General features: G+C 24.9%; 5 protein-coding genes across 23 annotated transcripts; 4 read left to right on the plus strand and 1 right to left on the minus strand.

Moving 5' to 3' along the window:
• Window positions 1–294: 294 nt before the first annotated feature.
• Window positions 295–9,480, minus strand: LOC129618819 (dynein axonemal intermediate chain 3). The gene is made up of 9 exons (XM_055533832.1): window positions 9,361–9,480; window positions 9,168–9,311; window positions 8,422–9,092; window positions 6,829–6,982; window positions 3,746–3,936; window positions 2,513–3,679; window positions 2,277–2,452; window positions 2,020–2,216; window positions 295–1,194 (listed from the first exon to the last, which is right to left on the minus strand). Exons 1-9 carry the CDS (start codon window positions 9,426–9,428, stop codon window positions 549–551), a joined length of 3,414 nt encoding a protein of 1,137 aa, XP_055389807.1. The 5' UTR covers window positions 9,429–9,480; the 3' UTR covers window positions 295–548.
• A 4,931-nt stretch (window positions 9,481–14,411) lies between these two features.
• On the plus strand, window positions 14,412–16,512 carry LOC129618948 (myogenesis-regulating glycosidase). Its single transcript, XM_055533983.1, has 3 exons — window positions 14,412–14,844; window positions 15,261–15,434; window positions 15,527–16,512. Exons 1-3 carry the CDS (start codon window positions 14,412–14,414, stop codon window positions 16,510–16,512), a joined length of 1,593 nt encoding a protein of 530 aa, XP_055389958.1.
• A 2,576-nt stretch (window positions 16,513–19,088) lies between these two features.
• On the plus strand, window positions 19,089–45,359 carry LOC129618774 (cytoplasmic dynein 1 intermediate chain). Of its 13 annotated transcripts, none has more exons than XM_055533753.1 (12): window positions 19,094–19,259; window positions 23,899–24,146; window positions 24,203–24,352; window positions 24,991–25,115; window positions 29,219–29,281; window positions 29,631–29,651; window positions 34,644–34,691; window positions 42,819–42,995; window positions 43,061–43,356; window positions 43,432–43,897; window positions 43,954–44,114; window positions 44,268–45,359. In XM_055533753.1, exons 2-12 carry the CDS (start codon window positions 23,998–24,000, stop codon window positions 44,619–44,621), a joined length of 2,010 nt encoding a protein of 669 aa, XP_055389728.1. In that variant the 5' UTR covers window positions 19,094–19,259; window positions 23,899–23,997; the 3' UTR covers window positions 44,622–45,359. The 13 variants fall into 13 exon arrangements, with proteins under 13 accessions (XP_055389726.1, XP_055389728.1, XP_055389727.1 ...); XM_055533752.1 differs by having other exon boundaries at window positions 23,918–24,146; XM_055533756.1 differs by having other exon boundaries at window positions 23,918–24,146; window positions 42,843–42,995.
• Window positions 45,360–46,077: 718 nt separating this feature from the next.
• Window positions 46,078–48,753, plus strand: LOC129618776 (uncharacterized). Of its 3 annotated transcripts, none has more exons than XM_055533765.1 (8): window positions 46,078–46,354; window positions 46,464–46,615; window positions 46,772–47,042; window positions 47,097–47,142; window positions 47,256–47,693; window positions 47,805–47,915; window positions 48,004–48,098; window positions 48,164–48,747. In XM_055533765.1, the coding sequence occupies exons 1-8, from the start codon at window positions 46,196–46,198 to the stop codon at window positions 48,314–48,316; spliced, it is 1,425 nt and encodes a 474-aa protein (XP_055389740.1). In that variant the 5' UTR covers window positions 46,078–46,195; the 3' UTR covers window positions 48,317–48,747. The 3 variants fall into 3 exon arrangements, with proteins under 3 accessions (XP_055389740.1, XP_055389741.1, XP_055389742.1); XM_055533767.1 differs by having other exon boundaries at window positions 46,293–46,410; window positions 48,164–48,749; XM_055533766.1 differs by lacking the exon at window positions 47,097–47,142 and having other exon boundaries at window positions 46,772–47,028; window positions 48,164–48,753.
• Window positions 48,754–50,460: 1,707 nt separating this feature from the next.
• LOC129618665 (cyclic AMP response element-binding protein B) lies at window positions 50,461–57,852 on the plus strand. 5 transcript variants are annotated; one of them, XM_055533555.1, is made up of 6 exons: window positions 50,461–50,709; window positions 52,253–52,483; window positions 53,013–53,156; window positions 53,215–53,368; window positions 55,133–55,237; window positions 56,889–57,852. In XM_055533555.1, exons 2-6 carry the CDS (start codon window positions 52,322–52,324, stop codon window positions 57,092–57,094), a joined length of 771 nt encoding a protein of 256 aa, XP_055389530.1. In that variant the 5' UTR covers window positions 50,461–50,709; window positions 52,253–52,321; the 3' UTR covers window positions 57,095–57,852. The 5 variants fall into 5 exon arrangements, with proteins under 5 accessions (XP_055389530.1, XP_055389534.1, XP_055389531.1 ...); XM_055533556.1 differs by lacking the exon at window positions 50,461–50,709 and adding an exon at window positions 50,768–50,913; XM_055533557.1 differs by lacking the exon at window positions 50,461–50,709 and adding an exon at window positions 50,948–51,308.
• The last annotated feature ends 6,561 nt before the right edge of the window (window positions 57,853–64,413 follow it).

Below are 64,413 nucleotides of genomic sequence, written 5' to 3' on the forward strand. Positions count from 1 at the left end.
ACAATACGGTCGGTAAAAAGGAGTACTGGAAATAATGAATTCTCTAATATCCATTAGAAAAACGGATAATTTATTGAACTAATTTGAAAGTGAATAAAAAATGAGGCGAGATACACGATCAGGCTGCAAATATTTTATTGCAATTCAATTCAGACAACTGCATGGACCGCATCTGTTGCATTTGGCACTTATCTGAAACAAGCCCTAAATGAAGACATGTACTGACTATAAATTTTACAGAAACAAGTTACAATTTACCGCAAAGGAAGATAGAAAATGCCATACTAGCCGAGCTTTCTATTTGTACATACATACAGAAATATATGTACATAAATTAAATTACACAAATTTTTATTATATTGACAAAATTTATTTTTCAAGGTAACTTTAATTCTAAAAATTTATTATTCTGACTGTTTTTGACTAAACGCAACTTAACACACGAATCGCAAATCCCAATACACAATATGTATCTCTGAACTAGCTACATATGTAAATATTATGTAAAAAAAAATCAAGTAACCTTTTATCGTATATGATATATGAACTTAGTCGTCTAACGTAATGTTAAAATCGTTTGACGAACCTAATATATCGCCGCCAGCTTTCGAATCTTCAGTTATATTTTTAAGGTTTTGTTCCTTATTTTGAGTAAAACGACTTAAATCAAATTCAAAAACATCCAAACTCTTTTCATCTTTGAGTATATCGTACGAATAAGCATGCATGAAATTGCTACCCAATTTTTGATTTAATATTTTACGTCGTTCTAAACCTTTTGTAAAGAATTCACTTATGTTAATATCTCCAATGCTAATTGATCTTTCAATTAACTCATCAGCTTCTTCTTTAATTTTTTCAAACAAATCTACTTCTAATAAAATATTGTCAACATATTCTTCAATTAACTGAGATCTGCTTATATCCTCTTTAATAACTGGAAATATTCTAACTCTTAAAGCTGCAATGTCGTCGTCAATTCTAGCTAAACCTTTTTTCAATGCGATTTTTTTACTTCTTTCGTATGCTAAACGTCGTTTTTCAATTTTTGTCTCAATTTCAAGCTTTTCAGCATTCATTTGCTTTCGTATCATTAGAGCTTCGAAAATGCGTTTCATATTGATTTCCTCCCATTTACGTTCTAACATTTCGGCTATCTCAAGTGCACTTTTCTTTTTCGATTGTTCCGGAGTTCTAATTTTTTTCATGTTTTAGGAAAATATATTTTAGTTATATTAAAGAATATAAATCTATAAATCTAGGGTTTTTTATCAGAACATGATATCTACATTTTTGACAAAAAAAGTTATGAATGCAGTATTACTTAAAATTTTAAATGTTTTCCAAAGCAAAAAAAAAAATTTTAAATAATTTTTTCAGTAGATCTAAAAAAAGGCCTTGAAGAACATTATAACTAACCAATTATTCCAAAAATTTGAAATTTCAAAAAGACAAAATTAGATATCAACCGTTATTCACTTTTCGAAATCCTAAAATTAGGAAGTCTTTGAAATATAGATATGTTATGTTATACACTTTTGAAATGAAAATGTATACCATATTTTTTTTACCGCTTCGTTTCAAGTTGAAAATAAAACATCTGCACATATTCGTTTCTACATTTCATATTGAAATGTTCATGTTGGTTATTTTCACATAAGTCAAACACACGTTAAAAACATTTCAAACTAGCTAAGTGAATTTATTCATTTCTAGTAAGTTGATACTAAAAGCTATTGGAAAAAGTGTATATCCTCTTTGATTTAGAATTTTAACACTACATAACATCTAGTAGCACCATTTTAAAATGCTAACTTTTTAAACCATCTTCAATAAACTTTCACTAGTTAATATTTTGAGTTATTTTTATTTTAACAAGAATAACGCAAAAAAATTTCAATGGTATCTTACTCAAAATGACAAACATGTAGATATTATGTTCTGACAGAAAACCCTGGAAATATTCATTTTCCAAATCAATTTATTAAAATTTAAGAGATTTAAATTAGAACTCCTTACTCAACTTCTTCTCTTTGAAAATCCTTTTTTTTTGCTTTCAACTCTAGTTTTCTCAATTTTTCTAATTCAATTTTTACTTCATCTTCTATCAATTTTCTTGCTTCAATTATGTCTTCATTTTTTTTATTCCATTTTTTTTCCCACGTTATTAATTTTTGTTTCCGAAACATTTCTTTATCAATATATTCTTGAAGAAGCTAAAATACATTTGTATCTGATTCAAAAGATCAATATTTTAAGAAAAAAGGAAAAACTACCTCTTTCTCATTAGGACATGTATTTTGCAATATTTTTGGCAAATTAACCATGCGAAGACATCCAACATAATCACCAACTGCCATAATTTTGTTCGGCACTTTTGGACGATGTTCTGCTATTGCAGTTAATATACCACCACCAAGCATGTCAGATAAAATAGGTTCGTCATCTCTAGCTGTAAAATATTTTTTCATAAAATCAAAGAAATACTTTTATTCCCGGATTTAATAAATACCTAGTATATCCCAAGCTTCAAAATTTCCATCATTTCTACCAATGTAAAAAATAGAAGGTCTGTCAACACTCCATGAAACTGATGTTAATTCACATGACCTTTTTCTCCATAAAATTGGGGTAACAAAATAATTTTCTCTCCATATAGCAAAAACATACCTACCGATGGTAATGAAAATTTCTGGGAAAAAAAAGTTTCGCTCTAATTGTAAAATAGGACCATCGTGTACATTTGCATATTTTTGAAATGTTGAAACTTTTTCTTTATTTGATTGTTCGCCGACATCATCAAAACCATCCCAATACAGATGCAATATATTACCGAATAGGCTGCAAGCTAAGAAACTTTGTTCATTTGGCTTGATTTTTTTATTTGGTTCATCATACTCTTCAATATTTGTTTCGATTACAAGTTGCCTTGCTTCAGTTCTATCAATACGTGATACTTTAATTGGAAATTTTTTCATAATACTTTTTGGCAATTTGTCATCATAATCTGGTTTATACTCATACAATCCAATATTAGCAAATTGATTACTAGTTAAAGCTTCTGTTGTACACACCATAAAAACCGGCTTAAAAACTCTATCATATTTACGAAACGATGATTCCATTGCTGACAGTGTAGGTGGTAATTTTCCTCTATTTGGTTTGGAATTTATTTTACGACTTAAATCAATATCCAAATCCCAAAAAGCTATAGAACCATCAATTGAAGTTGTTATAAAAAATCGATTTTTTGGTTCAGATGATCTATGTAATTTCCCATCGACCGTTATATAAATATAACGATCTAGCCAATCAATTTTTGTTACTGCATTACTATGTGATAAACCAATATCACTTGAAATTGTTTCAGCCAAATTCATTTTTTCATTTGTTGTCTTAGCCCAATCTAAAAAATTCATCATTAACAGTCGATATTTTGTCTGATTTTGTGATAACATTTCTTCTTCATCCAATTTTTCAATTTTATCCATTAAATCCCAAAGCATTATTTGACCAGTAATACAACCACCAACCAAAAACTGTGGTGAATAAGGACAAAATGACAATGATAATATTTCCCGTGGGGCGTAACATTGTAATTTATATTTCAAACTATCTGAAAGGCTCCAAAATAATACTTGGTTCTTATCTGCTATAAAATTTTCTATCGGCTCATTAACTTAAATTGAAAGGAATTTTAATAATTTCTTCTTCTAATTGTTAATGTCGTCATATATATACTTACTATCTATTACACCACACCCCGGAAAATGCGAGTAACAGCAGGCAACTAAACCAGATAAAGCAGGATACCACGAAATTGAAAGTATTTTTTGGTGCAAAGTTTCTTTTAAATCAGTAAAACATAAAATTTCTTCTAAATATGGACATGTGTATCTTGGGATTGGTTTGGTTGAGATTAATGAGTAATCATTTCTAAAAAATACAATTACAAAGTTTAAAATATTCAATTTCAAATAAGCAAATAAATATTTATTGTTTAAAGTTTAAAAAATTCATATAATAACTTGTAAATATAGTTTGTCAAAATTTAAATTTAAATAATATAAAAAAAACAACAACCCTGGTATCAAATTTACCAAAAGGAAAATAATAAATTACGAATTACGTTCAATAAAAACAAAGTTAAGAAAATTTAATTGAAAGTTGTTAAAAATTGTTTGAAAATTCTTATGAAAAAAAGGGTTGTGCAAAACAAATACCAATCAATTTGATTTTTAACGAACCGACCCTAACTCCAACAATGTACTCGTATAGTTGTAAAAAATTATCGTGGGCGAAAAAGGAGTTGTTTTGCAGCTAATTGAACCGAGCTTTCCTCAACCTTTATATTGCAAACTATTTCTAGGTGGAACACTCGACACCTTTTTTCTAATTTTAAGTATGTAACCCTATTACATCAGCGTGGGCAGAAAAGGAATTGTTCGATGGCTCATCGAAGCCTCCATATTGTAACATACTTGTAGGCACAAGGCTTGACAACATTTACTAAAATTTGAAGTATGCACCTTGAATAGATTCGAAAGCATCATATTATGACTAAAATATGTAGAGTTTATGAAGTTCAACATTCAACAAGAACAATAATTTTACTAGGATGTCACTGCTTTTTGTAATGGCAATATTTTTTTTATTTTGTTCCATTCTTTTTTGTTTTCGTCTTCAGAGGTGCAATTTATGAAGTATAGAAACGGTTGAAGTTATATTAATTTAATGGGAACCTCCTTATATAACAGCAGAGCAGATGGATGACGTAATCAAAGGATCGAGTTAAAGGCAGAAAAATTAAAAAAATTTTCTCCTCGAACTGAACTCGAACGAGTGACCTACCGCTTTCTAGGCGGACGCTCTTCCAACTGAGCTACAGAGTTATGCAACTGAGCTACAGAGAAATCGCCGACGAAATGTTCTGAGGTTTATATTTTATCACTACTAATACTACTAATACCTCTAGCATGAAATCTGAAAAGTTCAATTTTTTAGAATATTTTGTTGTTTGTATGCTAGCATTTATTTGCATATCAAATTTTAGCTTCCGAGGACTCAATTTTGATTAAGTTTGTTTTGACTAAGAATTTTGATGATTATCAGTGAGTAATTCAATGATGAAATCGGATGATTTTTAAATATCAACAAGAATCTAAACCATAATAGCTGTGCAGCTCAAACTTTATGATATGTATGCTTCAATTATTCAATAATTAGTCTATTATTGACATTAAACTAGATCTTGTCAATAGATTGTGCCGTCGCTTGATAGATAATTTGTTCCATCATCCATCAAATGACTGCTGAAAGTGAGAATTAAACTAGAAAAAATATTAAAACTTCTAAAAATTTCCAGTTGAATTTTCAGTTCCATATCAATTTCGCTTTTCGAAATTGTTTTAAAGATGAAACTAAAACTAAAATTGTTAACAATAATTGAAAGTGTTCAGAAAAAATATTAAGATGCAATTACATAAACAAGGTGTCTCGTGTCTAAGTGTACGCTATATACAATTGTATAAGCCCTCCTGATGAGACAAAACTTTTGTAAGGAGACGATGTTCGTACCTCAACAGGTTCGGAGTTACAGAGAATTTCGTAATTTTTTAAAAAATTAAAAGAAAATTAATTTTTAAAACGTGTTAGTTTTCTAGGTGACGTAACAGAAACTTTCTCCAATTTCAACCTTGTCAACTGCTACCTGTCCTGGTTTAGGAATTATTGAGAAAAATAAGAAAATGTCATTTTATACTCGTACCAAATTATTTTCTTCAATAACTTAGAAAAAAGTACAAAAACCGTTCAAAATGGTGTCTCCTTGAGAAATGGAGAAATGTTCAAATCAAAAACAGAGTTTAAAAATAATGGAGAATATAATATGGTGCCTTTCATTCATACAACCATGTAAATCAGTTTTGAATTCAACAATCTTTTGATAAATTAATTTAATAAAAAATTTTTCGCAAATAGAGCACGAGTAGATATTAGTAAAGAAATTTCTCTAGAATAATTCTTCAACTACGTGAAAATTCAAACTTTTGAGAATTTGTACTAAAACTACAAAAGCCAGAAGTTACTTTTGCCATCAGTAAAAAGACTATAAAAAATTGTTCAGGCTGTCAAAATAACCATTCAAGTTAAACGTTATCTCAGTTGCCGAATATATATAAGAAAAATTTATATCTTATATGCATACAATATAATAATGTTTCTTAGCTACAAAACTGGAAACTGGTTTTGCTTATTTACATATGCTTGAGTCAATAGAAGTTATACTTCTATTGGGTGCTTCGCATAACGCAGCAAATAATTTCAGGGATGATTTTTTGATCAAAAAATTGTATATATTCATGCGAGCGTGCAGATATACTCATTTTCGATCTACAGCCTGTTGAAAAAAAAGGAAAACAATTTTTTCTCCATATAAATATATAAATACTTATAACTTTGAAACCATGCGACAAACAGTAACCATCAGGAGCTTGTTTCACAGGCGATTGATTGCTATTTATTTTAGGCTTTTTAAAAAATTTGAAAAAACGGGTTTTTTCGTTGGAATAGTGGCCCTTTTACAACACTCGTATATGAGGTTAAAATACATATTTTTAAGAAACTATCAAACTACTTTTGAAGTTGCATGACAACTATTGCAGAAGTTTACACAATTACAATCAAATTTCAATGGAATAGCGACTCCCTTACATCAGATTCATTTACATGAAATTTTAATAGTGTTATCTTTACAATTCCTAAACTATATGACCACATTCTTTTTAAAGTTATTCTATATCGATTATAAATTACTACCATCACAATTACCTATACATATCAATTTGATTAAAATTTAATATTTCCAATAAATTTTCAATATTTTGAGATAATGGTGGTGGGGGTTTCTTAAAAGTTACTGGGGTACCTTTGCCACTTCCAGGCCTTGATTCTTCCTCTTCAGATGTAACATCAAGTCCAGTTTCTAATAAATATTTGTAAATTTTTATAACAATTTGCAACATAATGTTAATCAAAATTTTGTAAATTCATTGTAATAAAAAAAAAAAATCTGATGTGGTCAGCACATAACCGACCGCATTGTGTATTGTCTAGTTAAATGAAAGTGTTACAGAATATTATAAAAGTGTCTGTTAAATACTTCTTTCCAATTTTTAGGACATTAGTAAGCTTATAGTTAACATACTTAGAAAAATGTAAATTTGGCTTTTAGTAGAGTTTCGCTTTGTGCTACCCGAATTCCCTGAAATGCTCGCCAGTTAGTTTCGGTAACAACCAGAACTTAAATATCAAATTTCAAGAAATTTCATCAATTTGTTCTGTGGATATGGTGAAAAATGTAAAAAGTCTAACTGCCGATGCCTGATCTTTCCAAAAAATTTACATGTTCATTGTTTTAATACGGGGAATTCATATATTAAATTTCAATGAAATCGGTTGATTATTTCTCTTTATATACACAAAAATGTATATTTGGCCCGTAGTAAACGCCCAGTTGCTGATGCCTGATTTCTTCCAAAACATACGAATTTTTGCGTATGATCGAGCAAAGCTTATATATGAAATTTCAAGTAAATCGGTTGAATACTTTCTTCAAAATGGTGAAAAATGTAAAATCGGCCCGCAAATCCGTTTTCGAGCCCTGATCTTTCCAAAAAATGTATATGTTCATTGTTTTAATACGAGGAATTCATATATTAAATTTCAATGAAATCGGTTGATTATTTCTCTTTATATACACAAAAATGTATATTTGGCCCGTAGTAAACGTCTAGTTGCCGATGCCTGATTTCTTCCAAAACATACGAATTTTTGCGGACGGTCGAGCTGAGCTTATATATAAAATTTCAAGTAAATCGGTTGAATATTTTCTTCAAAATGTTCAAAAATGTAAAACAGGCCCGCTAAAAAGTGCAGTTCCCGAGGCCTGATATATATGGTGGAAACAAACTTACATATAAAATTTCATCAAAATCGGTTCAGCCGAACTTGAAATACACGCGTGCACACACAGACCGACAGACCGACAGGTTGCTAAAAATAGTTTATTTACACTTCCCTACTATGGAGAAGTACGTCCCCACCGAAAACTCGATGTGCAAAATTTGTTGCCATCACATAACCTACCTATTGTTTTCACAATACGGTCGGTAATAATCTGTGATTCGAAATAAAGAAAAAACTCAAATTAGTAAGAAAGTCTAATTGTTGAAATCGCCGAAATGAAGCTGTAATAAACGCGATTAAATGTTGATTCACCTTAAATATTATATCTTATTTTATTTGAAAAATTAGGTATTTAAATTTCCGTAAAAATCGCAAAATCTTTAAATTTACTATCTACACCTACTGCTTTTTGATTTTAAAAAGTACATGTCAATTTTATTATAATAATAAACAAACCTCCTTCCTCAACCTTGAAATGATATTGTGTCCATGCATTTGTTGGAAATGTTGGATCTGTTTGCTGCTCTAATGTAATCTCTGGCGACTTTGCTTGTACAGCGACACTTATCCTCTTACGAAAAATATTATCAAATTTCTTTTCACCTGGTATTAATTCAGCATAACCGTCACGTACATCATCAGCTTTTCTCATTGATAAATTATCTGAGTTATACTTAAGTGGAAAAACACTTTGCATTTCAACATCAATTTCTTCATCTCTTGTTCTTTTTGTTCCTAAAATAACCTCTTTTTCACTACCATGCGAATCCCACTTCAAATGTGGTTTTTTCAAATAAATTTTTTCTACAGCCCACTTTTCATATTCTTCAATAGCTTGTATAATTTCTAATGCTTGCTTGATAATATCTTTTTCATAAAAAACTACGAATGGATCTCTTTCATTTGGTTCTTTATCATTTTGTGTCAGTATTGGTATGTAACCAATCAAAAGCAATGCATCCATTTTAGTATTTTTATATGGTTTAAGCAATTTTTTTCTCTCTTTTGCATCATCAATAACATCAATAACGTTTTCTAATAAACTTCGACATTTTATACGTTTCCAAGCGTACTCTTGACTTAAATTAACACCAACAAGTATACCCATTTGTTCTTGTACTTCTGGGCTATATTTATTAAAGAACAAAATAAAAAAATAAATGAATTTCATTTATAAACAAATAAGACTCTAATCAACATACTGTATCATAAAGACTTGCTTTTCTAAACCAAGTAATTCCTCCCAAGCTTGTTTTAAGTCAAAATTACGAAATTTTTCATCTTGTTCGTCAAGCGTTAATTCATTTCCATAATTTCCAAATAATTCAGCAGGTGCATTAGGTTCTCTATGAATATTGTTTAAGATAAATTTCAAAATAAAATTAAAAAACTTACATGACATCTTCTTCTGTCAAATTCAAATGTTTGTTTTCCTCTTCAATTCTTGTTGTAGGGTCCGCCATTGTAAATATTTAAAACAATATTTGATATGAGTCGAAATCCATTTAATTTCTGGTGTATATACATATGTATGTACATACATAAATTAAGTATCATTATGAAAAAAAATGAAGGACGTAAGATTTTTAATAAAAACAAAATTTGTAATATGTAGATCTATTTTTAGGCTATAAGCAACTATAACTTTGGATCTATGTTCTGTACCTGTTACCTAAATAAAATTTTTTGATCTTAACTTTTACTAACTTTTATTTCTTCAGTTCAATATTTTGCTATTTTTTTTTTGTTTTCTAATTCCTCATCAAATGATCTCTTCAACAATTTAATTGTTTAAATTAAGTTAATTAATTGTTAATTAATTTAGTTCAGGCGTAAACTTTTACGCGATTCTACTTCAATCTCTACAGAGGACCTTAACGCAAGCGACATTAGATTGAAATATTTTTTGATTGGAACTTTCTGGAATACTGAATTGAAAAAACTTGATTGTCAATAAATTATTTTTTTAAATTAAACTTACATATTACATACACTACATAAAAGAATATTTTTATAAAATGTAAAATTTTTTGAATTGATTGAATGGGGTCTAGCACTTCAATTGAAAATTTATAGAATTTAACAGTGGATAACTACATTACTTACATGCATAATGATTTAAATGTCAATTTTATTTAAAATAAATTTGTAATTTACCAATACACACATACATATTTAATAAAAAAAATAATTTACATACATACATAAATGTCCTTAAGGCGGAAGGGGGCAGACCACAGAAAGGCAGCGGCTGCATAAAGTTAGCCCCAGATCCCCTTCGCGCCACCTACTGTGGCCCGGCACCCAATATACCCAGCACAAATGAGCGTGACTCTGTTCACCGATGCCAATTCCACAAGTACAGTAGGACAGTCCGAGATCTGCTTGGATGTAACCTGAGCCGAATGAAGTGCCAACTATGGCGCCCTACAACCCAAGAACACATCGATAGTACGTTTTTTATGGCCCCTTTCTAAATTGACTCTCAACAGATCTCTATTGCATGTAGTTCGGCCTGGAACACCGTGCGATACGGGTCGTATATATGCGCTTGTCCGGGGGGACACCATATACACCCGATACAGTATTGTCACAAATAAATAAGAAAAAAGTTTCACTTGTTTTGATAATTTGTAGTTTACATATAATTTCATCAAGAAGTGAAACAAATATAAAGATTTGCACTACTATTCGTGTAATACATACTTACGCATGTATGCGCAATTTTGTACAGAATAAATTGGTTACCATTTCTATGTGGAAAAAATCGTTTAAGCTTTATAAATTTCGCATAATTTAGGTTGTGAGGGAAGAAGTAGTGGATCGAGACCCATTCAAATTCAAAACTTTTTGTTTTGTTTTTTTTTTTAAATTTGAGATGACAATTTTTTATTAAATAGTGTGTTTGTGGGAAGTGACCGTCAATCAGTACTTTTATACACAATGTATAATACCAAATAAATACTAAAGAATGTAAAATGTTATGTGTGTGAGACAATATTCTGAACAAAATTTATTAAAATAATAAACATTCATGAGTATTAATATAACTGATAAGACTTATATTATATGCATATACATACATAATCTTTAACAAATTCTGTTTAAACAAATAAATATTGAATAAATTTGCTTACATATATATATATATTGATATTTACAATATTTTCAAGTTATAGTTTAAGTATGTATTTGCAAAAAGATAAAGCTTCTTTTTTTACCCCAAAACATTTTACTTTTAAATTTAAAATTTAATGACCACATTATGATATTCATTTCCATACTGTGTGTGCTATAAGTTTTTCCTGTTCTATCATTTTTGAACTACCGTATTACTGATAAGATATTTTTAAAAATTAAACACAACGAAGTAGGTAAATAAAAATAAAAATGAAAAAACGCCACACGCTTTGAAATACAAGCTCCAATTTTATGTGAAAAATGCAGTGTTATATGTACATGAGGCGACATTTTCTATGACTACAATATCAAAATTTCGACTTGAATAGCCCTATCATCAAACCAATAGGATAAGATCAAAAACTAAAATAGGGCTTGTAGAAAAAATCTTCAGAGTCGGGGGACTGATTTTCTCAAAAAACTTATTGTTTCATTCTTTTAATAGAACACAATACCACATATAAAATCTCGAATAGATACGTGTATTATTCCGTGAGATATACGATTTAGTAATAAATCATTCAACAAAAATTAATTTCCTGGAATCCACCAAATCCACAAGGTGAATTAATAAGTAATTAATTTGATTTAAATCGCTTTAGCTAAAATTGAAATGATGTGCACATACTGATCTATTTCTCCTGAAACATTTTTGAATGTCAATATATAAACTTCCCAAGTTTGAACCTTTGAATTTTTGTTTTCGTCTTCCACCTTTACTCAAACTAATTGTTACATATGTACGTAATATACACATATAATCAATATTATGAAATTATTAAAATCCATCCATGATTTGCTGAAAATTATGCATGTGCATATGTACTTAACATATTTGACTAAATTTATGTAGTAAAATGTTTATTTGTCATGTTCGTTTTGTACAGTACATGCCTAATACTGGTCAATGCATGTACAGTATGTAGTAATTACGACATTTCTTAATAATTACAGTTACGCAGTAAAGAAATATGTTTTTTATGTAATAAAATTTTTAAGTAGTAATCTTGTTAGGACTAAAAGATACATTGGAATTTCAAATCATGTGTTCTTAGAATAGAAACGAGTTAACTTTATTTTATTGTTGTATACTACTGTAATATTGAACACATTAAAAAGCTGTGGAACTTATGTAATTAATTATTACGTTTTTTTAAAACTCAACACTAAAAATTAACACTAAGAATTAGTCACATATCAGACAATCAATATGAGTTATACATATGAGACATACATATGAGTACATACATACATATTAAGAATGCTATGTAAATCCAAAAAGTAAAAAAATTGGCCATTATAAAAATTCTGAACAAAAAGCATAAGAACCTCATTTAATCATCATAACATAACATAACAATGCAGAAAACAATATTAAATTTAAAACTTTTTAGTTATGAATTTTTGATAGCGCATTAATATCGTCTTTTTGAAATTTGATCTGCACATATGTATAATAAAAAACGTTCTGACATATTTTATTTCTCGTATAGTTTTGATTGTTTTACTTCACTAAAATCTGTCGCATTTCTCCAAAATTTCAGATTTCTATCTTAAAGAGGTGGAACTATTATAAATAGATAAAAAGAGCGAAATTAATTGGCTATTTCCAAAAATTTTTAAATGTGCGTTAAAATGAATAAATAAATAGCACGAACCAAATAAATGATTTCACATTTTTCAAAGTTGTAAATAAATGCCAATTACATGAATTCTCGAAAAATGTAGACATGCATTTTTTAGAATAAAAGCTCTTTATGTTTTCAAAATTTTTAATTATCTTAAGTGAATTGTTGTTTCATACTACCATACATAAAATTTTCATATTTATATTTGTTTTAAAAAAAAAATTATTCGAAATATTATATAAAACAGTGCTACAATTATTGAGGTTTTTATTTACTTTCTAATTCAATTCATATCATTTAATGTCAACGTTTGTATATATGGTTAAAAACATTAACACTCAAAGATCGACCTTACTATCACGATATTATCCATTCTCAAGAGTTTTCCCTTTACATAGCATTATAATATTATGATAATCATAAACAAAATCGTGGAAATTTGATCCTGACGACTCTAAGATAATCAATTTGTATGTTTTTCATTTATTATATACTTTTTAACAAAAAACTAATTAAACTTATTAAATTATGTATTTTATTAAAAAACGTATAACGAAATTAAATTTTTTGTTTCAACTTTACCTATTATTTGCTTATATGTCATTCTTTGAAAACTGTTTATTATAAACTTCAATGTTGCCAATAATATTATGTCATTTGTATTATGTATATAATTTAACCTATAAATTTATCTCTAATCAATTTTATCGTTTTATAATAATTGTTGTCTTTCTTGAAGCCAGAAAAATATCAAACGGTGAAATAGTGAAGCCAACAGATAGGGGAATGTTTTTATTGTATTACCATATATCTTGATACCAAAATCAGCCTTCACATTTTGTATAAGGTAATTCATTCCCTTGTCTGGACACACAAGCAAACCCTCCCGATCTTACATAGACACCTGCTCAAACTGTAATTAAATTTCAAGTTTTGGTTTAAATTTGACTCTTCTTTTCACAATTTACTTCCAAAAAAAAACCCGAAACTTTTAAAGCTGGTGAATATAAGTTAGAAGAAAAAGCGTTTTTAACGAAATCTTGTTATTATGTAACAGTTGTTTCGTTACAAATAGCGAAAATTTTAATATCACTTTTAAAAAATAAAGTAAGCCTATACAAAAGTTAATTTTCTTCTGATTTTTCTTAAATCTTTGCGAATTCTGAATTTATATTGCATAGTCATGATACAGAAATTATGTGCCGCTTAATAACAAATTAGTTCCTTGCTCTAGAAATATTTTAAAAATTAAACCTTAAATGAAAATTAAAATTTATAATACCTAATATTTTTAATTGTTGTATGGAAAATCTTATCAATTTTTCTCAATTACAATAATTTTCTGAAATAATTAGTTATAGAATAATTGTTTACATTATGATTATTAAGGGAATACTATAAAAACAATGAAAATTTCATCTGATGTTTAGTTTCTAATGGGACTTCCCATTATTAAGTGATTTATTTTTTTTCATTAACCGGTTTAATAAAAACTTTTTTAAAATGATTTTTAAAATAATTTTCTTTTCATTACTCCTAATTGCATGTAATGCCTGCCAAAAATATGAACCGCGAGCTAATTTTAAAGATTCAAGTGTGAATATTCAATTGAAGGAAACTGAAAATGATGTAAAATTTATGATAACAGAAAAAGGAAAAGTTTTGCAAAGCGTCTTAATTGATAACGGTTATAAAAATGGTAAATTTGAAGTTGATTCGAGTGGTGTAATAAATTTAATAGCATCTAAAAGTACATCTGCACCTTCAATTAGCTTTGAATTAGAAAAAGAAAATAATTTTTACAAAATCCGTGTTTCACGTAACGTCAAAGGAGAACAAACTGTGAAAGATTGTGTAGACTTGGAAATTGGGAAAACATTTTGGTATGGCGGACCACAAAATCGTTTCCAATATTGGCCAATTGAAAGAGCAAACTTTACAAATTTTAGTTATGTATCAAAAGAAGAATTAAATTCAGCTGTACCTGAGCGTTATTGGTTGAATTCCCGTGGTGTATTTTTTTATATAAATGAAACTGTACCACTATTTATTGATCAAAATTCAGTTGAAAGTGAAAATAAAATATGTTTTATTGCAAAAAAAGAATTTCCATATAAAAAAGAAGATAATTTTATATTTAGTTATTTTATTGGCATCGGAGAAAATGCTAAAGAAGCACAATTGAAAGCAGTAAAACATTTTCTAAAAAAGCCAATAGGCATCCCAGATGAGAGAATGGTACGTCATCCAATTTGGTCAACATGGGCTATTTTTAAAGGTATGTCTATAAATTAAATATTCTAAATTCTGTTTTTGCAATTGAAAACGCATTGAAAAAACAAATTTATTATAACATTTCGAAAATTTGCTATTTCAATTTTAAAATTGAGGAAACATTTAAAACAATTTATTTTGAAACTGAAGATTTCTTTCATGAATAAGTTGAGTAATCCATTGCCAAACTATTTTATTTAAACTTTTTTATAGCTGAAGTAAATGAAACGAATGTAAAGGATTACGCTAACAAAATAATATCGAATCAATTTAATAATAGCCAATTTGAAATTGACGACGATTGGGAGGACTGTTATGGTGCCTTAACATTCAGAAAAAATAAATTTCCTGATATTAAAAAACTTACCGATTGGCTAAAAGAAAAAGGTAAATACATAAATATGTATGTACATGTATGTCTTAAATTCCTTTAACAAAGAACACAAGTATTTATTATTATATTTAAAAAATATTTGAAGGTTTTCGCGTGACGCTGTGGATACATCCTTTCATTAATACGAATTGTACAGAGATTTTTAACATTGCGAAATCAAAGAAATATTTAGTAACCGATGATAAAGGTGAAGTTTTAACAAAGTGGTGGAATAGTAAACCTAATGAAGCTGCTTATATTGATTTTACTAATCCTGAAGCAGCGGAATGGTTTTATAACAGGGTGAAACGTTTACGAGACCAAGATGGTATTGATAGTTTTAAATTTGATGCCGGTGAAACAAGTTGGATTCCGAAAAACTCTAAATTGACTGGACCAGCCAATCAATCACCGAATTTAATTTTAGCGAAATATATTGAAACTGTTTCAAAATTTGGTAAAATTGTTGAAGTACGTTCTGCACAAGGTACACAATCATATCCAATATTCTTAAGAATGATTGATAAAGATACTGATTGGACTTGGAATAATGGTTTACCTACCCTGATAACAACTCTGTTTCAATTGAATTTGGGTGGTTATTCATTTATTTTGCCAGACATGATTGGCGGTAATGGTTATAACAATAATACACCAGATAAAGAAATTTTCATACGTTGGTTACAAGCAAATGTATTTATGCCAAGTTTACAATTTTCATATGTACCCTGGATGTATGATGCCGAAACAATTAACATAAGCTTAAAATATACAAAATTGCATGATAACATTACCAATTATATAATGGAACGATTTCAAAAAGTTGTGGAAACGGGCGAACCAACAAACCCACCTTTATGGTGGATAGATCCAGAAGACATAATTGCACAACAAATTACTGATCAATTTTTGTTGGGTGACAAATATGTTGTAGCGCCAGTAATTGTTAAAGGCGCTAGAGTTAGAGACATTTATTTACCAAAAGGAACTTGGAGAGATGGAAATACAAATGATATTCATATAGGACCTAAATGGATTATGAATTATCCTGCACCAATAGCAACCTTACCGTATTTTGAAAGAACTAATTAAAAACAAAAAAATATATACATAGTGTAAAATGTAGAAGTAATTTAATAAATTATACATAAAAAAGTTAATAATATAACGTATGTACATGTGTTCATATTTAGATGACTTAGATCCTAATTAGCAAATCATTGGCAACTCGCGTGTGGAATTGAACATTTTCATATTTGTTTCATATTTATTCTACTTATCCAAAAATTTTTAAGGAAAAAAATTTAAAAATTTTTTTATCTGTAGAATTTAAGAAAGAATTATTTTAGTTTGCTTATCACTTGCATTTATTTTAATAAAAGCCTAAATTTTTTACCAGAATGCAAGTGGTGGTGTAGTAATACAGTTTATTTCAAGCTTCGTACAAAATGAAATTGTTTTTTCTTTTTTTTACTTCATTTGTTCTTTTCTTCTTCAATCTCATTACAATTCACAAATAATATTTATAACAACAACAAACATACAGAATCTACAAATATTAGTACAACAAGCATAAAAAAGATATAAAAAATCCCTTTTTTTTTTTATTATGATCAAACATAAAAAAAAGAGTTGTGAATCTTATTTTCCACCACAAATTACGTTAAAAATACTTACCGAAATAGACTGACGAGTGAATTTAGTACAGCTTGTATTTTATTAAAAACTCCCAAATACGAACTAGATATAAAATACCTAGTAAGAGTATGAAATAAATAATAGTTTAAAGCTTTTCAATAATGTTAACTAATAAAAATTATAATCTGTACCTAGGTTCGATTTTGTTTTTATATAAGAACAACATTAGTTTTCCCTTACATTTAGAAAATGAAAACTTTCTTATGTTGTAAGAAAAAGCAATTCATCATGGTAACAACTTGCAGTATTAATCAAACTTTGCAACTTAAATAAAAAATTTAATGCTTACAATTTTTAAAGATTTTTAATTTTCCAAGGTATACTTATGTTTACACTTATTATAATTATGTAGTTTAAACATTTTGCAGAAGCCTCGGTGCATTAAATTATATAAATACATATTTATGCACATACCTACATACATACATCCACGGGTTTCTAATTTCGAAATTCAAGATTTATGTACGTTAATGTAAAGTTTGCAGCACACTTACGTTTATGCAAATATTTTTAATTCAACTTTTATTAATTTTGTTTTTTTTTAATAAAATAATAAATTTATATTAATATAAATAATACAAATTTTTCCTTTAAAAATAAATATTAAAATTCCTGTTGTCGTTTCTTAATTAAATGCTTATGTATACTTTTACTAAAAATTTCAGGCTCATTTCTTTACGATATTTCGATATTACGATTTTATTTATTGTAAGTAAATTTCGTAGTAATGGAAACAGCAACGCATTTATAGCAAAATTTAATGCGACATCAATAAAAAATGAATTTTAAATTTAAAATTTGTTTTGAAAATCTCTGTCAAACCATATTTTGTAAGCTTAAAACTATAGATTTGTTTGGTATAAAATTTTAAAAAACCAGACAAATATTAACATAAACAAAGATTTTTTACTTTTACAAAAAATATTGTAGATGTAAAAGTTTTGTGAAAAATAAAATCTTCTAACATAACATTACTATGATATACATATTTTGACAGTTTTACGATTTGAAATTATTTTAAAAACACTCAATTTTACTTTACAAAACTTTAATTATTAAGAAATGCTGACGTCATCATTTGTAAAAAAGTAATTTTATAGTACATTTAAAAGTAACTTTATAAAGTTTTAAAAAACTTTGATATATCAGACAAACCTAATGTTACTGTTTACATCAATGAATTAGAAATACGCTGTTACGACTTTGACAATGCTCGGAGCAAAGAAAGAAGCAACTAGAAAAAAAATTGGTTTCATTGTTTTTTCAATATGTTCCTTCCTTTAGTATTTCTAATTCGTTAGTACACGTATTTGACAAAATCTACGAATGAAAAAAATTTTATTGACTTTGTAAATACATATTAACTTCGTTTATATGGCGGATCGAGTACTTAACTTGAAGTTGCAGTCGACATATTATAATCTGTGCAGATTGAAATAATATTACTCGGACTTGAATTTGACATTAAATAACTAGTCTGACGGCAAATTAATAGAAACTTTCTATTATATTGAATTCTTAAGACTAAGGTACTGTTTACATATACGTCAAAATCTAAGATAAAATTGTATATAGAATCTGGTAACTGTTTACATATTAGACTAAAATTGTCTGATGCCGCTCAGACATCAAAATTTAGTAATTTTGATTCGCAAATTTTACTGTAAATATTTTTTTTAAAGTTCTTTTGTGACTATAGTTATTGCAAGTTTTGTATTGCGATGTTTATGCCTATAGTTAAAAAGTTTTTGAGTATTCCGAATAATTTAAGATAAATTTCGAAATGGTTGTGCTCTAATTTAAATTAAGTTACTGGGCTTGTTAAAATTATACACATTTATTGGCCATTTCAAATTGTTCAATTACGATAGCACTAATATAAACGCAATCACATCAAACAAATGTCATTTTTGAAACATCCATTCTTATTCTTATATCGTTTCACTTTTATTGTTTCATTTCAGTTCAGCCCAATATATTCAATAAAAATCATTAAAAATTTACTATTAGAAAAAATTCAATTTTTCAAAGTTACAAGTGAATTGGATATGATTCATAGTTTAATTTTTAAATTAATAATTTACTTGATTGAAGAAAAGGAAACTTTATAATTATTTGAAGTAATCAAAAAAAAAACAAAGGTGAGCTAAACCGAGACGTTTTTAGTTTCAAAAATGGCTAGTGTTAAAAACTAAAATTGTGTCTGGTGCAAATGGCTTCTTTTTTTCGAATATTGATTTTTCAACTTCGATCATGTTAATTGTCTCTGGAATATGAAAATTCTTTATTTAGTAAATAAATTTTATAATAACATAGAGAATATTATGCATATTTTACAATAGAAAAGATATGTATGACATCAGCATTGAAATTTTATAAATTTTCATCCATTTTTATTGATGAATCAATGTGTACATTATATAGGTACACAGAAGTTAGTATAGTGTGTAGAACAGCGTATAATATGTACATATGTAGCATATATGTATGTATATTGATAGCTGATGCGAATTCATAAAATTTTTACTTATTGGATATTGAAATATTTTATCATCTTAAAAAAACAACAAAAAATGTAAGATTTTGGAGAGTGTCTATAAAGTTGAAGCAATTTAAAAAAATAAGCAGTTTAAATCTGAAAAGGGCAAGTGCATACAATATATTTGGCATTACTTTGGAAATTAAACTTAAGATCTTAATAAAAAAGATAAGTCAAATTAGTCAATGAGTTTAAATTTTCCTTTTGAAACCAAAAATTTCAACTTCGAATATGATTTGCTAACACTTCGCAAAGCAAAATTAATTTATTTAGTTTAGTTTCTTTCATAAGTAATTTATGTTATAAAATTTGAATGATATTTAAAATCACCAATTAAGTGAAATTAGTTGATTTTAACTTTTTCCTCCTCAATGTTTTAGGTTTTCATAAAAGCCATTAGCGGAGCAGTAAACATTTTGACTAGATCATATTGCTTTTAGTATATTTCATTATAAAATTAAAGCAACGAAGATATTGAGTTACATTTCAACTTAAAAAGAGCATTCAACAAAGAAAAATTAAAAAATAGTGTTAGCAAAAAATTTTTAAAAAATTTCACAATAAAAATTATTTTGAACTATCAATATAAAGACACAATGGAGCACAGTTACTCAAGAGATTGCCGTCCAATAGATGGAGCTAACGGTTTGAAAACTCGTAATTTAATGATACATCGTCCGCCTCAATGTCCATCGTGTCACTTGCATCCAAATGATGAAAATAATGATCTTGACGAAGCAAATCGTCCCCCAACGCCAACTTACAATGAAAAGAATGCCAAAGAACTAATGACTGAATGTGCAAGAATATCAAGCAGTGTTCAAAACTCAAACCCAGATAACGTTAATTGGGAAAATTGTATTAATATGACACTTTGGACAAATGATCAGACCAACTTATTTAATAAAGTTGCAAAAATATTAGATATAGATTATTTAGCACGATTAGCTACTACTGGCAAACAGAACGAAGCAATTCAAAAACGATTAATTGTGGATAAATCAGTAAAACGTATACGAAAAGTATTTGCTAAAATTAATTGGGAGATGCGCCTTACACAGTGGCTACATGAAACATTAATAAATAATTTACCTTCGACATATATGGCCGTGTATCTGGATATTCTACAAACATTGAAAACAAAACTGCCACAATTAATGGATAAAATGTTGTTTGGGAAACCAATGAATATTAGTCAAGATTTGCTGGCACCTGTAATGAAAAAAAAATGGGAAATCCTTTTGGACAAAAAGGAGCGTAAATTACCTGGAAATGTTGCCATTGTTATCATTTCTTCTGTACACCCGTCAACAGGAGTAATTTCGAATAGAATGAGAAATTGGTATGAGTTGTTTTCTACAATGGCTCAAGTAGTAATCGTAAATACTCCAGCTGGTAGCTCTGTGAATAAACAACCTTTACAACAAATAACGGAATCCCTCATTCAAGCAGCTAAAACTAAAATTCAAGAGCTAAGAAACGAGCAGCCAATGCTGAATATTGTTTTACTTGGATTTAATGCTGGTGCCGCGGTAGCAATACAAATCGCGCACACAGAAAATGTAAATTGCGTAGTTTGTGTGGGATTTGCGTGTAACACGATTAATGGAGTTCGTGGTGCCCCAGATGATCATATTTTGGACATAATAATACCTATCATGTTTGTTATAGGGCAAAATTCAGCTAGAACAAGCCAAGAAGAAATTGAAGCTCTAAGGGAAAAAATGAAATCAGAAACGTCATTACTTGTTGTTGGATCGGCGGATGATGTCCTTAGAATATCCAAAAGCAAAAAGCAAATCGAAAATTTGACGCAGTCTATGGTCGATAGTATGGTTACCGACGAAATTCACGAGTTTATAAAGTCTTGCATTTGTAAACCACCAGGACCACGAACACCGACTTCATTGATTGGAAATTCATTCCCTCAAAGTGGAAATACAAATCAAGGGCGAAAGTCTAATGCTAATACTTCGTCAAATTCCAACTCGAATCAGAATAGAAAACGTAAACAAAGTGAAGATCACTATAGCGATGAACAAATAACACCTATGAAAAAACATTATCACAAATCGGGACAAGTTGGTCGACCACGCAGTCGGCCAGGAAATAATGTAACACCAGTAAAACAACAATCGCGCCGTCAATCTCCAGAGCCAACTTCTGCTGAAAAGTTGAACATGGCAATTCATACAATTTTACAGTCACCTCGATCCGATGAAATTAAAACCAAACCCGATGATAATGACACATCAACTTCATTCGAGCAAACTGTATCTCAAAATTCAACGTCAAATTATTCCAAATTGCCTATAACTAGTTCACCACAAGTAACCACAATATCTACATCTGGAACCAATACTATAACACAACGTAATCCGCAACAAATTCAACCTACAAAGCTGAAATTTGTACCTTCTAATCAATTTGTACAATTAAAACCACCAATACAAAGTCAATCTAAAATTTATACTATTAAAACAACATCAATACCAGCGAATTCAACTACAAATTCATCATCATTAATCCCAGTATCTGGTGCTCGATCAAATATGTCGTCCTCAGCTGGCCAAGTTCAAATACTTCCAATTAAGAGCCCAACATCCGGCCCCTTTTTAAGTAATTCCACAAACCAAATAATTCTAAATCCGCAAAAATTCACGATTTCGAAAGCAACAACTGGAGCTCAGGAAAAAACAGATATATCCAATATTTTTGATATGCCAATTCTGTTTGCCGATAATGAAGGTAATCTTCATGATTCTACATCGAAATTGTCAAATGCAAGTAATACATTATCTAGCGGTGGTCAAGCAAAATTACTTACTTTGCCAAGTAATTTGGTAATTAAACCTCGATCTTCAAACACTCAGCAAAATAATACTGCTTTAAAAGATAACGTGAGTGCAATGAGCTCTTCTCAGCTGTCATCTGGCACTTTTGTCTTAAACCCTTCAACAATTAATAAACCCAAAATATCTGGAGGCAGTGGAAAAGTTGTTTTCATCAATAGAAATACTATGAAACCCTATCCAAGCATTATTTCTAAGCCGGCTGTTTCACCTATGAAGTATACAAAAGTTGTGGTTACAAATCCGCAAACTTCAAGCACAAGTTTAGTCTCACGCGCTTCTGGTATATTAGATTCTTCAAGTTCTTTATCATCTAATATTACGCAAGGGGCAACAATTTCAATATCTCCAAAACAACAACACCTTCAAGTTAATAGTACTAATAATACTGGTATAGTGAAACAAATTCAGCAAACATCAGGTATTTTAAATTGTACTACGACAGCTTCGACATCGAGTACTACAACAAATAAACAATACCAAGTTTTATTAAATTTAGGAAGTGATTCAGGTGGTACAAAAACTACCCAATCGCCTGTAAAAAATGTAATTAAAATGGATGCATCTCAAATTAATCAAACAATCCTTCTTAAAACTGGAAACACTGTGAAGCAGATGCCTTTATTAAGAACTCCACCCACTTCTATAAACAAAAATTTATCAATTAAAAAAGTAATGAATTTTATACCAAGTGGTAGTGGAGTAGGAAACAATAGTATAAAAACTGCTGAAAGAATAACTTCTGGAGATGACAATGTTATTTCGACCATTACGTTACCTAGAACTGGCCTGGTTGTTCAACCAGTTACAACAACATCTGTTAATAATTTAATCATAAATAAAAACCAAAAAAAGTATTCATTCAATGTTAATGCAAATGTAAAAGATACGAAATAAAAATTTCTCTGAAATAATTCTGAAATATATTTAGTCTTTTAGTTATATGGAAATTTTTATCTGTATTCGTAAGATTCTTTTAATCCAAATTTTATTTGGATTAAAAGAATTTTAAAAAATTCTTTGACATTTGAATGTGTAAGGCCAATCTAAATGTTAAAAGGATGGCAAAAAATAAAACATACATTTTGCTGGAAAAAGTAAGGCATAAGAAGACCGCCAGAATTCTGTCAGTCAGATTAACTGTGTTTAATATTTTTTTTGTATTCTACTAGAGAATATAATTTTCTACGAATGTTGCAACGAATAAAGTAATTGTAGTTTTTAAACCTTTCTAAATAGGCAAGGTTCTCACATTTATCTGATTAATATGCATTAGATGTACTAGATATTGCCGTTCAATTGCATCAGATAATTTCTTTTTTATATCAAAAATATTTGTAGTTAAGTTGAACACTTTCATTTTAAACCAAACTGAATAATTATTGTTAGTTTTTTTTTTACCTTACAGGTTTAGTAAGCCAACCCTTTTTTTTCTAATCAAATTACATTTTTATTCTGAAGCTGGATTTAATAAACCGCAATACAAAAATGGATAGGAAAGCTGAATTAGAAAGAAAAAAAGCCAAACTGGCAGCTATACGAGAAGAAAAAGACCGTAGAAGACGTGAAAAAGAAATAAAAGATTTAGAAGAAGCTGCGTCACGATTAGGAGTTCCTACCGATAAGGATCAGAGAAAGTATAAAATTAAAACTTTTGAAAAATTGACATGAGTTTAATTCGCTTTTATTTTAGAGACTTAGATGAAATGCTTTCACAACTTGGTGTTGCGCCTGTATCTGAAGTATTATCATCATTGTCTTCAGTGAATTCTGTCACTTCTGACACATCAAATAATCAAACACCAGATGGCAGTCTTCAAACATCACATGTAAATGGACAAAGGTACTTCATTTTTGTTTTTTTTTTTGTGTTAATAATTAATGTAAGATCATTACATTAATTATTAACACAGCTGTTATATTATTTAATATATACATATACATGCATATATTAAATAATATAACAGCTGAGGTTAAATTTTTATTTACTTTATTAAGTAAATTACAAAGGGTTTGTAAGCCCAAATTCAGTAAAATTTTTATTTAAATAATTAAGTTTATAGTGGTGACCTTTATAATATTTTGAGGGTAATCAGATTTTAAAAATAATAAAAATTTTCATTTTTGTTTGAAAACTATCATTGATTAGTCTCGTTTAATTTATTATTTTGGGTAATATAACTAATTGACGATCATAGAGTTAATAACATAATCGAATCTAAAACAAATATAAAATAGATATAGCACCAAGTAATATTGTTGAAAATTATAACTATATAATTTAAGTAATTTTAATTCAAGTTTATTAATGTATTATTTTCTTTTTACCCTTAATTATTATGTGCATTACATATTAATACTTATTCGCTATAATAGTTATTAAGATTTCTTTCAATATTTTAATAGAACTTTTTACATAAACATTTTTTCATTTTAGATTTTGAATAGAATAAAATAATATAGTAATCTTTAAATTTTTAGTGTTGCTCGCAAGAAACCTGTGAACTTAAGTGTTGTTAGTGTGCAAACTACAAACATTCCACCAAAAGAAGTTGTTGTCTATACAAAACAAACTCAAACAACTGTTTCTGGTCATGAACGTGATGGTACGTATAGTTTTTTAATGTTACATATTGATATTATATTGCCTAATATTGTTATTATTGTTTTGGTTTTTTTTTATATTATTTTCCCCATTAATCTTATTAATCATGTTTTATTATCAAATTATATCCTTATAGTTACTTTTTTTATGAGAAGAAATTATAATCAACTGTCTGTTTAACTATTGTTATTATATTCTTCTATAAATGTAATGAATTAAGTTTTATCTTGAAATTATGCTGAAAAATTCTGATAGGAACTATTTTATTTTTTATATTAACAACTTTTTACTAACAACTTTTTTTTCTAAAGAATCTATTTTTACTAAAGAAAAAAACAACCAAGTTTCAGGACATATTTATTTTAATATCCTATTTAATTTACTATCATGTATAGGAATGATAATTTCAAAATATTTTCGTTTCAAAATATTACGTGATGTGAATAAAGTAATTCTTCATTTATTTATTTTAAAATTTATAAATATGAAAAAGTAAAATAATGGTCAGTAATAACGCTTATCTTTAATTTAAAATTGTAAATATCCGTATGAGAAATTTTTTAGTAATAAAAATTCAATTAAATTAATGACCAAATATTTGGTTGTTTTTTTCTTTATCTTGAATTAAAATTTAATGCATGGTTGCTGTAACTTAATATTCTACATTTTAATGGAATATTGCAATATAAACCGTTACGAAAGCTGCAATTTAATTTTCGACACAAAAAGTAATTAATTTATCTTTTTACATATAGCATGCTCAGTTTAATGCACTTCAACCTTTTTTTTATTCCAACATAACAAAAAAACCTATCATAAAGCTTAATTTGCTTTCTTACACTATTACTGTCATTTCAAAACCTTAGCAGGTAAGAAAGGACTTTATAAATCATAAAAAATTTAAAGATAAAAAACAACAATATGTTATAAAATATGAGATTTCAAAAAAAGAAAAAAAAAATAAGTTAGTAAAGCAATAAGGAATTTAAGTGTGTTCCTTCACAGACATCTTTATATTATAAGAGTCTATGGTTCGTTTTAATGCAAAACTTGTAGATTTATTTTTTTCCTGTATTTTTAGAAACATTATCTTATTTCAGGTAAAGTTTTTCCAATGAACAGTTTTCGATTGGTTGTTTTTCAGTAACACAATCTTTGCAATTTTGTTTTATACGTAATTGAAAAACATTGAGTTCGTTTGTGTATAGCATATACATATTTGATATATTGTTAAACTTTTTTATTTTTTTTTTTTTGTGGAAACGTTTTACAAAGCATAAAACTTTTTGTGAGGTTTGCCAGCGCAGTAAATATTCGATTGATTACTCAAAAAATTTGAGTTGCTTCTGAAAATCATTGAGTAAATAAAAAACAAGTTTACATATAAATTATTATTTAAAATTGAAGAAAATATAATTTTTTTTACTTTGATTTTCTTATTTCTCACGGTTTTAGAAGTTCTTATATTATATTTTTAAGGCATTTCATTTTCGATTTCCAATATTTAAGAATTTTTTAATTCTGTTCTACAAAATAAGAAAAAAGTTTAATTTTTTTTAACAAACAATGCAAATATTTTCAAAAACAAACTTATGTTTGTATGTTCCTCTAAAAATAAGAGCTGTTTTTGAATCTATTTATTATTGCGAGTTCATAAATTTTTTAAAAAGATTTTTAATATTAAACATGTTCCTTTAAATCAGTTCATTGGAAAAACCTAAAATTAAATAACGATTTTTCTACACATTCTCAAACTTTGAATATATTGTGAATACGTGATGGTGTAGGCTTCTTTCAATTGCAACATATCGCAAGTTACTTAACATATTTTTTGCACATAAATATTGCCGTATTGCTTTAAACAAAATGTAAATGAAATAATTAAATAAAATATTTCATAAAATAAATAAAATACTGTACGCATTTGTAAAAAATCTAGTCAAAACATAAAGTTTATGTCAAAATTTAAAAAAAAAAAAGTATTTTAAATTTCATTTTATTTTCACACTCGTAGTTATTTTAAATTATAAAAATAAAAGCAATATCAAATAAGTAAATATGTATATTGTATAGATCTTTTATTATGAACCTTCAACTCCATCCTAAAATAAGTTCTTACTTCAATCTAAAATACAATTTTTTCGTTTAGAATCAAATTTTTTTTATAAATATTTCTTGTACAAATACATGCATAAATATGTACATATGTATATGTAAATAATTGAACAAATTCAGAAAATTTAGAATATATCTACGTATGTATACAAAACTGATTCTGGATTGTTGAAAATATTTAGATCAACGATTCTTAAAACTGAATTCAAGGAAACGACATGAATTTGGGGGAAGAATAACTAACTCATATCCTTTTCATTTTTTTCCCAATCTTCAACTTTTTCGGATAAAAACTTACATATATATTATGCTGTTTTCCTTCCCATGAAAATATATATATGAACAATTGATATTTTTTGAATCTCCATCTTTTTTGAATATTTGAAAGTAAAGGAAGCTTATTTCAGTTCATATATTTTTCTTCGTGCTGTATACGCAACAATAAATAATTTTTTTCGTATTATAAAATCTTGTAAGAATTTTGTGAACAAAAAAATTTAATTATAAATGAAAAAACTTTTATTTTAGATCAACAATTCAATTTTACCTTCTTTTAAAAAAGTTTTCATTTGAAAACTTATTTCTAAATACAAAGTTAAACCTTATAAATTAATGTACATAATTTTAAAAGAACTTTAAAATTTTCAGTAAAAATTTAAATTTTAAAGAATTTTTAATTTACGTCTACATAATGTTACTTAAAATTGAATCTTATTATAAAATCACATAAATTTTGGACATGTTTTTTTGAGAAATAAATTATAATAATTTATAAAAGTTAGGTAAAAAATATATCAACCTATTCAAATATAAAATTTTATTTTGAAACATAATTTATGATTGCTTACATACTGTCGGTCAAAAAAGTTTTCATACACCTAAATGATTCATAATATTTTTAGCTCTAGATCTTAAACCATTAAAGATACCCAATTTAACTTTTGTATTTTATTTTTTATAGCTATTATTTCTACATAGTTATAACAAAAAATAATTTAAAGTTTAATTTAACAAAAAAAAAAAATTAAAACAAAACAAAAAATTGACAAAAAATAACATCAAAACTGTATTCACACACCAACATTATTATTCACGTTATTGCAAAAAAAAGTAAACAATTTTTTTAAATATTTTGTTGGGTTGGCTTTTGCATTCAAACAATTTTTCATACTGCCAACTAATTTGGAAATTTCTTGCTATTGTAATTGAACTAATTCGGACAACGGGTTCGGATAGCTCCAATACAACTCAAAGCTAATATAGAGCCCTTTAAATATTTCAAAAGCTAATAGAGATAATGAAATTTTAGTCATAACTTAACATATAAATAACGTGAATAATTTTCAAAGTTTGTAGATTAGTAGGTATATAAATAATATTGTATAATTTCGATATCAATATTAACACTCATATTGTACCTTATAATACAATATTACTTTTTATTATATATTATTTTTTCAATAAGATTCAATTTTGTAATTGTAACAATGCAATAGTATAGAATTTCATTTGAAATCAATCCAATATATGTATATGTTCAAATACATATTTTACGTTATAGATAAATTTTTATTTAATGCTTTATTCTATTATTTTTTTATTGTTGTAATTCTATACTTAGTTGCTTATAATATCATTTTTCTTTATTACGTATTATATTGTGCATATTAAATATTGTTATTTACTTGTTGTACAATATTCCACACATAATTTTTTTTTCTGTTTCCAAAGTAATTTATTTTATACATATTTATATATTTTACTTTTCAATTAATTATTAATAGTTCTAAAGATATTAGCGTATATTGTGTAAAATTGTAATTTTTATTTACGATTAGAAATTACAAAAATCAATTATTTTCCTTTAAATTTATTTAGAATTTATAAAAGAAACAAATAATAAAAAAACAATAAATAATAAACAAAAAAATTAAAATACAAAAAAAACTACTTAATTGATATTACAATGAAATAAAATAACAAATACAGTTCTTTCTTGCCATTCCTCACCTTTGTCAGGATATATGGAAGATTGGTGGAGACCTCGCAAAGGTACATCAATTATTTAAAATTTATTTAAAAACTAAAATATTTATATTACAAAATATGTATTTTTTTTTCCATTAGTTATCATTCCGCCTAACATTGATTTCGTTTTAAAAAAATAATTTAGATTAAATAAAATGTGATTTTTTATATTAATATTTCTTTTTATTTTATTTTTTTTTTCTTGAATAAAAGGAATGTAGAATAATATAAATTATAAAGAAAACCTTATATAATTTTCTTTTTACATTTTCAAATAAAATAATTTAAATTTTAATTAAAATATATTTTTTTTTCTCTTTCTCCGGTTCAATTGTCTTTTTTTTTCATTTTCATACATAACTGAATTGTGTAGCTCATGCAACTGATTATTACGGTGAGTTTCTTTTTCAAATTGTTTTTTATTTTTTTTTTAAATTTTTTATGATTAATCTTATTTATAATTAAATTGTTAAATTTTCAATTATATTTTATATTTATTTTTTTTTTTGAATATTAAAATGTCCGTAATTGAAAATTTAAAAGAAATCAAGAACGCTGTATCGCGACTACCAAGTCAATATACATAAAACAGTGTTTTAGTGTTCGTATAAGAAAAATATACCAGAAAGTATAGACATAACGGGATTATCTGTGTAGTGAATCTTTTGTGTTTGTTAAAATTAATAATGTCAAATTTTTTAACGACAAATGTCACCTTATCACTACATATTCAATGACAGAATAAAAGTCTCAATAAGTGTCATTTAGGAAAATCAAGTTGGAAATAATTGCGAAAAATTGGAAAAAACAAGTAAAAAATAATGTACAATGATGTATTTGAGTATAATCGAAATACTATAATATAATGCCATATGTATGTATGTTCATAAATTTATCAGATCTATCAAGCTCAGAGAGTAAATGAAAAATAATTCCCGAATTTGTATAAAAAACGTTAAAGGTGTTTGAAATTACTTTTGTGAAAGAAAAATACTCAAAATTTCAGCAAAAATACACAGAATACAGAATACTCAAAAATTCAGCAAAAAAAAAGAAAACAATACAAAACATTAAGAATTGTTTTTGTAACTTTTTTTTTTAGTTCGGAATTGCTATTTCGGAAAATAATATGAGCTTGTCAAAAGGAAACCCTGGGAGGTATTCATAATGAAATTTTTTAAAATTGTAAATATAAATGGTGAATTTTTTTTAAATTTATATACGGACATTTTAGTATTTTATAAACAATTTCTATTTTAGTTTATTAATTTTTTAATTACAATTTTTTCATTCAATCGTAGTTATAGTCTTTTATATTTATTTTTCAAGTTCATATTTTCTTTTAAATTATATTTTATATTCTGTTTAGTTATTTTTTGTATAATTTTTTATTAACAAAATTTTTTGTTTCTTTAATTATTATTATTTTTTTATAATGAAATTAATCATATATAATATGTATGTAGATATATTTATATATATATACAAATATATATGATTCTAGAAAATGTTCGTTTTTATTTTTTTTAGATTATTTATGTTCTTAATTTTTATATTAATTTCGTATTTAATTAAAATATTACATAAAAAAAGGAAAATTGTTTCTCCACCCAGTTTTGTTTTAAGTTTTTTTTTTTAATTGACTATAGTAATTGCATATTATATAAATTACTTGATTAATTCTAATTATATTTTAAAAAATGCAATAGTTTAAATTTATATTATTTTTTTGTTATTTTCGTTCTATATTTTCAAAGAATTTTCTCAAAACTTTTATATTTTTTTTTCAATTAATTTAAATATTTTTAAAACAATAAAATGAAAGGGAAATTTTTAAAAACTTTTACACAAAAATTTTTATAAAACTTTTGGAAAAAAGCGCAATTTTATTGCACTTTTTTTGATAGTTTTTAATTTTTCGTATTTGAATTTATGCGAATTTTAAAGATAATAAAATATCTATTTAAGTTCATGTGTAACCAAAAATTTAATTATTATACTTATCCAAGTTTGTACACCTACAAAATCATATTAGCGACAATTTTTGATAGCATTTCATTAAAATTTTCAATATATATATTGTGATGTGACAAAGATACAGACTACGGACCGGACTATATTTTTAACACTTTTCCAAAAAAAAAAGTTCCTTATTAATTTTTAAAAAAATTCTTTTTACAAAATTTCTGCAGCCTTAAAGACAAAAAGCTGAAATTTTGTACACAAATAGATCTTTACTACAAACCTATTTTTTAGAAGAAAATTTTTATCTATCTCCGACTCTAAAATTTATAACCTTAAAGACCAAAACATGTCATTTCTTCACTATTTATTGTTTCTAAATCGCCAAAAAAATTTAAATTCAGTTATGGCATTTAGAGAGACTGGCATTTAGAGCTCATATTAAAATTACAAAATGGATGTTGAAATCAACCGTTATCTGAAACCCATTTCTTCCAAGTTTTTGATATAGTTTTTTTTAAACGGCAAGCTGAAGAGGACTGAAATTTCTTAAAAGTTTTAAGACACTAATAAATTTTCTACCTCACCCTCCTTTTCCAAGTTATCGTTATACTCGAAATTCGTAAAATTGGAATTTTCAAATTTCTATAAGAAAAAACTTAAAACGGAAAATGCCATGCCATTAAGAAACTAAATTATTTATCTTAACTCGCTAATTTAAGCACCCTGATTTAATATTATACAAAGTTTTCAATAACAGTGTTTGCAGTTGTTCAAAAGAAAAGAGTCACTTAACAAAGCACTGATTTGATCCCACTTTATTCAATCGGTAATGTTATATGTATTTTCAGAGAAATACATTTTTTTTTTCATTTCGGGCTTTCTTTTTAAAAAATTTACTGAATTGAAAATTTGTTTATAAATAGAAAATTCGGATAATTATTTAAAAATTACCAGACGGTAATTAACTGTTAAAAAACGTTGTTTTGTTCGGTCGTCATGGTAGAAAATGAACAAAAAATCATGCTTAGGAAGTTAAATAGAAGCAAAAAAAGTTATGCAAACGTTTCTGAATGAAAAAATATAAGAAAGCTAAAAGATTGTAAAATCAACGAAAATTTTATACAATTAAGAAAAAGAAAATCGTATTTGAAAAAAGGCGGCGTAATGTTGTATGTAACTAAATTTTATTTTAATAATAATTCAACTTTAAGGTTTCAGATTGCAAAAGTAAATTCACATGTAAAGACTTTTCAGTAATTGAAGAATTTGTGTAGTAAGAGAATATTTATCACAGAATTTGTTTTAAATCAATTGTGTAACATTATACGATAACATAAACCCCTATTACTATGATAATTTTGGTAATTTATTAGAAATAAAAGTTCTAGAAAAACCTAATTTGTTTTAATTGTGTTAAAAAGTGTATTTTTAACATGCGTTAGAACATCCTTTCATTCATCTTCATCGCCCTTTTTTAGGAATATCGTCCTTCCTAGATCCAATGTCCAGGCCTGTATTTTTGTCATGTCGAGTTTATTACAGAGTCCTTAATTCAAGAGAAAATATAAAGAAATTTTATAAATAAATATAAGCAAATATTTACAAAATTTTTTATAATTAAAAATATCTTTATAATTGAATCTGAAAATTCAATATTCAAATTAAATTTAACATTGCTACAGAATTGAACTATAAAGGATTTCACGAATTCAATATACAATATTTTTTCCAAAGAAAAAACAAACTTTAAAAATGAATATGTTTCGAGTTGAATTGATCGCTCATTTTGAGCGATTAAACTAATAATATTATTTTTTTAATATCATGGACTTGCAATTTATTCCTCTCGAAAAATTTTTAATTTTTAATTATCAAATGGTTATTCTTTAATAATTAACACAGTCATTGAAATTCAATTCTAATTTAAATTAAAACTTATTTGTCTCATAATTTCAATTGTGCAATCAAAAGGAAATTTAATTAAAAAAAAATTGGGAACAAAAAACTAATAAATTTATTCAAAATCTCGAATATATTGATGGATGATTTTTCAGTTGTTTGTACATCACAAAAGATTTCATTCGTGAATGCAATTAGTTTTTTCCCAAAATTTTAATTCAATTTCCTTCGAAAATTGCAGATATCATTGTTACAACATTTTGGATAATTTTTTATTGACTAAAATATGAAACTAATAATTGTATAACAAAAATGTATGATTTCATTTTATTATATTACCATTACATAATCTAGTTAAGTTAATTTGAATAGGTTCTGTAAAATATTAATAAAAAAGCATATAATTTTCTTTTTTCAATTTTTAAATAAAATTAAATTAATTTTTATTTTATCGTTTTTTTTTTGTGAATTTTATGTATGTTTTTGTATTTTATATTTATGTAGAATATGTTCTGCGAATAGTTTAACAAATTGAAATTATTTCTTAAAAAAGTAAAGTGGTAAGGAGCCGCATATTTCGTAAAATTGAGAAGACAATTTTAATTTTTCGTATATGAAATTGAAAAATTTTAATTTTTTCAAATTAATTTTTTTTATGCTTTATAGCTATTTGAAAATCAAAAGATGTTTAATTTGTTTACTAAAGGAATTTACAATGATTGTATTATGATAAAAATAATAATATTTTTAAAAACATTAAGATTTTAAATAAATCTTTTTTAAGTGAACCATTTTTAGTGACGAAAGTCACAATATTCCCAACATATAAGCTGGTTAAATTTAACATAAATTTCATATAAGCTATTAAGTTTACTTGTTGTACTGTCGATTGATTATAAATTTCCTTTCGAGCCGCCAATTTTGCTCGCGTTTCCTTTTTTTTTGTTCAAACCATCATTTCATTTAATCCATTTAATAATAAATATCACTTTTCCTGATTTTTACTAAAGCTTTTGTATTTTATCTTTTGTATTCTATTGTGAATTGTTATGTGAATACTAAAATTTATATTTTATGCTGTAATTAAAAACGGTATCAAGACAGTAAAGTAAAATTTCGAAATTAGCAAAAGGACTAAAAGGACGCAAATGAATAAGATTAGTTTCTTCAATTTTAAAAATTATTCGCGAACACATTTTAATATTGCAAATATAATCTTATTACAAAAATATAGTAGAAAACTCAAAAACAGAAATCAAGATTACACAAAAAGAAAAAAATTCACAATTATGTATTTTAAATATAACAGTTATGAAAATATTTATTTATATTATGTAATATTGCATAACAAACACTTTCACACACACCAAGACACGAACATTTTATATAATATTATGATAAGATAAATTTTTTTTATTTGAAAAACAAACAAAAATGGAAATTACATGAAAAAGAAAACCAAAAGTCAACTTTTTTTGCTTTTCTCTCTCTCTCTCTCTCTCCCTTTTTATATAATTTCAAGATGAATACAATCTAAATCCTGGTTTAGAATGGGAGGATGAATTTACAGGTAGGTATTTAAAAAAAAAAATCGAAAAAAAAAAATGTTTTATATTGTGAAAACGACATGAGGCAAAATAGGACATAATTTATAATTATATAATTATTTAAAATTAATAAGAAAACATTATATAATAATTATTTGAAATTTGTTATAAATAATTTGTTTAGAAGTTATATAAAAGAGCTGTACAATTTATGAAAATAATTTAAGAACAAAAAAATTTATTAAATAATTAAAGAAATATTGTTTTGCTACAAGTTAGTTTTAAATTTGCTATATAGAAAGAAGCAAAAAGTTTTGTTCATTTTGTAGTGCCTTTTCTAAGTTTTGTTATCAACTCTTTTAGATCTTACATTTTATATCTTGAAAAAAACTTTGTAATGTTATAATTTTCTTATAAATTGAAATATTCTATTTTATAAAATCACTTAGTTATTTTAAGCATAATTAAAATAAAATTTTGCATAACTTAATTTAGAAAATTATATAATTTTGATATTTTTTTTTTTTTTTTGTTGTAAAGAGTACTTGCATACATATATATATTATTAATTTATATTATGGCCAATTATAAAAAAAAACTAAATATAATAGAAGTTGAAAGCATGTAGCATGGTAACACTTTTTTTGTTTTCATTTAATTAATTTTATTAATATTTGAGATACATATTTAGAAATCACTTTTTCTATTAATGGAATTTTAAAATATTTTCTTAAATAATTCTGCAAATTTAACATAAAAATTTTTTCAGTGCTTAACTAAACTTTAAAATAAATTTATGAAATACATAATTGAGAAGTATTAATTTTGCTAAGCTCTTCCGTTTAGTATTGCTACTATGATTAACTTAAGACGAAAATCAAAAATTTTGCAAAAAAATGTTTGTATCACATATAATTAGTGTCAACATTCAAATTGTCATGACGTATGTGCCAAATCAAGAAAGAAGCATTTTCCAACATAAAAATCATAAATATTTCATGTGAATTTCGTCCGTCTGTCAATTGTTTTAACACTGATTTGGGAATGGAAAAAGCTAAAAATTTCAAGTGTGGTTCACATGTTTACTTATCGCGAATAAGTAAAGATCTCTTTGTATACAAAATTTTGGAAAGATCCCAATAAACATCTTGATAAAACTTATAAAATATCGTCATACGGCTTGTCGTATAAAAAGTTTGAAATTGTTTTTAATTCCAAATTTTTGTGATGCTCAAGGCTCTAAAAAAGGACTCTTTAAAGGGTTTTAAAGAATGGAACAAATGTGACCAGAAACTAAACAATATATGGCAGTAAGGTTTAATCAAAATCCCGGCACATTTTTTTCATTTTCAGAAAAATAAAAAGTTAATTTTTTTTTGTAATTTTTATGCAAATGTTGATCGCTAATTGATGTTTTTAAAAACTACGAACAATTCTTTTGTATACGAGAAGAAATATTTCGAAATTTTGCATTCAATATGCACAATACAGACCTTTTTTAACTAACTCTAACTTCAAAATAGTACTTCGTATTAACACACAAAATTAGTGCATTTTTGTAGTGTAATATTAATAAACTATATATTTTAACTTAAACATAACTTTCGAAATCTTACACAACCCCCAAAATAAGATCTAACCGAAAATTAGAGTTTTATCATAAATTGGACGTTTTTAACATAAAAACTTATTACTTAAATTCCGTCTCGACATTTTCATGTGCTTTGCGACTTGGAATACCAATAGTAATTTTTACTCCCTTTTAAACCGTTTTGCATTCGTAAACTTCATCATGATAAAAATTAAAGCCTTTTCATTCGTTCCAAGTTCTTAAAAAAGTAAAGTGTAGGATAACTTAATTTTCTATAACTTCATATTGTTTAAATATTTAAATATCATAAATTGCATTTCTGATTCTATTTATTTTAAGAAAACATTCGGAATTCAATATTTGTATCTTAAGTAAAATATTTTACATGATTTTTATTGCATGTTTCAGAATTTTAAATTTTTAAATTTTTTTATACATATTATATAAAAATAATGGCAAAATTGCTCATTTCTGTAAAAATCTACTAACAACATTTAAAAGTCGTATTTAAAACAAGTACGTATAACAGTTTGTTTTTTAAATATTCTCACAAAATAAATACTAATAAAAAAATTTAAAGTGAATTAAAATTATTAAAATGGCAAAGAAGCATTGAATCACAACATTCGCCTACTGGAAAAACCTTTGCTTTTACTTAAAAAACGGCAAGTTTGTTTTATAAATTCCGTCACTTCAAAATTTCTGTAAAACTGCACTATTAAGCGATTTAGGTTATGAGTTGTAATTATGCTGAATTGTGTATAAATACCGAATTATTGCAATTTCAAAATCAAGGCTTGTGTGAAATTTTTCGAAAGAACATTTTTGTTTGGCAAATACTAAGAAAAAACAGTCGTGATTTCAATATTGCAGTAATTTTGTATTGATACACAATAACTTATAAACTAAATTAAGTGTTAATACTGTACTACTGCGATTTTGAAGCTATATTGGTTTTCTACATAAATGAGATGTTTTTTTATTTGTCACAAGAAATAAATTTTATTAATAAATATTTATTTATCTAACAAAATAATTTATGAGTTATAATAATATTTAATAACTTAGAAAAATATAATCAATTTCAATAAATTTTTACACACTTTCAATTTCAAAATGCAGTAATAAGATATTAATACGCATTTCAGCTTATAAGTGAGAGTTTCTAAATTGTATATTAAAACATACCTTATTACTGCATTTTGGAAATTAAAAACATTGTGGTTTCTTTTTCATTTCTTAAACATATGAACAATATGTATTACTCGTACAAAAAACAGAATTCCTTTATTTACGATTACTTTCTGTAAGAAAAATTTTTAGGACAAATTGTATTATTTTTCTTTCGAATAAAAATTTTTAGATATTTATAACATCTTTATTATTATGTTGTCACGTAAGACAAATAAAAATTTGACAAGCTTTTCCTAAAACAACATACTTATTATTTAATATTGTATGTTTATATTATGTGGTAATTTTGTTAGCTAATGTAAATATGTTTCGGTGATTTTGAAATTGTCATAATACTGTATTGCTGCCATGATTCAGTAATCAAAACTCTATTCATCCGATTTGTGTTTTATTAAAGTATTACTGCAATTTTGAAACCAAGGTGTATTGCATATTGTTCATACTTCCAATTTTGACTTATACGTATTATTTCCCTTCTTATCCTTACATAATTATATCAAATTCACTTGCATAATATGGATATTAAATAGTTCAAATACTAATTATTTTTAAGAGTTGAATTTTTACAATAAAAAGCGCGACATTTCTTTTATCAAATCGTAAATTTTGTACGTATTGTTTAATTATTTATATATGTATATATGTATTAGCATATATGCATATTTATACACACATATGTATTCAAATAAAATGGTGAGAGGTGTACTTTACTTCACATTTAAATTAAAACAAAAATTTTTACTCTTATAGGGCTGGGTACTTTTATTTTTCATTAAAAAAATTTCAAGGCAAATAATATCAGCTTTCATTTAATTGTCATTTTGATCATAACAGATCTTCATAATTTAATTATAAAAAACAAATTCAACAAAATTTCTTTAAACCCTGAAAATTTCTCTTCATACTTAATATTCGTCCTCTTCAAATCTATTTTTGTTACATACATGCATACATTATAATTGTATTATATAATATTTTTGTAATTATATATTTTTTATAACTTGGAAACTATTCATGTATTATTTTTATATACCCGTACATAATTCATAGTTATTTTATATTAGATCACAAAATTCATATAAATTTTTTTAATCATCTATGTTATAATAAAAATTATGCAATTGGATGAAAAACAAAAAATTTAAAATATTAGGTGATATTAAAGAAAAAAATTAAATTTAAGAAAAATTAAATATTAATTTTGAAATATAATATAGAAACTAAGAAAGTGACATAAAATTGAGTGGAGAAATTTACAAGAGTCAATAAAATAAAGGTGAAAAAATGAGCATTTTCGAACATCATTATTTACTTATTTTATTATTGTCTTTCTATCTTTTTTTTTAATTTAAGTATTAAAATTAATTTATGTTTTTTTATTAATTTTACTAAAAAAAATTGGCTTTATTGTTTTTTGATCTTGTTTTTATATTATTAAAATTTTATCTTTTTTGCTAAAAAAAATTCTTAAATTTTTATTTTAGTCTTGCCATCTTTTTAGTAATTAATAATAGAAAATTGGAAATTATCTTCGAATATAATCTTTAATTCACAAGTTCAAATTTCAATTAAGAGCGATAAGAAATTTTTTTTTGAAAAATTTGTTGTTATATTAAAATTATTTTATAAATTTAATAATTTTATAAATTAAAATTTTCCCTTTCTCATAAACTATGTGAACAACATTTAATTTGAAACAAATAATTTTATATGGCTTTAATTAAAGTTTTTTTTTAAAAGCTTTCATATTTAATTTAATTTGACGTGCAATATTTTTAAATAAATTTGTGTAAAAGAGATTAAAATAGTTTTTTGAAATTGTAGCAAAATTTATTGAAATTTATTCAAATGTTTATTTTTATTTTTATTAATTTTAGAAATTTCATTAAAATTAATTCATTAAATTCAGATCTCTATTATCATTGTTTTAATCGATTAAATCAATAATTAAAAAAATTAACTGTCAAAAATAGTTGCCATTGTGCATTGTAATTTTATATGAAAAAAAATTCAGTGTCACAATTACAAAATACAGTTGTGTGCTATTCATTTATTTTTTCTTTGGTGAAAGGTATTTTCTCACCAATTTTTCTTCTCATTCACTTTTTTGTGAAAATTATGACAAAGACCAAAATTTTTCGTAATGATCATAAAACTTTTCATGAAAATGTAGTACATATGTATAAAATAAACGAAGTATAAAGTGTGCTCCATTTAAGAAGAAAAAATTAGTTTAGATAAAGATGGCAAGAATTTCTTTTATATTAAATAAAGTAAGAACCGTTTATAAAGTTTTATAATTTTTCATTAGTTTTGTATAATTCTGCATACATACGTTTTTGATTTTTTTTTTCGTTTTTACATCAAAAAAAAAAAATTTTTTTTACTGAAAATTTTCATTTTACATTTTCAAAATTGTCTAAATTTGTTTTTAATTTCTCTCATACATTGTTTACATACCCTGACTTCAATTGTATTCTTTTTTGTACTGATTTTTTTTTTATTTTTGTATATTTACGTCACTTCAACTGTGGCAATGTAAAAATTAAATATCGTTACTGTCACATCAGCCGAGACAAAATAAAAATTAAGCTTGTATAAATTTTTCTATTCTCAAAAAATACAATATTTGCACATTTTATACGTATACTAGTCTGGAGTTCAACATTTTATGTGCACAAAAAATTACAAAATTTTTTATTTCTTTTTGAATTTTTGAAATCTAGACTTTGTAGCGATATAATAACGTATACACAATTGAAGTCAGGGATATTTAAATACATTTTCTTTTAATTTTTTATTGTGTATAATTTCTGTATTTACATATGTATAGAATAAAAAAAAAAAACAAATTGAAGTTTTTATACAAAATGATTTTATTTTTAATTGCAAACTCTCACTAAATTTTATGGAAAAAATTAATTAAAAACAAAAAAAAAAGAGCAAAATGAAAACCATGAAAGCCGTTAAATATTCTTTTTAACTTATTTGTATATGTGTTCTCTGTTTTTTTTTCTGTGTAAATAAATCTTAATATTTAATAAAAATAAAGCAGAAAAAATAACCGATATTTTATCAAAAATTTCGTGAAATATAAATGAAAAGTTAACAAATATTAACAAATATGTTTGGAGAATAAAATCAATAGTTTAACGAACATTTTCTCTAATTCTACATGTTAGCACAAAAATATTGTTGTAAATATTGTAAAATGCACAAAAATAAGAAAAAGGTAAAATTATATTAAATAAATTTAATTTTCATAATGTAGATTTATAAATATTAAAAACGAATCTTTTACAATATTTTGCTTAATCACTTTTATTATTTGTTTATATGTAAGTGTTTTTGGTTTTAATTTTTTTTTTGTTTGATTGTTGATGTTTTTTTTTAACGCACGTTCTATTAATCTAATGATTTTTTCATCTAAATATTATAACACAATTTAAGTATAGTCCCGTGTTAAATAATTTCAAATGAAATATAAAATCATTCGAATTTATTTAAAGAAATAAATGGTTAAAATTAGTCTAGATCTTCTCAATATTTGCAATTTTTTCAGTATGGCGATTTAAAAATTTTAATATAAGGTCTTTTGAATAATGTTAAATTTGAATAACAGCTTTTTCAATGTTAAATAAAAAGTAATTAAGGTAAACTTATCAGATTTCGCCCCAATAAAAGTATTATATTTTTCTTTCAAATTTCATCGTAAACAAAAATAAATAAAAAAAAATTAGTTTAGCCGGACAAGAGACAAAAATGGTATATGTATTTACAAAAAACAGAGATATTTTTTTTTTACTGATAACACCAAACATGAATCATAGGGATGGATTCACTAAAAAGTGAGTGATAAAAACAAAGGGGTTTCTTTAAAAGCTTTCTATACATAATGTATACATTCTCATCAATTCCATATCAACTGTAACCAAAAATTTATAAATTTTATTGTATAACCAAATTATTTTTTACTTTGATATGCAAGAATAACACGGTAACCTTAAATTTCATTGTGTAATTTCAAGTTGTATACTTAACATTGTAATATAATCAAAATGTTAATTAGAAATTAGAAATAAATTTAGATTAAAGTAGTATTATTATTTTTTTGTAAGTCTATGGAACAATTTTGTTTTAAATGCATTTTATACAATTTCAAGTAATTAATTTCAAAACGCATTAGTACGGTAGTTAAATTCAATTGTAGAACAATAAATTATGCCTAATAGGCATAAATTATTATAATTATATAATTAAATTATCATAATTATTATAATAATATATATTTTATTATAATATGAATTTTTAGTGGATTTTGAAATTAAAATTATCTATGATTTTAAAATTCCAGTAATTCAGTTTTAAAACACAATTTAGAAATTTTAAATTTTTCTCAATTGTGTTGATATTGATACAGTATTACTGCAATATTGAATTCATGGTATTTGTCCGTTATGTTGCTTTTTATTTTTTTATAAGTTTTTGATATATTTTTCTAGTTTGAAATTGAGTATCTTATTATCGCTTATTAAATACGTAATGAACAAATTAAATTGGCATTTACTTTTTTGTCAAATGTTTTACAATTGGCAGCTACTCAAAACCTAATTATACAGCAATTTAATAATTAAATTAATGTTGTGTTAATAAGATGAAAAAATAAGTGGATTTACAAAGCAAAAATTTCATCAATGTATGACTTTTATTCTTGTATTAAGCACAATGTAATATTCTTCAATGTTGTCAAAACAAAAGCATAGATAATTATATGCGTTGCCATAATTTGTTGTAAAATTAATTCTATTTAAAAAATTATTTAAAACTTTAATGTAAAAAAAAAATTTATTGCAGAAGTTTCATTCAGTCATTCAAGAACTCCCCAATAAAACGGGTTCAGTAAAAAAAAAGTTTTTTTTTTTAAATTAACTAACAATTATTTTGCATCACATTTCATCCAACGCACAAAATCTATTGCTGTAAAATTCTTACATAAATTTTTCATTCTTGGTCGCTTTAATTGGAATAGTTAAATGCATGTCTTTTATTTCAAGAATATTTTATTTTAATATTTTGAAACATTGAAAAATACTGTTATAATAGTATTTGGCAGAAACATTTTTAATACGTTAAAAAGCATTATAAAATCAAAATAAATCTAATTAAAATAGAAAACAAAAAAAATTTATTAGCGATAAAATTTATTGCTGTTGTACGCTCCTCTCCAATAGTAAATACCCTATTGATATAGGAGAAAAAGTTAATTATTTAAAATTAGAAAATAAAAACAAGAACATAGTTAAGTTTTCCTGTTTTGTCGATTGTCGTATTTCCTCTAGCTTTGTTAGTTTTATACTTAAAACAGTGCTTACTTTTGGTGACGCCCAAGGAGACGATGAGGAAAGCTCATTACCGCATATGGATGGTTTTCACTCGAAATTACCACCGGGTATATTGCCGCATGGTTTACCAACAGTTAAAGAGGTAGCTCCAGCAATAACACCACAAGAACAAAAAAAAGATCAAGATGGAAAAAAGCAAGGTAAGGGAAATTTTTCGTTCATTAATATTGTATATAGCAAAATTAATTCTTTTTTTTTATGGTAGTGAAAGAGTTGTCTGAAGAACAAAAACAAATGATTATCCTCTCAGAAGAATTTCAACGTTTTGTTGTACGTACTGGCAGAATTATGGAACGTGCTCTATCAGAATCAATTGACATTTATACGGATTATATTGGTGGCGGTGATAATGAAGAGGCTAGTGATGAAAAAAGTCATGCCCGTCTTTCATTAAATCGAATATTTTATTGTGATCGTTGGTCAAAGAATCGTTGTATAACATCAATGGATTGGTCGACACATTTTCCAGAATTAGTTGTTGCTTCATATCATAATAATGAGGTTGAGTTCATTCAATATTTTCTACCAAAATGAAATATGTACAGTATTTTTTAATTTTTTTGTATTATATTTTAGGAAAGTCCAAATGAACCAGATGGGGTAGTAATCGTTTGGAACACTAAATATAAGAAATCGACACCTGAAGAAATTTTTCATTGTCAAAGTGCTGTTATGTCTACATGTTTTGCTAAATTTAATCCAAATTTAATATTGGGTGGAACATATTCTGGACAAATTGTATTATGGGATAATCGTGTACAAAAACGCACTCCAATACAAAGGACACCACTAAGCGCAACAGCACATACACATCCAGTTTATTGTTTGCAGATGATTGGAACACAGAATGCTCATAATGTGATATCAATTTCTTCAGATGGTAAATTATGCTCATGGAGTTTAGATATGTTATCGGTACCACAAGATACTATGGAATTACAACAAAGGCAATCAAAGCCTATTTCAGTTACTAGTATGGCTTTTCCTAATAACGAAATTAATAACTTTGTAGTTGGTAGCGAAGACGGATATGTATACTCAGGTATGTATAACAAGATTTTAAACTTCAATAAATATTTAGCTTTTGATTTGTATCAGCCTTCCGACATGGAACTAGAGCTGGTGTTGGAGAAATATATGAGAAACATTTGGGACCCGTAACTGGTATTTCAACGCATTATAATCAATCTTCACCAGATTTCGGTCACCTATTTCTAACGTCATCAATAGATTGGACCATAAAGTTGTGGAGTTTGAAGGTATAGAATATTAAAGACATAATTATTACACAATATTAAATAGAAATATTATTAAAACTAGAAAATGTAGAAAATAGCTTTAACCTATCGAAATTATGCCCAGATTTTTTGAATTTATTAATGAAAAATTTATTTTTATTTGTTCTTTTGCAGGACAATAAACCATTATATTCATTCGAAGATAATTCCGATTATGTTATGGATGTTGCATGGTCACCAACTCATCCAGCCTTGTTTGCTGGTGTTGATGGAAGCGGTCGTCTTGATTTATGGAATTTAAATCAAGATACCGAAGTTCCAACAGCATCTGTAATTGTTGACGGAGCACCAGCACTTAATCGTGTTTCGTGGACACCTTCGGGTCTTCATGTTACGATTGGTGATGATGCTGGCAAACTATATGTTTATGATGTTGCTGAAAATTTAGCACATCCAAGGATGGATGAATGGAATAAATTCAATGGAACTTTGAATGAATTAAAAATGAATCAAACTGATGAATTTTAATAATTTATATAGTGCTACATTAATAAAATTCTCTCTTTAGTTTTAAAATCATATTATAAGAAGTATATAAACATTTGAATGTAAAAAAGGGAATTATAAAAAAGGAACAAAAACGTTAAATTTAATAAATTGCTTATAAAATTCTTGAGTGAATACGAAACTAAAGGAAAAATTCATTTAAATGTTGCAAGACTTTTTCCTTTTATTTTTACCGTTTCTTGAAGATTTATGAGTAAAAAAAAGTTTTTTACATTTAAAAATTCATAAACTTAGATTTTTTTATGAACATTTACTTAGCCTTCAATACAAGTTTTTCTAGCTAGTGAATAATGCAAGATTATAATTTTTTCAAAATTTTAAATGTAAGCGAGATAGGAAATTTTTATGTGTAAATCTGCTAATGCTGAGGGTGATACAATAAATTTCTTATATGTGTTATTTTTTTTATGCATTATTTTAATTCCTTATATTCGATTATTTTTTTGTAACATTTTTATTAAAATTTTTTTTTGGAACTTAATTAAAGATGAACGATACTTAAATGAAATCAAAACTTAAATATAAAGAATAAATCATCAGTGATAGAAAAAAGCGAAAAAAGAAATGAATCTAGTATCGAATTATGTAAAACATTCAGTAAACTAAATACATTAAAATATAATGCTGTAAAACATATTTATTCAAAACATGAAAATATTTAATATATATTATATGAAATAAAAACCAATGTTTCTTTATCAGTAAATATAATAAAAATAATTTGCGCCTGTTTATGATGGTGATTAAAAAATAAACTATGTATGAGCTTCGTTAATTACTGTCTTCAAATTGCTGTTAAAGTAAGAGGCATAAATAAGAGGTGAAATAAGAGGCCCAATCACTCCAACCCAGTTAAAATTTAAGACGTATAATAATATAAGAAGTATAATAGAGATACAAACAAGTTGCATATGAAAAAAGATTTTATACAAATATTTAGAAAAAATATAAATTGAAATTTTTAAAACAGTGTTAGACAATTAAAAAGCAAAATGTGTAACAGCTTCTTGAACAGATTCCATGCAAATATTATTGGATTACCTATATGCAGCACAGTGAGATCAAAACTTAATATGAAGAACTTTTCAGTTTTAAGTTTTGATAAATTTTTGAATACATATTTTGTATTTAAACGAAGATAAGTCTAAAAATGACATTAGTTTGGAAATTGTTTTACAAAAGCAACAAAAATAATCCTAAAATCACACTGTTAAAAAAAATAGACGAAAGCGCACATTTCTTTGGCAGGAGAGAGACAATTTTTACGTTTGAAGAATCTTATCATATACTTTTTTAAAAAATTATACCAAAAAAAAAAAAAAAACAATGAGAAAACTTGAATTCAAAAATAGAATTGTCACTTAGTCTTTCTCATCCTCTCTCATGCAACCACGAAAATCTTTAGTTTTTAGTAAAATTTTCTAATTGTGCGCACTAAACTTTTTTAATTAACAAAGACTAAAGACAGAACTGCTTTAATAATTCCAACAAAATTATTTTTTAACTAATATTTCAAGAATATTAAAAAAAGTTGAATGGATATATTATTTGTTAGCCAAAAAATTTTTCTTGGAGATAATTGTGAAGACTTTATAGACGGTGCAATTCTTGTTACGACAGAAGGAAAAATTCGTCAAATATTAAGAAACCGAGAGCAAGTTAATTCTTTTATATATAATAATGAGCCAGAGTCCGTATGTGAAAAATATAGAATATATATAATATTGCACTTGTGTTAATACATACATACGTAATGCATGCAAAAGAATGTTATATGTATATTCTTCTGTCTTTTTTATATAGGTAATTGATTTCAAAGACAAGATTTTGATGCCCGGTCTTGTTGATATTAATGTTAATATATTTGAACCAGGAAGAAATGATTGGGAAGGTTTTGTAACTGCAACTAAAGCTGCCGCTGCTGGTGGTATTACAACCCTTTTCGATATGCCAATGTAGGTTGTTTGCAAAATATTTTTGTAATTTTCTTTTAAATTTAAACCAATTTATTTGCTTCACTTTTTTGCTAAAATAAATATGTACGTAGTTTTTATTCTTAATCTTTATGTTAAGCAAAAATACTGTTACTGAAAAATTTTTACTACGAATAGTTACAATGTACCACCAACCGTAAGCGCTGAAACTTTAAAGGCTAAAGCACTCATAGCGCGTGGTAAATGTTTTGTTGACGTTGGCTTATGGGGTGGAATAACATCATCAAATGTAAAAAATTCTACAGAAATTGAAAATTTAGCAAGAAGTGGTGTTATTGGCTTGTACTGTAGTTTATGTCCATCTCAAACAAATGAGTTTTCAGAAGTTAAAAAATCGGATATACAATCAATTTCAAACATAGTTGAAAATTCTGGTAATATCTTGGCGGTAATATTTATGTTTTTTAAAATAAAACCATTGTGTAAAATTCTAATATTTCAGTTTCATCCTGAAATAATGCCCGAAGTTCCGATAAAACCAAATCAAGGTTAATTTAGATATAATTTTTTTTATGAATTTAAACTTTATATTCGCCAAGATATTTCTTCCCATAATTTATTTCTTAAAAATGTTTTAAATTAAATCAAAACCCATTTTTAGATGAACCTAAAAAATATGTGACTTTTTTGGACACAAGACCCGCATTCATGGAGAAGGCTGCCGTTGAAATTATCACAGCATTATCGGTAGAAAACAAATCCATCCCTATACATATTTTGAATTTAAGTTGTGCTGAAACTTTACCAATCATAAAAGAATGTAAATCAAAAGGTGGAAAACTAACGGTTGAGACATGTCCTCATTATTTAATATTTGATTCTGAATCTATCAATGACACCCAAACAGAGTTTAAATGTTTTCCACCTATTCGAGATAAAGAAAATAAAGACAAACTTTGGAAAGCAATTGCCAGCCACGAAATCGACATAATTTCCTCAAATCATAGTCCTACTCTTCCCGGTTTGAAGTGCTTAACATATGGGAAAACTAGAGGAAACTTTTTAAAAGCTTGGTCTGGAATAGCTTCGTTACAATTAGGTAAAAATGTTGATAAAAATTATACCACCGATTATTTCATAGAGATTTACATACAAACTTTTAACTTATATTACTCAAAAAATATAAAAAATGTATGTAAACTGATTTTAGGATTATCAATATTTTGGACGGAATGTCGCAAGTATGGATTGGATATTAAAGATGTTTATAGATTATTCTGTAAAAATCCAACAAAATTATGCGGAATCGGCCACGTTAAAGGTACTTTTATAATTTTCCAGTAAATATATTTGCATATTCAATATTAAATTTAAATACATATTATACACATACATACATATGTATGTAGGTGTTATCAAGGAGGGGTATGACGCTGACTTTTGTGTATGGGATCCTAATGAAGAATTCACAGTCTCAAAGGAAGATCTATTCATGCAAAACAAAGTAAACAATTTTTTATCCTAGTTCTAGTTTTATTATTCCGCAATTTTAAGATTGTAAATTCTTAGTCGACACCGTATTTAAATATGAGGTTGAAGGGTGTTGTATATGCAACAGTCGTCAGAGGACTTCATGTGTATGAAAGATATTCTGGATTTGGACAACCATTAGGAAGGATTATTTTAAGAAGACCAACTAAGCAAGTTGTCAGATTTAGTTAAAAAACAAATAAGAGTTTTCGGAAATAAAATGTCGATAATGTACAAATTCATACATATGCCTAGTCTAATTATACATTATATTTAATTTATTCCCTTTCTATTTAGGTATTATTTATTTCCTTAAATTTGGATTTATATGTACATACATAGATAAATATAAAATTCGATCCGAAATTGTAATCTTTGATCCGTGGATAAGGATCGATAATTTAAAAGTGACATACATACATAGATGTACATATACATCTGTAGAAAAATTGTCTTTTACATCTTCAAACAGCTTTTTTCTCAAGTTTGTCCTCTATATAACAAATCCAATATATTGGAAATCGATCTTGAAGCTCTTAGATTATTATTTTAAGAAATTATTTTAAGTTATTTTAAGAAATTACCTTCCTAATTGGGTAACTGGACGTTACTTATGACCTTTTGCTATGGATAAAAATGCGATTAATTCTAATTTTTGAAATTCATGATAGTATGTTTAAATTATTTCCTTGAAATTTTTCAATACTTCTGAATACATGAAATATGTATCATTTACAAATGCATACATAAATTTTCAAGTCATTTTATAATTGCAATAAGTATGCGGGCTTCCCTGACTTTAAGTTTTTCAATACTTCTAACATTTAAACGAATTCCATTCCTTAATATTTGTCATAAATTAAAAAAAAAAATTTAATAATTGAAATTCGATTGTACCATTTGATTCGAAAATTAAATTAATGACGTTTTATATTAGAACAAAATTTTAGTACAATTCATAGCGTTAGATTGTACCATTCATAAATCAACATTTCAAAACGGTTATCATTTCGCGTTATAATGCGGGATAGAAGAGTGGGTATGAAGCAAACTGGTAGTACAAAAAAATATTTTACACCTAAACGGTATACAATTAAGAATTTAGAAGTAGTTCAGTTTCCACTTTGCTTAAAATACTACACCAACAAAAGAAATTTTTCCCGATACAAAATGTCGTATTTTTATTATGTGTAAGAGAAATTACAGGATTTCGCAGAAAAAAGAAAAATTTTTTTAAATTTTTTCTTAATTTGAAGATTCAGATTTCCAATTCTATTTGTGTGTTGTTGCAACTGAAACAGTATTTTCATAGTCTTTTACGCAAAATGTTTTAATAATGTAATTTTACATTAGTTTACTTAATAGTTTGACAGCTTTTCAATAGTCATGTATAAATTTTAAAACTTTAAGACTGAAGCTTTAGTTGAATTCACTATTTCACCTGCAAATAAAATTTTCATATGAACTTACATACATATATGCATTTTACAAATGCAATTATAAGTTCATATGAAAATAATTATGTACCCTTAAGTGACTGCTTGCAGATAAATAAACCGAAAAATATATTTTTCAAAACTCTGCCAATGGATAACCAATTTAAAACTAATATGCTTCGATGCATAATTTCAATTTTATCTTAACAATAATGCAAACTAATGGTATGGAAATGAGTTTTCCAAGCTGAAATATTTTTATAATAATACTTTATTTATTCACTATACACGGACTCAATTGTAATAATAATGAATCACATATTTGGGAAGCAAAAGTGATATTTGTTTAATTTGAATTAAATGTCAAACTTACTTAACATCGTAATAAAATTAAGATTAGTATGGAAAAAAATTAAAAAACGAATTGCATTTTATTCTTACTTGAATTTCAATTTTTCACTTAATTTCAATTCATCACTTGGAAACCAGTGTTAGTTTAAAACTCAAAAGATAACAGACTGCAAAAGATAATGAGTTGATTATAAAATGATATAGAAAGAGTTAATTTCGTTTTTTACCAAACGAATACAAAAATTCATTTAGAGCAAAAAAATTGAATTTTTGAAATGAAACTGTTTTTTGTGTCAATTGTTAACGACATAAGACATAACGCAATAAATTAAAATATCGTGAGTAAAAAGTTATTGTGTTTCACTCTTCGTTAGTAATCATTCAATGACATGAAAGAAAATGTTACAAATACATATGATGCAACAGATTTCATTGTTCGAAATTAATGACACTTATTTGCGAAAAAAAAACAACACAAAAAACTTCAATAATTTTTAATCGTCAATTTAGTATTTCGTAGGACCTCCTTTTTAGTGACGTTTCACTGTTCTTATGTGTCATTATATAGTAAAAAGGAAAGTTCATAGTTGATAGTTTTTTTTGTTATTAAGATAAGCCTGTCGGTGGAACGATTAATATTTCTTTGATAAAGAACGATATTTAGGTGTTTTCGCAATATTGAAAAATAAAATATCAATCGGAATTTTATGCACTTAAGTTTTAAACTTTTTAGAGTTTGTGGGTTTTGCAAACAAAAATAAAAAAAAAGTGAAGTTTGTCTGGCAGTGGAATTAGCTGGTAAATTTGACGATATTTTGACGAAATAAATTATTTTGACTTACTTTTCTGACATTTGTTTATTGAAATTTGTGATGTCATGTCATCATAATAAAAAGAAAAAGAAAATTTGGAAAATATTTGCATTAAATATTAGTTTTTATTACTAATATTGATAACAATATTAAGGAAAGAAATTAAAGTTGAAAAACATATTGTGTTTTGGTAATTTATAGAAAATTTAATTTTTCTGTAGCTTGAAATTTTAGTAAAAGAAAAATATAAAAATAAAGCATGACGTCATCAAAGAATATAAGCCCATTAAAAGTCAAGTAGGAGAACCTTTGGGTTTTATTCGTTTTGTTATTTAATATTACTTATGAATATATTTTTGTGTACCTCTGTGTTTTATACATATATCACATTAGATTTTTTATTTGCATAAAATTTAAAACTTAAATAAGTATAATCTCTACAAAATTCAATATTCTATTAATAGCATTAAGATTACTTGTTAATGATTTGTTCTATAAGAACTAAATTATGAAAAATAAATTAAACAAAAGTTAAATTTTTGATAGAAGCTTAGTTATCAAAAAATGTTTAAAATTTACAGCAGTGTAAGTTAAAAAATATTTATGTTCCATATAAATAATAATCTTAGCATACTAAAAAGTAAACATTCTTTTTTGCTTTTTTACCAAATTGCTTACGTCATCTTTTACAAATTATTCACTCATAATAAAACTGTTTCTTGTTGCCCTCAGTGGTTTAAATATGTACATATGTATGTATGAAAAAACTTTGAAATGAAAGGAAGACAAAAAGTATTAAAAAAGATTAGATTGTTATTGTACATGCGCAACAGATTATGATGTGCTCTTTTCTATTGAAATATAAAAATGCATTTAACATTTGCAATGAGTTGCAAAGAATTGATCAAGCCGGTTTCTTGGCCACTAAAATATTCAAAGCAGTTAGTGTTTTTTTTTCAATTCCAAAAAACGCATTTAGCTGGTGAACTATGACAGAACTTACCTTCATTTTTAATTGTAAAGGAAGGATGCTATTTAATAAGAGATCCTTGATAAAGAAAAGGTTAATATAAACTCTAGATAGGTAGGTATACCTATATTTATCTAGATATTTAAAAAAAATCCAAGTGTACGTTCCATTCTTCTATGCGTAGGTAGATAAGTTCCTTAATCAAAAAAAAATTTAAAAATATATTTTTTGGTTTCCACTTACCTTCTTACAACATAGTTTTAAATAACATTTAAATATTATATTTTATTTATTAATAATACAATTTATTATTAATAATACAATTATTTATTAATAATACAATATTAATTCTAACAATACAATATTATTCTAATAAAACAAAACAATAAAATTTAATATTAAATTTTCAAGTTATAAATACATATTACATATGTTTATAATTAATTCCAGAAGTTGAATTCGCATGCAACTAGTTTTCACATAGTTAATGCATTATGTACCTATCCAATTTATGTCTATTTTATTCTAATATAAATGTATTTAAATAATACTTTTCTAGGCAAAAAACATAAACTCTCTCGGAAAAAAAATTTAAAAACATTGAAGTTCGAATTTCAAATAGTAAATAATGGACAGTCTAGTAGAAGAAAATGGAAATTCCAGTTTGGATCCACTGGCCGATACTACTTCAACTACAACAACCTCACAAAGTTCAAATTCTCACAACAATTCAACAGTGTTAACAACTGGAACAAACATTGTTCAATTTATACCAACATCTAGTATTTCGGTAATTTAATTACATCTTCTTATTTTAGTCATCTTTGTTATTATAATAAATGATTAAATTATTCAAAGTATATATTTTATATTTTTGGTAGTTTTTAGTTTTATTAAAAAAAAGGAACCTCTTGTTTTCTTAAAAGAAAATTTGTGATTGCAAATTAATGATAATATGTAGTGTTAATTTTGGATGCATACGCAATTTCAAGTTTGAATTTAAATGCACTTAATAAAAAGCATTTTTGAAATGTGTACATGCATGTATTCTTGCAATTCTTCAAACTTCATGGCTAAGGTATAATTTCTATAACATAAATGATAAACATCCCTAAAAAAAGAACAATGGGATTATGAAGCAAATTATGCATTACTTTTAGGTGAACTAGCTCTTTTATGAATAATTTCACAAAGGGGAGGGTTATTTTTTTTTAAATTAACTACATATGTATATTTTTTTCTCATTAAGATTTTCAATATTTAACAATTTATGTATGTGTATGTATATTTAAATATGTCATACTCTTTTTATTAAATAGACACAATCTGTAATTCAACCTAATCAGTCATCCGTGATACAAACGGCGGCGAACTTGCATCCTGTTACATTACAAAAAGGTGTTTTATATGTTAAGCAGCCAAATACAGTCATACAAACAGCATTAGGAGCAAATACAGTACAAGTAAAATTAAAATTTAATATTTTAAAAGGATATTTGCAATATTTTTTCTCGCTTTAAGATTAAACCTGAACCAAACACACATCATACATTTGATACTAACAGTGATGAAAGTTTTACTGATGAAGATTCACCAAGAAGACATCGAGACTTAACACGACGACCATCTTACCATAAAATACTTAAAGACATAAGCGGTGGGCCAGATATTGGTGGTAAGCTTTATATAAAAATTATATTATTAAATATAGTTCCTACAATTTCATTTGATTTTAAGTTAACATTATTTTATTTTAAATTCAATTTAACAAAATATATATTTAATATTTTAACTTGTTTTAATTATATACAATATAAACATTTTGTTAAAAAAATTATTTTTAAGTTTTAACGAAAAAATTATTAGACTAAATGCTTTATTCATTACCATTTATTGTCATTTGTGTCGTTTTAATGTACTCATGTGCCATTCTCTATAGCATTTTAAAATTAAAACTGGGCTATAGCAATTACAATAATAAATTGTTTGGAGAGATAAGTTATAATAATATTAACTATTTTTGTAAACGCAATCAGCTACTTTAACGTTAAATTTAACAAAGTCCAGCAATAAATTTTATAATTTTCGTTAATGAGATTGTGGGTCAACTTTTCATGTTATTCATAATTAATTCGAAATTTATATAGCTAAGACTTTCAAATTGAATTTTTTGATATGAACTATTACTTTTCATTAAAATCTTATTATTTTATTTGAATTTTAAATGTTTTTTTGCGATCTGGGTAACAAATCTCTCTTTGCAATTTATTTACTAAATATTCATTTTTTCAACTTAAAGTAAAAGAAATAGGCAAGGTAAGTTTTGGACTAACATTTCAAATGCCAAAATTATAAAATTTGGGGCTATCGCAAAAATTGTTTTAAGTTTTCATATAACAAAACGTATTTACTCACAATAAAAAAAAACGATTTACGCATATATAAAAATGCAATTTTGTAATTAATTTAAATGCCACCACTGTATATAACAAATTCACTTTCATAATTTCATTATAAATCTCTAAATAAACGCTCTATTTCATTATTGTATTCCAAACGATAAAAAAATACAAAAAACAGCTGCAATTACACATTAAAAAATAATAATTTTTAAAATATCGCACATCGCGCAATTTTAAAATTATTTAAATAAAAACAAAAATAATGAATAAATTAAATTATGTAATTTTTGTTTTGAATGTTATGGAATTGTTAACAAGAAAGTCTGTTTAGGCTTACAAGTACCCTAAGTCTTATTGTTTTAAGATTATACTGAACATTAAAAATATTGTGAACCTCAAATTCTTTATCAAATTCCTTATCAAAATAGTCTAAAATTATTAAAATGTATTTTAAAAATGATCATAAAGCACAAAAAACCATTTTTAAAAAAATATTGAACTAAAATACGAAATTAAATTTTAATTCACGCTTTTTTATTAAGTGCTTAAGTTTTACATTAAAATTTTTTTATCTTTTGTGTTCCTCTTACGCAGAGATTACCTTGAATGTATTCTTTACTCTCCAAATTCTGTAAATAAAGCTGTTCACAAATAGTTGTTCTCAAGCATTAATAACTTATTAATTACTGATCAATAAGATATTCAAATATAGTTATGGTTTTGTGAGTTTGCACAATAACAATTTTACGAAGTCGCATATGGGTATTCTACGAAGCCTAAGATATTGTTTTTCTTACAACAAGACTGTATTTAATTATTATTAGAAAATAATTAGTGAATTTAAAATTTTTAATCTCGGAAATAATATCGGCACACATATAAATTAGTGTTAAAAATGTTTTTATTTAAAATAATTTTTAATTTGCTGTCGCACAATCACTTGCTGTTTTTCTTCAAAATAAGTTTTATTAAGAAACATGTTCATTGAGTGAAATTAAAAAAAAAATACCAAAACAAAAAATCGAAATCTCTTTCAGGTCAACTACCTATTCAAATCAACGAAAGTGGTGGCATTTCAGCAATTGCCCCCTCTGGTACTAGTACAATAATATGTCAGGATCCCTCTTCGTTTTATTTACCCAGTAAGCATTTTATTAATTATTTTTTCAGAATGTACATAAAGGTTTCGCTTATATGCCATATATATTTATTATTTTAAGTATAACCGTCACATAATAGAAGAATAATGAATCAGTTTTTTTGAAAATTTTTAATCAAGAATATTAAAATATTTTGATTTTCCAAAAAAATATTACTTTGAAATCATTATTTTACATATTCAAAATTAATGTTTTTTAAAATTTTGAATTATGATCTCTGGAAAAACAATGATTTTATTGTGATTTCTTAATAAAATCATGAAAAAGAGATTTTCGAGAAACAAAGCAAAAAATTAATTATTTTAATGAAGGTATTTTCAGAAAATAAAGGACCGTTATTAAAATTTCTTCAAAAAACCGTTTTTCTCAAGCACTGTCTAACAATAAATATTTAAAATATAAACATTTCATATAAACGCTCACTTAAATCAGCTTTTACTTAAAATTGCTCGGAAATATAGGGAAAAAAACTTGAAAAACTCACACCAAATCCATGTATAATGCGCTGTAGTAATTAAAAATTCACATCGATCTAAGTTTATATTTGGGTTATTTTATATAATTTATATCAAGTACATTTACTAAAATGTATTAATATTTATTTTATAATATTAGAAAACAGCTCAAAGCAAATTAAATTAGAATCAAGTCAAATAAGTTGCTTAATATAAAATATGTGTAATATTTTATAATAATTAATAAATATACTACAACGTTGCAAAAATGTTATACCAAAACCAATATTTCAATCGTATTAAAATTAAAAAGTGTAAAAGTCTAAAAACGCCAATGACGGTTTCGATGTCGTTATTAGTATATTGCACTTAACATAGTACATTAAAGATTTGTCTGAGAATATACATAATAATTACACAGCTGTGTTACAGATTTTAACGTAATAAATGTGAGGCTCTAAGTAAATTTACTGTTGCGACGTATTTAAAATATGTTAGCATTCCGTTTTGTTAAAAACAAGTGTTTGAAACCACATACCTTCAAACTATATTTAAATCAAAACTAAATATTATGACATTGTACTGTTAAGCAAAAATGGAAATAAGATATAAATTTTAATTTTTTGACGTTGACATTTCTTTTTGAATAGTAAATATATCCTCCTCAAAATTTTCGGTAAATTGCCATTTTTGTTGTGATATAGATGGACTTTGATTGTGTCGGCAATGTGCTTTTACGGTTTTACGATCTCAACTTGATCATGATGTGCTATCCCGTTATGTTCATTTTGTTATGACTTTGTGGTTGAAATCAATATCCACATCATTTTGCGCATTTTTGGAACCTAGGGTATTTTTTAGGTTAGGCGCTGTTGACATCCAAGATTACTTTGTCGAATTTTGCGCAGAGTATATCCTCCGGTCCCTTATTGATTTTAAGGCAAAGGCTCTGCTCGTGTGTTTGGATTGACGAATTTTCGAATGTGAGTAAAATGGGTAAACTACTGACTTGTACATTTTTACTTGTTAGTTTTTCACATTCTTATATGAATTAAACTCAGGAATTTTTTAACTTATTTGAAACTTTTTTTAAACTTCTGAAAAAAATTATGAAATTTCAATTACATTATGTTTTGATAAATTAATCTTTTAATAAATATTTTTTAAAATTTATTTAGATACGCCTGGGAATGAAGATCAAAGTAGAAAACGTGAAATTCGATTACAAAAAAATCGAGAAGCTGCAAGAGAATGTAGGAGGAAAAAGAAAGAATATATTAAATGTTTAGAAAATCGAGTTGCCGTTTTAGAAAACCAAAACAAAGCTTTAATTGATGAATTAAAATCTCTTAAGGAATTATATTGTCAGACAAAGAATGATTGAGGAAGGCTTAAAAAACCTGATTGAGTTACAATATTAATAAAGTAAATTTAAAATTTAAATAAAAAAATAATCAAATATAAAATATTAAAAAAAATAAGTAAAATAAAAATTTATTTAAAAAAAAAAGAAATATTTTCAAATAAAATTTGAAAAACAAAAAACTTTTAAAAAGACTTTGACGAGAGAATACAAAGAAAATTTTTTTCTTTTGCAGTTCAACAAAAGAAAAATTATTTATTGAAAAAAAAAAAACAAAAATAAATAAAATAAAACAAAATACATTGTTTATTATAATATTTTCTTGTTGTTCTTTAACTAGAAATACATATTTGTAAAACTGTTGTTGTTTAACTTGAATTGACTAATTGAAGTTAGGATTCACAGAAGGAAAATGAATGTTTTGCAAAATGAATATGAATTTTTCAAACTTTTGAGTGTAACAACAGTTATAAGGAAAATATTCAAAAAATTTGCATTGGAAATACAATTTGTAATTTAACAAGAAAGTGTAAAAACTAAATTCTCAATAAAAACAAAAAAAACTTAGCTAAATTTTGAAATCTAGCTCTTTGGAGAAGTATAAATATAAATCTCGAAATGTTTGAAGAAAAATATGTCTCATATAAAACGAGATTATATATTTTTTTTATACCAACTTTTAATATTGTATAATTAAATTAAAACACAAAATTTTACTTGTTTTCTAAAAAAAATTGCTTTATTTTTATTTCCTCATCTTTTTTATTTTTAAATTATATAATATTTATGTAAATTTTTAAAAGTAAATTTAAAAGAATTCAATTATATATTAATAAACTTAATTATTACTTGTATATCTTCTATTTTACAAAATGAAATAATTAATTTTCAAAGCGGTAAAAATAGTGTTCATTATGTTTAAAAATCTAATTAAGATATTTTGTATTCTATTTTGCATTCTAAAAATGTTTTATATTTCTCCCAAAAAAATTACCATTTCATTAAAATATTGTAATAAATGTTTTCTTAAATGCAAATGTATAAATTTATAGAAAATTAATTAATAACTTTTGATGTATGTATAAATATATATATATATATTGTATATATATATGTATATATTATTTTAATTATTGTCACGCTGTAATTTAATTAAAATTTATTTTTTACGTAACGCTTTACGTCAAAAAAAATTTTGAAACAAATTTTTAACTTTTTGGTCAAAAACTAAAAAACATTGGTTTTTTAAATCCAAAATAAAATAATATAAAAACTTTTGCTTGTAGTTTTTAAAACTACAGAACAATATTTTAAATATGTATAAATGTATGATTAAAAAAATTAATCTATAAATTACAATCAAAATTTATTTTGATTACAAAAAAAGAAAATTGAATTCAAACGAATGAAACTGAACTGTGTTAATAAATATTTAATTATCGAAATATCATCTATCTATACTATTCAATTTTTAAATTTAAAATTATTAATTATCTATTTAAACAAAAACAAAATTCTCATTTTCTTCTAACTTAATGCAAATCTACAAAGAAAAATACAATCAATATTCTTTATTTTGGTATATGAAAATTTAAGGAAGAGTTGATAGGCGACTAATAAAAGAATTTTGAATACAACTATAATTAAAACATCAATATAACTATATTAACTAAATTTAGAATGTATTACGTGCATTTTAAAATTACTTAGTAAAAATTATCATTAAAAGCGCACCAAAACGAAAAGTAAGTGTGTTGTGATATTTCATTTTTTATTTCTATTCTAATATTTTATTGCTTGTTAAACTAAGAAATCAACTTGAATTTTACCAATAACAAAATGACTAAAAATTGTGAAATTTTACTTTTCAGAGAGAAATTCTAGGTTCAGAGGAAATTTTTCAAGTTTTATTTTGTAAAAATTCATATAGCAAAAAAATCCATTTCTCACTTTCAATTTGAAACATTAGAATTTTAACTTAGTTTAGACATAGGAAATAATAAAAAATGAAAAATTTTAAAATCTATTCACTTAATTATTTTATAATTGTAATAACTCTTTTATACATTAAAAACATGCTACAATGTTTTTAATAATAAAATTAAAAAATGAAAATTATTTATGTGATTCTGTAACGAGTACCTTTAATTTTTCGAAAATTTGGTACGCAATTTTAAATTTTTAAATTTAAATAAACTTATAAAACCATAAATATGTAATTTGATACTGATAATCGTTAATATTTATATACAAATAATAACTTTCAAAAACTTTGTAGTTTAGGAAAATTTTTCAACATAAGAATGATAAATAAAGTTAATTGAATATCAAGATACACAGTAAATTTTATATGTTTTTGTTAATAAAATAAAAAAGATTTTGTATTTATATTTATAAAATTTCGATTTTAAATAATTTCATCAATGAAATAAAGTAATTACTAAAATTTAATAAAAATCCTAAATTATTTGTTCCTCATTTGCTCTATACTATAGGATGAAATAATATTGATTAAAAAGATTTTTAATTTTATTCATTGTGCTTTGATGAAATTGCGATATTCTCTAAATTGATTTAAGGTAAAAAAATATAATTTCTTTTTATTTTGTCAGAGGTGCATAATATCGAAAAATCTAAAAATTGTTAAGCAACGACCCTTGACTTCGAAATTGCAATAATACAGTAATCCACAATTCAGAGTATAAGTTGTAATAGCTGAATAATGTAGCAATACAATTTTAGTGCAATGTTGAAGTCACGGAACGTAAAAATGAAAATGTATATATTGTGTATAATATAGAATATATCAGAATAAATTATATTTAAATACCGCTTTATTTATTTTTCAAATATTTCGTAAAATGTGTGGTCAAATTTAATTTGAAAACGTTTCAAAATTAGTAGCATGTAAGTTAGTAAGATTGCATTCTTTTAATCATTATTTCATATAATTTGGTATATAAAAAAAGTTTGGTATAATTAATAATGTGTAATATAATAAAGGTTCCTTTTTCCCAAAAAAAAAATAATTAAAGAATTTCATTGGAAAAGTTTTTTGGTATATATGTATATAAATTTAATTATAAAAATAGATTTTTATTTTTAAAACAAAATTTTATTAAAAATAATGGAATCCAGTGAAATGTAAAAAAAAATGTATTATATTAAAAAACAAATGATTTTGCAATTAAATTAGAGAATTTAAATACCAAAAGTATATGAAATAATTAAAATGAATTGATGGTATCTTTCATGAAATAATTTCATTATGTAAATTCGTATTTAGAAGTTTAATCACTAACAATTCTTTACACAGAATAATCCTTAAAAAAATACTATGTTTAATGTATATTTTTTTATTTAACACTGTTAAATATCAAATAAATAAATCCACTTCACTCTTTTGTCTTATAAAATTTTACAATTTTATTTTATATTAAGTAAATTAAAATAATTTCAAATTTTTAATTTTATCAAAAATTATTGTTCTCTTTCGAACATATTGTTTATTTTATTGTTTTTTCGAACCCTTCCTTTTTTATTTAAGGCCACCTTAGGAATATGTGAAAGATTTTTGAAATTTCAAGAAAACTAAGAATAATAATTAAAATTTTAAAACAATTTTCAATGTTTATAAATTTCCTTATTATGTACATATATTCTATGTACTTCATGAATATATTTCTATATTATATATGTATGTATAAAAATAAATTTTGATTGTTTAATTTATAATTCAGATATATAGAAACATACTTATATACATATACCTATAAACATATATGTTTTATAATAGTAACTTGTTAAAAAAAAACTTGATGATAAAATTTGTTATTTAAGAATATATAAAAAAAAATACTTAAAAAATGAAAAAAAAAATCTTAAATTTATTGATATAAGACAAAAACAAAAACAAATAAAATTTATATATTATTATGTAGTTATTATTAAAAGGAAAGTAAATTATAATGAATTAAAAATTTTTAAAATTATTAGTCTTTTTTATAAGACCGCAGTACAGGATTAGTCATTTGTATGTACTAAGAAAATTAAATTTAAAAATATATTTAAAGAATAAAAAAGAAATTTATATTAAAGAAATTTTAGTTATATAACCTTAAAGATATGAAAAATCATTGGTAGTAATTATTTTTTAATAACGCAATTACCTTCATAGTGGTAAACGCATCTCTTTCATTATTATCGTTAAAAAAACAATGCGGTTGCCGAAAGCAATTACTTTCAGCATAATATCAGTTGACATGCATTCGTCGTGTTTATTACCATTTTTTTTTTGATTTGTAATGATAGTGATGCATTTTCGGCAATGAGGTTGTGTGTAATTAGGTAATTATTTGTTTTTATTTTAGTTTAATATTGTAATTATAACTTAATTTCATCATATTACTATATCACTATCACTATAATATAATCCTACATTTAATATTATTATTATTATTATTATTATTATTATTATTATTATTATTATTATTATTATTATTATTATTATTATTATTATTATTATTATTATTATTATTATTATTATTGATCTTATAATTTTTTCTTATTTTCCATAATTTTTTTTCATTATATTTTTATTTATCATAATTTTTATTTTTATCGCTAATATATTCATTTTCTTTTGTTTTTATTATTGCAATAATTATTGTTACATTAATAATTATTTTTATTGAATTTTGTATATGTATATATATATATATATATATATATATATATACAGAAAGTAAAGGAAAATGGCCTTTAGTTTTAAGAATATATTTCATATTTATATCAAGCACTAAAATACATACATATATATATATATATATATATATATATATATGTATATATATATATATATATATATATATATATTTATATACATATATATGTAAAATACTAACTGAAATATAAATAAAAAATCTGCATTATGTCTGTATATATATATATATATATATATATATATGTATTTACATATATATATATATGACATATGTATATAAAAATATAAACACAATATTTGAATAACAAAATAGTATCTGAAATGTTAAGTAATTATTTCTTTCTACAATAAAATCATGCATTTTCCTTATATCGAACCATTAAATTTTTTCCTATTTTATATGAATAAATAAATCCTCATATTTTTAAATATGCCATTCAAAATTTATTATTCAATTTAATTATTTAATTATTGAATAATATAATTATTCAATTTTTTGATTTTTGTTTTTTTATTTTAATTTCATTGTGCCATTTTTAAAATAATAGCAATCCATAGAACATACTTACTTTTTTTCCAATTTCCTTTAATTTTGGTATGATCTTTTAATATTATGTAGGTCTAAATATAATTATTACTCAACATTTCATGTACTACTATGTATATTATACCTATAATATCACGTCTGTAAAAAAAAGAGCAAAAAACTTTGATTCGAGTACCTTATAATTAATTTTTTTAGTTAAAAAATAAAAATAAATTAGTAAAAAAAATTTTTCATTATTATTTTTATTATTAATTATTTCATTATTATATTAATTTTAATAGAAAATTTAAAACAAATTATAATTGTATTTTTGTACTTATTATGTGTGGAGCTGAAATACATTTGTTATTATTTTCTTAAAAAAAAATATGTTTTTTTTTGGTCTATAAAAAGTGAAATTTTTATTAAATATCCAACTATTACACAAAGCCTTCAATCGACTATTTAAATATTTAGGAAAACTTTTCAACTCAAAAGTGTCATTTACTGAATCCGGATTGTTTTTGCAAATGAAATTAGCAAATTGATTTTATTTTTTCATAACTGCAGATTGTATTATTTGAAACTCAGATCAGTACAACAAAAGTAATTTAAGGTTTTTAAAAGAATTTTTGAAAGAATAGAGGTAGGTGTGTTTCCAAGTTGAATTAATATTCAAAGCTTAAGAGTAGCAAACAATATTATTAAAAAATATTAATATATTTTACTTAATTAAATTTATTTCTGTAATATGTTGAATATATTAATTTATATTTAAAAATATATTTCAAACTAAGTGATTATTCGTAATTTTTTAATTATTTAAAAATAATACATATTGATTTAGTTTACCTTATTGATCTATTACACGGATTCAAGGTTTAACATGACACTTATTAAATTTATCATGCTTTGTAAAATTTATGAAACAAATATTAAAAAATTTGAATATTTTCTATTCAATATGAACAGAAAACTTTCTATGAAGATCATAGAAAGTTTTTCATGATTTTAAGGCAATTATGATTTTGAAAGTGCATTAATGATTCAATATTTTTTGACCACCCTACGCGACCTATTTTATTGAAACAGGAAAATTTTCTCAATCGTACTTGGTTGTTTAATTAGAAACACAGATTAAAAATCAATTATTATACAAAATTTTATCAAAGGATGATCGATTAAAATATGTAAAAGTTTTTTAAATAGTAAAACACATTATTATTCTACCTAAAAGTAATAAGTGTGATAGCTTTTTCATGAAAATTATAGTTAATCCATTAATTCAAATTTAAGGAGATTTTCTGAAATTCAGTTCTAACTAAGATCATTTGATATGAAGCATGTTTTATAAATTAAAACTACAAAATTTTCAAATGTGACATGTTAGATAAATTTTTAATATAAAAGAAGCTCATTCTAAAATCGCAGCATAATTTAAACTTAAAATTCTAAAGAATTTTTGAAGATTTTTTCCAATCCTGCAAAAATATTTTTAAGTTTTAAAAAATCACATAAAATAATTTACGATGTTAAAAATCTGAAAAAGTAAACTAGTTAGTTGCTGTAGACTAACTAATGGTGCAAAAATAGATTTTTAATGTTCAAGATATAATTATAAGTGCTTAACTGAATTATCGAAATTCTAATATTCTTAGTTAATAGCATATATAAAGTAAAATATACTAACCAAAATTATACCAATTTGACTTGAAATAGTAAAGAGTTACAAATTTTTTACAAATTCCTAAGTTTTCCTTACTCAAAAAGAATCAAACTCATTTCCTGTCACTTCAATTTCCAACGGTCGAGATATTTAATAAACACCTTGCCCAATATTCTTCAAATTACATATAGCAAGATATATGGCTACATACATATCTAACTTTATTTGTTTAATCAGTTAGACTTTAAACTCAATTCTCGAGTATGCTATACTTAATATATGTATTTATTTAACTACAACTCTAACTTATGTAAAAGTTTAAAACATAGAATTGCATAATTATATTTTGTTTTGAGTAATATTAATAAATAAAATAAATTTTTTTCGTTATATGCTCAATTTGTTTAAAAAAAGCAAAAAAAATA

This window comes from Condylostylus longicornis, unplaced genomic scaffold (genome assembly GCF_029603195.1).
Source record: "Condylostylus longicornis isolate FDR11 unplaced genomic scaffold, ASM2960319v2 ptg000010l, whole genome shotgun sequence".
Lineage (NCBI taxonomy): Eukaryota > Metazoa > Arthropoda > Insecta > Diptera > Dolichopodidae > Condylostylus > Condylostylus longicornis.

Coding starts and splice junctions, on each gene's coding strand:
- LOC129618665 (XM_055533555.1), top strand. CDS start 52,322: ATGGACAGTCTAGTAGAAGAAAATGGAAATTCCAGTTTGGATCCACTG. Junction 52,484..53,012: donor TACCAACATCTAGTATTTCG/GTAATTTAATTA, acceptor TTTATTAAATAG/ACACAATCTGTAATTCAACC. Junction 53,369..55,132: donor CGGTGGGCCAGATATTGGTG/GTAAGCTTTATA, acceptor AATCTCTTTCAG/GTCAACTACCTATTCAAATC.
- LOC129618819 (XM_055533832.1), bottom strand. CDS start 9,428: ATGGCGGACCCTACAACAAGAATTGAAGAGGAAAACAAACATTTGAAT. Junction 9,312..9,360: donor TTGACAGAAGAAGATGTCAT/GTAAGTTTTTTA, acceptor CAATATTCATAG/AGAACCTAATGCACCTGCTG. Junction 1,195..2,019: donor TTTCAAAGAGAAGAAGTTGA/GTAAGGAGTTCT, acceptor GAAAAAAATTAG/AACTCCGGAACAATCGAAAA.
- LOC129618948 (XM_055533983.1), top strand. CDS start 14,412: ATGATAACAGAAAAAGGAAAAGTTTTGCAAAGCGTCTTAATTGATAAC. Junction 14,845..15,260: donor TGATCAAAATTCAGTTGAAA/GTGAAAATAAAA, acceptor ACTTTTTTATAG/CTGAAGTAAATGAAACGAAT. Junction 15,435..15,526: donor CGATTGGCTAAAAGAAAAAG/GTAAATACATAA, acceptor AAATATTTGAAG/GTTTTCGCGTGACGCTGTGG.
- LOC129618774 (XM_055533751.1), top strand. CDS start 20,254: ATGGAGCACAGTTACTCAAGAGATTGCCGTCCAATAGATGGAGCTAAC.
- LOC129618776 (XM_055533765.1), top strand. CDS start 46,196: ATGGATATATTATTTGTTAGCCAAAAAATTTTTCTTGGAGATAATTGT. Junction 46,616..46,771: donor ACCCTTTTCGATATGCCAAT/GTAGGTTGTTTG, acceptor TACTACGAATAG/TTACAATGTACCACCAACCG. Junction 47,916..48,003: donor CGGAATCGGCCACGTTAAAG/GTACTTTTATAA, acceptor ATATGTATGTAG/GTGTTATCAAGGAGGGGTAT.